The 72,089-nt window shown below is 43.4% G+C and overlaps 3 protein-coding genes across 6 annotated transcripts in view; all 3 read right to left on the bottom strand.

Moving 5' to 3' along the window:
• Window positions 1–14,249: 14,249 nt before the first annotated feature.
• si:ch211-89o9.6 (fez family zinc finger protein 2) lies at window positions 14,250–37,893 on the bottom strand. The gene is made up of 8 exons (XM_034548376.1): window positions 37,326–37,893; window positions 29,152–29,255; window positions 28,727–28,844; window positions 28,284–28,420; window positions 22,068–22,161; window positions 21,682–21,797; window positions 17,427–17,811; window positions 14,250–15,963 (listed from the first exon to the last, which is right to left on the bottom strand). Exons 1-8 carry the CDS (start codon window positions 37,618–37,620, stop codon window positions 15,299–15,301), a joined length of 1,914 nt encoding a protein of 637 aa, XP_034404267.1. The 5' UTR covers window positions 37,621–37,893; the 3' UTR covers window positions 14,250–15,298.
• Window positions 37,894–41,330: 3,437 nt separating this feature from the next.
• Window positions 41,331–49,477, bottom strand: LOC117741422 (zinc finger protein Gfi-1-like). The gene is made up of 4 exons (XM_034548498.1): window positions 48,837–49,477; window positions 47,658–47,734; window positions 47,176–47,287; window positions 41,331–43,198 (listed from the first exon to the last, which is right to left on the bottom strand). Exons 1-4 carry the CDS (start codon window positions 49,138–49,140, stop codon window positions 42,129–42,131), a joined length of 1,563 nt encoding a protein of 520 aa, XP_034404389.1. The 5' UTR covers window positions 49,141–49,477; the 3' UTR covers window positions 41,331–42,128.
• A 3,950-nt stretch (window positions 49,478–53,427) lies between these two features.
• Window positions 53,428–72,089, bottom strand: part of LOC117741147 (glycine receptor subunit alpha-3-like) — a 31,653-nt gene continuing 12,991 nt past the window's right edge. The window contains exons 4-10 of one of the 4 annotated variants that reach the window (XM_034547996.1): window positions 64,213–64,436; window positions 63,427–63,509; window positions 60,569–60,706; window positions 59,400–59,614; window positions 55,620–55,769; window positions 54,332–54,460; window positions 53,428–53,748 (exon numbers count right to left, since the gene is read on the bottom strand). In XM_034547996.1, the coding sequence (XP_034403887.1) occupies window positions 53,428–53,748; window positions 54,332–54,460; window positions 55,620–55,769; window positions 59,400–59,614; window positions 60,569–60,706; window positions 63,427–63,509; window positions 64,213–64,436 (1,260 nt within the window). Of the gene's footprint in view, window positions 53,769–54,331; window positions 54,461–55,619; window positions 55,770–59,399; window positions 59,615–60,568; window positions 60,707–63,426; window positions 63,510–64,212; window positions 64,437–72,089 lie in introns of all 4 variants that reach the window. The other 3 variants (XM_034548160.1, XM_034548248.1, XM_034548074.1) reach the window with 3 other exon arrangements.

Genomic DNA, 72,089 nt, shown 5'->3' with positions numbered 1-72,089 from the left:
ACAGGGGGAGGGACAAGTTGCCTGAAACCAGAGGAGAGTTGACTTTCACAATAAAACAGGAAATCACGAGACAACATGGACACAAGACACGAAACTGATTAATTTAACATCAGAGACACGGAGGATGGGGGCCACCATCGAAAACCTGGTGATTTGGTTCTGGCTGGAAAGTGGGGCATCCTACAATGGGGAGTCTCCAGAATGTTTGGCATCCCTCGATCCACCCTCCACCATTCACCACCAGGTCATCCACTTCCTGTGAACCGCTGAAGACCTGGAGGCAGTCTCTCCTGGCTTTGCAGGGCTGAGGAGACACCGAGCTTTGAGGAACGCTGCTGGAGCAATCAATGGCTGCCGTGTCCGAATCGAGCCCTCAGGCTCTTCATCGTGGGCTGGCCTGGGTCAGTCCAGACTCCAGAGTGATCCGCCACAGCCCACGCAACCTGCTTTTATGTATATGCATGTTCGTAGATTTACTGTATGTGTTATTATTTTTATGTTCGTTAATTGTATGTTCAATAATTAATTTTCCATAGTTAACTATGTCAATTAATATGTTTAAAGATAATACATCCTACATTTGTAATCAATCAGTTAATCATTTAATATATATATATAAAATCATTTAAAAAAAATTGTATTTAATAACTTAATTTTATTCAAAACATTATACATACTGTATATACATTTACACACATACATATACATCAGTGTCTCTCGTAGAGGAACGAGCCTGTCCACCCTGCTGCAACCTAATGTCCTCCTTCATTAGATACAGCAGCACATCATATCTCTCTCTCTCCCTCCCTCCATCGCTCCCTCCCTCTCTCTCTCTCTCTCTCTCTCTCTCTCTCTCTCTCTCTCTCTCTCTCTCCCTCTCCCTCCCTCCCTCCCTCGCTCCCTCCCTCTCTCTCTCTCTCCTCCTCGGCCTTGGTGTGTCCTCAGGGATGGAGGCCATTAAAACAGTGGGGGGGTGACACCTCTGTCCCAACACCTCATCCGTGAGGTCAAACCACGGCCGAGTTGCAGCATTCATGGTCCTGACCCCAAACAATTAGCTAACAATTAAAATAAATGGTCATTATTTTATTAACTTGTAGCAACACACATACTTCTTCTTTAAGTTGTCCCATTTTCTTTTGTCCTTTCAATGGAGTCATGCATACAGGCCCATTTTTCTCCCAAATTGTCCTAATCACGTTGAGAAAATTATGAATGATCAATAATTTTCAAATCAATTCAGTTTATTTTGTATAGCCCAATATCACAAATTACAAATTTGCCTCAGAGGGCTTTACAATCTGTACACATACGACATCCCTGTCCCAGGTCCTCACATCGAATCAGGAAAAACTCCCCAAAAAGAACCTTTGACAGGGAAAAAAGGGAAGAAACCTTCAGGAGAGCAACAGAGGAGGATCCCTCTCCCCGGATGGACAGATGAATAGATGTCATGTGTACAGAATGAACAGCATTTACAAAGTTACATAAACACATTACATGAATATGACAATGTATGAATGGAACTCCAATCCATGAAACAGAAGGAGGTAGAGAGGAGGGGGCGGGGCATCAGCAGGGCCAACGCGGGAGGCCGGCTCACCAGCATCAGACACCTCCAGGTCCAATGGACCCTATGAGACGTGAAGTCACAAAGACTCCGGGGAGGAAGCAGAGTTAATAAGGTGCAATGGAGAGATGTAAATTCATCCATAAGGAGATTTATCACACTCATACCATGGTGAGAACCACAACTACCACTTTCATTACTTTTACTTTACTGCAGCAATATATATATATATATATATATCAGCTCAACTAGTTTGGAGTCCAAAACCAATTACCAGCGGACTGTGGGTCAGTGGTTTGCAGGTCCAGGTTAAGTGTCCTTGAGATGTGACCCTGAATCTGTGTAGCTGTGTCTACGGTGTATGAATGGAACATGATTGTAAGTCGCTTTGGATAAAAGCGTCAGCTAAATGAAATGTAATGAGTATTTGTAACTCTTGAAGGATCACAATGTATGTAGATTGGTTTGATGGCTTGTGGCTTTACCAAAGTAACCGACTACTTATGAGGCATTGATTTTATGAAAACTGTCCAGCTAGTCATGCTGGAGTAATTTATAATCTTTTTCTCTTTGTCTATGTGTTTAACTTAAGCTCCCCGAGGGCCTCAAGTGCACATTCCAAGTGTTTCATAAAGATGGAACTGGACACTACCAAGCACTGACAATGTAGATGCTCCAGAGATTAATTGGCCTGATAAAGTAATATTTCCCTCAGGTCAACTTGCATCATACTCATTGTTTGAGTGAACTTTGTCAATGTAAAATGTTCAACTTGCCACACCCCAATAAAAAGTTAATGTGAAACATGGTTGTCTGACCGTTCTTTTTTAATGTATTGTACACCGTAGTAGTTAGATATTGTTGTAAGTGTGGTCACAGAGGGAGCAGCATTTATATTTGGATGACACTTATGTATGGGATTGGATAATACCAACAAATCCATCCAATTAAAAGAGTCTGATTAAACATCATTTTTCATGTTCGGCATAATTACGTGTTGCAGATGACAATAAATGCACCTTGCATCCTTGAGTCCCTGAAGATGACAAGCAGGAGTTCCTCACGTTCTCCTGTAAGTCAAAGAGTCAAAGAGGGAGCATCGTTAGTAATGAGATGACTAGTTTGGGATCGGATGGCTTGAGAGATTTAAAGTGTTTGTGTGTGTATGTGTGTGTGTGTGTGTGTGTGTGTGTGTTACAGACCAGGCTTCACCCATGCTTTAGTGTCAGTGTAGGACGCTGTTTGGGGTCTACCATGAGAGAGCGTAGGAGAAGAAAGGTGAGGGTCACGCCCCAGTGATCCATCAGAACCGGAAAACAAAAAATAAACAGATTTATGTCTGCTGACATGTATGTTTTTTCTTACTTCCGGACAGCGTCTCGCTGATTGTCAGCGACCTTTCCAAGAACTTGGAGGTCTCAAAATCTTCAGCAGTTTGGAGCATTTCAAATAGGACAACTCCCAACTGCCACACCGTGGTGGGTCTGGCACTGTATTGGCCTTGGCTGTACCACTCTGGAGGAACGAGAGGTACCTAGAAGATACAGACATAATAACAAGACGGTGAGGAGCTTTCTTTCAAGGTAAAAGTCACAGATGGATGAAGAGGAGGAGTAAAGGTAGACGATCACGGGGGACGTCCGAGCCGGTCTCGATCACGATATCTTCCACCTTAATGTCACGATGAAAAATGTGTTTCTGGCCAACTGCTGCATCAACCATCATGCTTATCATGTCAGCAACAGTTTTACCTTTGCCTTGCAGCTCACAGTTCAAATGGTTCAGTTTCCCAGTGATGTTTGTTAAAAATGCCAAGTCAAGTATCCACTCAGTGTCCTCAAGCAGCGAGGAGTCTTCCCCTTTCGAATGAACTCTTTGACTTCACCCAAAAGTGACAAAAAACGCTACAAACTTTGTCCCGGGCTGATCCATCAGATGTCTGTGTGTAGCAACAAGTCCAACATTCAGTTGACAGCTCCTACAAGAGCACCTTGAAGATCCTGTGCTGTTTGGCTTTGGAGCGGATGCCATTTATGATCTTCCCAACAGAAGTCATCACATCATCCAACCCGGTTACTTTGTGGTAATGTAGACATTTTGGGAAGTCTGGGTCACCTTTGCATTGCGCAATGAATCCTGCATGGATTCATGGCCAGAGATAGGTTCGGGGTCTGTTGTCACTAACACCAGCTTTTCTAATGGTACCCTTTTTCTCCACGAAGAGATTTGATCTCCGGACTTGTGAAAAAAAGACAGTTGTTTGCCCAAAGCTGCCTTTTAAGTCACAGGCTTTTTCTGCCAGGTGGGTAGCTAGTGCGACGCCCACCAATGTGTTGTCACATGTGTGTTGATGTGTTTTGGTTTCTTGTGTAGCCAACATATTTTTACAGTGTGCACACTTGTGTAATTGAGAAATAGTTTGACAACTGACTGGCGTGCCCTTTCTATGGGTGTGGTGTACATTCTGGCTTGTATCCAGCAGGGGGCGGGGTTGAGCGTTATTTTACTGTGGACCAGGTTTGTTGTTCTCATAAGCTAAGCCAGGCTAAATAAACAGGAGGGAAGGTCTCATTTGTTTGTCCTGGGTGAATAGGTGTTCCACGTTGAATGATTCTTGCTAAATGAACATGTTGTTTTGGGTAGTTTAGTAACCAGGAAATAGATTCCTGTCAGGATGTATTAATGTGTGTATATAGGTGTGTAGCTTGATTTGCCCGGTGCGCTGTGTCCGTAGAAATGGCGCCATGGTGAGTTTTGTTCTTGATATCAATGCTATGTTCATCAAGAGTTTAATTTCTGGTTCCATGAACATTTCAATCCTATGATTTTTGCCATTTTGAATAACTGTTCAAATGTTTAGGTAGATGAAGACACATTAAAGTACTTTGAACAAAAGAAAAAAAAAGTATATTTGAAACTGATAGCTTATGCACTGATGGCCATATAGCAATATTAGCAGTAAGCTAGGTTTTATTTTCGTTTACATGAGGCAACCTAGATGTGTAGCAGTTATTTTATTTTGGCTAACTGACCCAACAGACCGTATATCAAACTTTTATTTCAGACTCAAGGTCCAGATATAACTCAGTAAGTAGACTAAGTGTTGAAATATACAAAATGTGTGATTGTATTACTGAAAGTAGTTTTTGAAGTATTTTCCTTATGAGATACAGTATAACAATGATGTCGATTAGATTTGTTTTGCATCTGGTGAATAAATTGCATTCTGCTGAGCGAAGTTGTTCTGTCTCATTTGTTTGTCTTGTTTCCAGAACCATATCATCTGTGTATTTGGTACCACGTGGTACCTGTAACACTAGCATGGAAGCTTTTGTGACACGTACTGAAGTGTCTCTCCACATTGTGCTGCTTTGCCGTCATAAATGAGACACACACATTTTTCTTTCACTGTCAGAGAACTCTTCCTTTTTACTTTGGTAAGTTTATTGATACACATTGAATGAAACTAAAAGGAGGTCTGGTGACATTTAAATATGTGCACTTGATGCGACCTAGACTACGAAAAACTATTTATCAATGAGAAAAAACAACATTGTATGAAAATTCTAATTTATAATGCATATCAAAATAAAATCGCTTGCCGCACCCACTGCTGCCACCTAGGAAAAAAACAAAAATTAACTGTATGAACAAAATTAGAAAGCACTATTGGAAAAAAACCCTGTAAAAACGAGATTCAAAATAGTGATCTTGGGTTTCCTGGTGGTACTACAAAACGACCTTCAGCTAGCCCACGGAAAAGCCACTGCTGTCCACCATTGTGACTCTGACTAACACCTCCCAGAGCAATTTACCTGAAATGTACACAAACAGGAAAACTCTTTCCCAACTTGGGTCAGTAACGCTACACAGCAGGATTCTCTTCAAACGGAAGCTCAGGATAGATTTGTACCGCTGTTCGAGATGAACTGGTTTTTGAATGAACTGGTTTTTGTTTGCTTGATGTGTCGTAGTGGCAACTAGGAAATAATCATTTCGATCGCTTAGCTTCTGTCACATTATTTTAGGGTATCTTTTTAAAGACTAAACGGAACAGTTTATTGTAAAAATCACACTCGTTCGCTGCTGTTGAGACGCTGAAGACACTTAGCACGGACAAGAGTGAAAGCTGCTAAAATGACATGTCTGCTATAATACAGATGAACGTTTTTCATAGTCTTTTATAGTTCTTCACTTATATGTTGTCTACATGTTCTTTGTTATCTGTTTTGCACTTTATTACTTTACTTTATTATTATCATTACAATCACTTTATGTTGGACGAAAGAGAAATGTACTTTCAGATCTTCTGTATGTTTGCACAAATGGAAGAAGTGACAATAAAGCTGACTTTGACTTTGAATAACAAAGTAGGTGACTGCTGATGCCTGTTCAATATACTATAATCTCAATAAATCCATAACAAAACGCTCTTGTTGGTCGTCTGATATTTCATAAATTGTCATAAATTGCTATCTGATGTCAAGTCAATTTGAGACCAGTTTACTCTTCATAGGTGTGTAGGTGAGACACGCAGACTGCTGTTTACACCCAGCTCAACCGTCACTGTCAGCTGTGTGATACAACGCTGTGTGCTGTATCACATCACTTATGTGTTATATTAAAGACTACGGACAATCATCTCTATCATAATTCTACTCTGTGCAGCACGCATTCATCCAGATTAGACGTGACTGTTGACTCTGTTTTTGTTACTATTGGGGCAGCTGTAGAATAACTACACACGGGGGGGTTGGTGTGTCTTGTGGAGCATCACGATGAAGCGGATTACGACCGCATCATCACGGAAGGTTATTCATAATCATTACGAAAATATTACTGTCTGGTTCGAGTCGAACCGCTGGTCATGTCCGACCCCTGACCTTTCAGAACTACCATTAATAAGCCTTAGAGGGGACGCAAATTTAGAGAATACCACCAATAAAAGAAATATCATCCAGATGAGACATGACTGGACAGGTGTTCAAGAAACATTAATTTAAGAACTGCATGCAGCAGCTGTCTGGTGGGTTTTGAAACATTGACAACACTTTTCTGGAACATTAGTTGTAGTCTTGATGGAGATGAATATGTCATTACCAACATGCATGTTTTTGCGAGGCAAACCACGACTCTTCTTGATGCCATGACAAAATATGGATGCTTCGCAAATATGATATTGAGGTATTATCAGATATACTTTTATGATCCCCGTGGAGATATTGAGCGTTAGTTGCTCTTGTAAATACATTTAAGAAATATAAATACAGGAGTTGGTCAAATGTATATGTAATGCTACAATATACGGAGAAATACAAATGACAATTTAACATTTGTGCATTAAACATTCAAAATATAACCAGTGTTAATGAATTCAAATTGTAAACATAATATGCAATGCAACTTCTGGTTTGTAGTAGCTAGACTTTTGACAGGAGGAAAGACGGTAATTATAATTCAGAATCTCCTTTATTGGCCAAGTATGTGTACCCAAATGTTACGGATTCGTCGAAGTGCTCTCAATTTATTAATTAATTAATTTTTTGTCCTGCCGTTGTCGTGTTCCTGTGCCGTTTGAATCAAGCCACAGTGATCGATGTGCAGAAAAAAGATTATGGCTGTGGAGGACTGGATCAGCAGCTCCGCCATCATGAGCATGAAGCACAATGGTAGTCCCGGTCCGTGGAGGGACGGCCAACATTCCATGTGGAACCATAACGTGCAGGTTGTGCACTCAATCTGAAAGTGGAAAATATTGCCCTTTTAAGTATTTTCTTAATTTGGTCCGGTTCACATAACTCATCCAGATTATGATGTGAAATGGACTATTTAAACTTCATTAGACAGTCCTTCATTATAACTAAATGCATCTCAGATACTGGGTGTAAGAGACATTCAAGTTGGGTGAAATAAACTGTTTTCGGTAGCTGTGTTATTGTGTGTTCACCCGGTGATGTAGAGGTACGGTGCTGCATCCCAGTCTTCCAGCCAAATGTTGTTCGTCAGGATATCAATATTTCTTCTTCCCACTCATCAATGTCAGCCCCTGAGCTGAGCTCCCCACACCTCAGATAGGTAATCTGTGGAAATAATACAGCCATTAATGTTGTTTTACTGCCGACACAGACACCATTTAAGTATTCCTGTCACACTCCTGTGTACCTGAATTATCCATGAGAGCCATGGCGATGTCCAGCCTCAACCTGGCCACGCACTCATGGTCCACAGGGAACAGGAATATCCTTGAAGTCTGATTCCTTTTTAAATTACAGATGACCAGAGAGATAATCAGTTCTCTTGCAAACCAATACGCAGCATGATGTGCTGTCCTGCTCTCTGGGATAGCCAATAGTTGATCTCCCAATCGCAGGACCTTCTTTTACCCAGTGCTCTAGAATGACATCACTTAGTTTGCCATTTTAGGATCAGATGAATCATGTTTAAAATAAGGACACTTAATTAGTCACAAGGAGGATTATTAAATAGGATTCTAAATGCATGATGTATTTTTTTTCCCACACACCAAAGCTATCTCACTCACCTTGTTACATCTCTGCACTTATTTATTTGGTCTTCTGTGGCACCAAATGGGTCCAAGTAAAGGGACCTCATCTCCTTAAGATATATGATCTATAGAAATGCAAATGCTAATTAATAGCCAACCCTTCATAATGGTGTCATGACTGAGTCTAGATCTGAACAAGTTAAGATGACTTACAATGAGTGTCCAGTGTCCTTTGCTACAAACAGCTCCAGCTGCCACATCATATATATATATATATATAAATATAAAAAACACATGTCTGGGAGCCCTGCCTGAGGGGATGTCATAAGAGGCTATGATCAGCTCCCACCAGGGTCAGTTATGCATTCATGATCTATGAGTAACACTTGTCGTCATCTAAAAGGGATAATATCAGTCCTTTTTGTTTTTTAAAATACCTCTCCCTCCAACATCTGTCCTGGGGCCCAGACCATGAGATTTTCGGAAAATATCTTGTATGGTCCAATCTTGGACCACAGCGTCTTTCTTTTCCTCCCTGTCTATATGTCTTGAATTACTGTAAACATAGCAATGTTATTTCAGCAATTCATAATTACGTATTGTATTTAGTCTCAGTTTACTTACACATTTCCTTGGGGGCTTTGGGGGCTCGATGCTGGTTTTGAGGGCGGCAATTGAGATTTGGTGGATGCTTCTTTTCATATTTTCTGTGTTCTCTCTCCACCAGGCTGCAGACTTTATCTTCCGTTACCTGCCACAAACCACAGTTTGAATGTTGTGGAAATGGGTGATCCAAATTCAAGCTTTTAAAAAAGGATTACAGAATCTTACTTCATCCTTTTGGCACCTCCGACGGATACCGCGCCTCCCTTCCAAGCATCAAATAGTAAGGACTTCTTTTGGTTGTAGATGGCAGGACGGTAGAAATGCAGAAATCAAATACAGGCATTTGGTATGATGAAACCTCTTTGAAGTCTGTCACTACTGATTGCCTGATTCTTATCTGAACAGGTAATCAGTGTGTTCTATGAAGAGCTCAAATTCATGTAGGTATTGAATACAACAAATACCTTTGCATTGTGCCATTTAGTTTCTCCACAACGCCAGGTCTGTGGATGGTAGGGCAGCACAGGCTTCTCTCAATGCACAGCAGTAAGCCTAAATATTGAGGATTCATAATGCATACCCATTCCTTGTTGCGAGACCTCGGAACCCTGGTCTGTTAGCAGTCTTTAGCTGCACCAATTTGTACAAAATCAATACAACTGGTCACCTGATCTGCTGTTTTTCTCTTTAGTGGGTAGGCCTCGGACAATTTGGTGAAATACCGTGACACGTATGTACTTATTCCCACCATCTGTTACTGTGCGTTTTCCCACTAGGTCCATACCAAGCAGTACAAGAGGTTTCGTTACCTGTGTAGAAAGGAAAAACAGACTTGGGCCTTACCAAATCTTTCAGGTGTTTGAAAGGTGACAATATAAGTTTCCTTTACCTCTATCGGCTGGTACTTTTTCTTCTCTTTGAGTTTGGCCCTCTTGGACTGGCACTGTGGACACCAAGTATTCCAAACAGACCAACGGCATTTCAAATGTATGGTCGATACGTTATATTGAACATTTAGAGTACAATTGGATGCATACAGAATCATACATTTTTCAATTACACACAATACACTGCTCTGTGCTCTACCTTTGACCCTGAATGTGTACAACACTTATCTTTAAGGCAACTCACCCACTTGCGAATGTCCTCCTCCATGCCAGGCCAATAGTACGGAGCTGTGATGGCACTGTGGGATCAGTGACCACCAATATCGCTGCAGTGAAACTCCTCAGAGTTAGTTTGCTTCCTCTGCAGTTGAAACAACCTTAGCAACAACCTTTTTCTTGTGCCTGCAGATGTAGTAAAGATCTCCATCTGGTGTTTAAATGTCATAGTACATCATTGGGGAGTATTACCATATCAGATAATCATTGTGTTCTGAAGTCCATGTGACATGCATCTTACCCTTTATCCTGAAGGTGTTCGCTCTCCTCTTAATGACCTACTTGTCCTTACTGGTGACCTCTCGGGATATCGGTTGTGGACCTTGAAACTTGTTGTAGAATAGTAGGATCCATTCTACAAATAAATCTACTTGGTCTCAATCGCTGTCTCATTCTCAATCTCTGTCTCTCGCCTCACAAACACACAAAGTTGTGACATGTTACACCACCTTATTTATCATTTAAAATGCCCACACCTGATGCATGCAGTTCTTAAATGAATGGCTCTCGAACACCTGTCCAGTCATGTCTCATCTGGATGATATTACTTGGATAGTTGAAATGCTCTTTCCAACAATGAACCAATTCCACAGTTGTCACTTTAGACATCATTTGAAGCTACAAATGTAGCTAATATTGTGCGTGTTGTACACATGACGGAATCCAAAAGATTCAAACATTTGGCTACAGCAGCGGGGAGTGTGAGGAAATCCACATCTCTGCTCCATAGAGCACGGTGTTAAATCTGACCCCAAAAAGATCTCACTCAGACGATCGTATCTAATTTCTACATTCTACAATAAAAGCCACCTTTTTTACACTACAGACCCACTACTGTTCATCAAATCGTCCTACGGTTAACAGAGCTTAGCGATAGTACGAAAGGTTTGCCTCGGCTTTAACTCCATATCAAGCAGTTTGACACACGCACACACATTCACAAATGACGTGCAGATATGCAGTCAAAGGCATTGTAACACCTCCTGTCTGTCTGTAATATTTATTCGGCAAATTATCACAAGACATTTACACGTTTGTAATACAGGCACTAGACGTTTCGGTCGTATTGGACCTTCTTCAGTAGTGTTAATAACAACTAATAACTCACATGGTTAGGTATGAGGAAGATTTGGAGGGAGACACCGTTAAAAAACGGGGAAACGGGCCGAAAAACCTCCCCTGTTTATGGTTTTCGAAAAATGTATGCATATAATATTTCTTAACACTTGTTTTTTGCTTTTGCAAGTGGAGTGATTTTAGCTTCAATTAAGAGATCCTTAATATTTTAGTTTCTCCTAAAGGCCGTTATAATAGTGTGGTTTAGGATCTCCGTCCCCTGTACAGTGGGCGGTGAGTATGTGGTGATCAGAGGAAGATTAGTTGTAATGGTAATGGATTTGGTTTCTAAAAATATTTTGGAGCGTCCCCTTAAATATCTCCCATACCCTCTGCTGGTCAACGGGTGGAAGAGCGTTCTGGTGGCTGTTTTAAAATCCTCACGTTCCATGCAGATCAGATGGAACCTGAGTAACTGGGATTTAATTAACCCCGCAAAAGGATGTTGTGGATGGAAGCTGCTCCTACGAAGTCGAGCATGCGTGTATCCGTTGGTTTAAAAAACACTTTTATATCCAGTCTGTGGGTCTGGTTAAAATGTGGTACTTTAAAGGTGGTGGTGTCGAAATCCACTGATTTTGATTGATTCCCTGTGGTTGTTTAAAGCTTTAATAAAATCCTTGCATTCGCTTTCCGAATGTGTCCAAATTCAACCAGATGTCATTTAAATATCGATAATAATGCAATGGTTTGATTTTGCATGCTTTGAATGCTGATTCCGCCCAGACCGCCATAAATATATTGGCATAGGCTGCACCTTAATTTGCAAGAACCACTCTTCATTAAACTGGAGATCGTTTTTTAGGAGGAGCTTCTGGTCTTTTTTTGGAATGATTTTTTTGGGAATGATTTTTGAATAGCTTGTATGCCCTCTTTTAGTTCAATGTTTGTATACAGACTGTCAATGTCAATTGTGAACAGTATTCTATAATGCAGTGGTTCTGAAACTTTTTCTGTCCCGCCTCACTTCAGAGGAAGAAAAATGTTCGTGCCCCAACAAAATTGTAACTAAATGGTCCGTGCTGGGGGTGCACGGTGGTGTAGTGGCTAGCACTGTCGCCTCACAGCAAGAGGGCCGCGGGTTCGATTCCCGGTCGGAGCGGTCCTTCTGTGTGGAGTTTGCATGTTCTCCCCGTGGCAGCGTGGGTTCTCTCCGGGCTCTCCGGCTTCCTCCCACAGTCCAAAGACATGCTGCAGGTTAATTGATCTCTAAATGTCCCATAGGTGTGAATGTGAGAGTGAATGGTTGTATGTCCCTACATGTGCCCTCGATGGACTGGCGGCCTGTCCAGGGTGTCCCCTGCCTTCGCCCTATGTCAGCTGGGATAGGCTCCAGCGCCCCCGCGACCCTAATGAGGATAAGCGGTATTGAAAATGGATGGATGGATGGAATGCATGAATATACACAAACAACACAACATTAAGCATTTAAGATGGTGCATTAAACACATTAGATTAAGCCAATGCAAGCATTATACAAAACCAGTGTATTCATCAATGTCTTAAAACGTTTGCTTTATGATGATATTTTGACATAAATGAGTAAATAGATTATTTAAGAATTTGTACTAAGATATTCAAATAAGGCAGTCGACGCCTCCTTGTCCGAGAAGAACGTAACAAATTTAAAATAAATATTCCCAAACTCAAAAATGGTACGCAACATTTGTGGCGCTCTGTCAAGGTGACGTCATATGACACAAAGGGCGGTCCCATTCCTATTAATACCATTCCGAGCCCTTGCAGCCTCTCACACTCAGGCATTCAGCAGGCGACGTCAATCAAGTCCCGGAGGGTTCAGGGCTTCAGGTGGAGTTTGGGGTTGGGCCATAGTGTCAGTTGAAATGAGATACATTGGGCCAGGGCCCTTTGTGGTCACACGGCGAGTGGGGGGTTGTCGACGATGAGGTGGTGCGTTCTGACGGGGGCGGAGCTACACAGATTTACCACCTCAACCTCCTGAAAGTCTGGAGAGAGGCGGAGTCTGTTTCTCTGGTGTCCGCGGTATCTGAGAGGGAGGAGCTGGGGCCCGAGGTGCCAACAATCCACCAATCCGGCCTCGCTCCTTTGTGAAGACCATCTCTCCGGGACCCAGAGAACAGACATTTTACAGTCACAGGAGCAGTTTACTGACGTGTTCTCTCTCCTGCCAGGACGCACAAACCTCATCATGCACCAGATTGAGACTCCTCCGGGCGTGACGGTGCGGTCTCGACCCTATAGGCTACCTGAGCACAAAATAATGGTTCAGAGGGAATTAGCGGCCATGCTGGAGATGGGGGGTAATAGAAGAGTCCCACAGTGCCTGGTGTAGCGCCATCGTTCTTGTTGTCAAGAAGGATGGGTCTATACGGTTCTACGAGGACTAGGAGATGATGTGGTCATCCACAGCACCACCTGGGCGGAGCATGTGCAGCGGGTGGGCCTCCAGCCCGCTCACCGCCAGCCTCAGGGAAGTGTGCAGTTGGACGGAGGGCGGTACGGTATCTGGGGAACCACTTGGCCGGTGGCGGGCAGGTGCGCCCTCAGGTGGACCAGACCGCCGCCATTGCCTCCTGCCCGAGGCGTTTTTTGGGGGGGCTGGCGGGTTATTAAAGGCGGTTCATCCCGAACTTTGCTGACCATCCCCTTGACCGACCTGACCCGGAAAGGTGGCTCAGATCTGGAGCATCAGTTGGTGTTTGAGAAGGTAAAGCAAGCTCTCTGTGAGGAAGCACTCCTTCACACACCTCTTCCCTTTACTCTGCAGCCTGATGCGTCGAACAGAGGGCTGGGGGGTGTTTGAATACTAAAGAAATAGAATGGTAAAAAGAATAATTCAATTGGTTCCATGTCCATCGTGGCTATACGCAAATGTAAATGACAACTACTTCTGTAATTGTTTGATTCGGGTCACATCTGGATGATGCTGTTGAATGTTGGATGCGTTTCCGTCCACACACGGTGGAGTTTAGATTCACGGTAGAAAATGCACTTCAAGATCATATTTGCCCATCAGAGTTGTTCTATATGATTTGGGAAAGGAACATTTTTGTTGAATGGGAAAACGTAACAATTTGGAACTCTGCTACTGAGTGATATTTAATAACATTATCGCTCTAAACTGGACGACTCTCTAACTATTTCAGCCAAAACCTTCACGTAGCAATAACGCTGGAAGCCTGAAAAAACCAGAAGCGGTAATAATCGTCATTATGGTCAGATTTCCATCTTTCAGACGGCCCTTGAACACATCATGAACGACGAACGCTTCAGACAGAAAAAGCAACCGAAACGAAGCCTGAAATTGTGATATTTCATAAAAAACATTTTATTATACGTTTATTCAATGTCATAATTAATATTAAACCTTTTGCTTTCACTAGATACTGTAAAAGAAAGGACAAAAATATGTATTTAAAATTCTGTGGAACCATGATTGATTCGCCTGAGACGAACAGTCACGTGACAAATATTCCATGAAACTGAACTGCAGGCTGCTGAGCAGAGAGGAGGCTGTAAACATGTAAACATGTACATAGTTAAATGAATATAGCATGTAGAGACTCTTTTTGAGAGGGGCACTTGGAGAATAATATGATATAGATTCCAGTGTTTTACAATTTTTGTAAGATAAATTATCAAGGAAATTCAACGTGCCTTTTTTCTTCTTCTTGTTTATGACTTATGGCATGGTAACTGTGTAACTAAAGACATTTTTGAGTTCTCTCCGGTTATAGCCGTGACTGTAATGTTTCCATAGAGGGGCAGGACTTTGATGTTGCAGTAAAAAAGTAAATGAGAGTAAATGTGACGGGAGCAAAATAAAAACGCCCCAAAACTACTTCAGAGGGTTTAAGGAGACCAGATGACATCTAAGCCCATTTAACAAATATGACATCACTACCAACAATTATCATATCATAGTCTGCTGGATTTGTTTTAAAATTTTTGATGTGCTTTCTCCAAAAATCCAGGCAGCTTTTAATGTCAATGTATTTCTTTAAAGCATTGAAAACAACTTGAGGACACTTGTAAAGTGGTGAGGTGGCAGATGTTGCCGTCGGCTAGCTCAATGATGAGTGGTGTTGCAGTGCTGGCTTACACCTCAAACTGCATTAAAGCAGTAGCTGGCACGACCCCCCCAGTTCACACAAAGTAGGTCATGTTGTGTTACATTTAGTGGGAATGATTTGTAGCCAATGAAAAACACTGGTTTGGTCTTTTTTTTTATCACTGAGGGCTCCTCGTTGTCCAGTGTTTTCATCACGTATCAAAGACACAAAGATCTGGGAAGTATGAGAGACGGAGTAAATAAATATGGTAACCGCTTCACCCCCCAGTCTATCTCCTCCGTGATCAGCCCAGCCCGAGGCTTCCCACGGCCTGTTGTCCGCAGCCCGTGGCGGACTGCTGGTGCGTCCTCAGATTGCAGATCCAGGCGAACCTCTTCCCACACTGGTCACAGCGGAAGGGTTTCTCCCCGGTGTGGACCCTCTGGTGCTTCTTCAGGTTGCCGGCCTCCGAGAAGCGCTTCCCGCAGAAGTCACAGCGGAAGGGTTTCTCCCCCGTGTGGACCCTCTCGTGGGCCTCCAGATTGGAGAGGCCGGAGAAAGCCTTGCCGCACGCTCGGCACATGTAGCTCCTCCTACGCCGCTCGCAGGACGCATCGCTGTCCGTCAGGCTTTTGTTGTGGCACGCCAGAAGGCTGGCGCGGTGGCGTGCGGCGATGGCCACCTCAATGCCGGCCAACGCCGCTGCGGGTCCCCTGAACGACGGAGCCGCCGTGGCGCTCGTGGGCTTACCGATTGAACTAAAACTAGAGATGCTTGCTTTGTGGGCGTTGCCAACGCCGTCTGTGGGTGTGGTCTGTGCAGAGGGAACGCTGTGCTGAGAGATCCTGTTGCTGTCACGATGCTGCAGATGCTGCAGCTGCTGAGCACTTCTTATCATGACTGTCTTTTTGCTCCACGGAGGCTGGGAAGACGGAGCGCGCATCGACACAGGTACGGACACTGAAGTCTCTGGAGCCGGACAAAAGAAACACAAAGTCAGCACACAGAAAACTGACACGGGGCTTTGCGGTCCACAATAAATCTGTCGACAGCTCCCGACCAATAACGTGATTGGACGAGAGGCATCCCCCCCGAGTGCTGATCAGCACTCCTGAAATGCACCTTTGACTATGTGTCGCTCCACTTCACAGGCGTTTTAATCGCTGCTTATTACATGAATGCAAAGTAATTAGCATATTTATCTCGGATTGTAAAACAACGTTTCAATAAAAGATAAATTATGAATGGTAAGTCTTAAACCAGCTGTCCCAGATGTTACGCATGATGTGCAAAAAGGCAACGCGTCTTACACCAACAGCCTGAGAGCCGAGTGGGGAGATACTTTATGTATGTGAGGTCCTGGGACAGGGATGTCCTATGTGTACAGATTGTAAAGCCCTCTGAGGTAAATTTGTAATTTGTGATATTGGGCTATGAAAAATAAACTGGATTGACTTGAATTGTATACAGAGACTAGGATGTGCACTGTGATTTATGATGAGTCAGGGAAAAAATGCAAATAAATACAAACACGTCCTGCAGGTCTGAAAGCTTGGCCATAAAAAGTTACCGGAGACCCTCCATGGAGAGCAGGAAGAGACAACAAATGGAAACGTACAGATAAATGTACACCATACCAAGTATTGTAGTGATTATGTGGAGCTATAAATAGTTCCGACGTGTGTGTGTGTAATGAGCCTTCAAACGGAACTCCCGGCTTTCTACTCCGTCTTTTCACTGCTGGCAGCTTCTTGGACTATTACTGCTCTATAAATACGTCCAGGTCCAACTTTAAAATACGTATCTGTGGGACGGACGGCTAAATCTTCTGTTGGTCTCTCTCAACCTGGGATGGAAGTAACAACTTACCCGTGCAGAAACTGTTTTTTTGTGTACTTTCTTTGGGTAACACGCCTGTATTTTTACTTGTACTTGAGTATTTCTTGTCACAAGTATTGCAAGAAGTCACGTGCAAGAATGAAACATACCATAATGTATCTGCAGAGGTGACAAGCTCTTAACGTTCAGTCGCATCCGGGCCGAGGGATTTTACTCATTTCCTGAATTTGAGCTGAACTAAGACGCGAGGCAAGGAAAGGAATCGAGGAGGCACAAAATCGTGGAAATGAGAAAAGTCCCCAGCACTGAGTGCACAGTGGATAAAATGCACAACAATGCAACCAACTCCATTCACCCCACAGTCGACCCAACAATACCAGTGAGCTGGTGCTTTCTGTTGTCTGTACACTGCAGAAACCACCAGAGGGAACGTCGCTCCCTTTGAAACGCTCTCAAACTGAGCAGCAGCTTTTCCATTTAAACATTTTCAAGAACATCGATATAAAGATCACAAAATAAACGGAGACATTTCAAAGCTCGGCCCTCTGAGTGTGGATGTGAACCCCAACAAAGGAAAGGAGACGATCTCTCACCCTGGGACTGGATCGGACCGGAGGAGTAACTCTGGCCTCTGCCCATCCTCACCGCCGTGGACACCGGGCCTTGTGGGGGCGGGACCACGGACTGGGGTGGCGGTTGGGCCTCCACGATAATGACCCCATCCAGGTCGCCCTCTGCTGAGTCACCAATGGTGAACGGACAGGAAGGGCCACTGCGGGCCGACATGGGGTCGCTGTCAGGAGCCCAGCGGGTGAAGAATGTCTCCAGCTCAAACAGAGAGTACTCCGAGTGGTCGGATCTCCGCTGGTCTTGTGTTTTGGGGCTGGCTGGCGTGTTGGTGTCCGGTACCCTCAGCTGGACTGCCACTGTGCTGCCGGGGTCCGGCGACACCACGGCCGCCGCCTGAGGCGCTGCAGACTGGGGAGGAGGAAGAGAGGCACAATGACGACCAGCTGTTAACGGCATTCATCGCTCACTCGGGGCTCGATGGACATTTTGAGACGTGTGCGTCGTCACTTTCTTTCAGGGATTTGGATGAGAAAACTTATCGCGTTAAGTACGGAGCCGGAGGTGAAGGAAACTTTGGTACGGGCACTACTTTATATTACTATATTAAATATACTATTCTGTAGCTTCCCACTGGAGCTTGTTGGGCAAAGTACGCACAAAATGGTATTTTCCCAAACATTTTCCCACGTGACCTGACCGATGCTTTTGCATGGAGAGGTTGCGACATTTACACTTATCCATATTCGGCGTGCCAGAGCTATAGTCATAGTCATAGTCATAGACATAGTCATAGTCATAGTCAGCGCTTTACCTGAAGTTATATCGCTCTCTTCAAAGCCACGAGTCTCCATTGACACAAACAGAGTACATACAAGCCCACTTCAAGAAATCCAAACTAATTTGTTCAGTTATTCTCAAACTTGGCCCAGCTAGTGGGAGTGTTCATACATTATTCATAAACTTATTGATAAAGGTTCTTCCACTTGGCTAAATAGCTTAAGTACAACTCTTGAATGTATTTTGCTGTTCGGGACGTTTCTGGACGTCAACCACGTGTCGAGTAGCCAGATATAGTTAGCATGCATCCAAGATTAAGATACAGACATGGCGGAAACGGTGGCAAAGTTTCATGTGAATATGGCGAGACGGAGCCGCTACCCAAAGTATACACGGAGCCAGCGACATCATATTTTGGCAAATGTGTTGATGATATAACAGAGACCACAAAATCAAAATTCAAGAAAGCCTGGATGGGTGGAGAGGTGAGGGCCCAAGGTGACGCAAGGAAGCACACAACACCGCCAGAATAAGACTCGCTTTGGCCGTTCATCCTCACCCAAAGCGGCATTTTAAGTCAATCGCCAACTGTGTGTGTGTGTGTGTGTGTGTGTGTGTGTGTCGGCATCATGAGAGAACCTCATCTAACCTCTTCACCCCCCTGGAGAAGGCTCAGAAAGGGCTGTATTTCTGACATGAATATGTGCACAGGAATTTTCAGTAAGATTATCAGACGAGTTATAAACGTAGTTTTGTCTGTCTTTAGTTCAAAGTCCGTCTGCACTGTCATGCGTTCATTTTCCCCTTAACACCATTTCTAAGACCATAGAGAGACTCGGAAGGCGAGTATTGCTTATAGTTAATATTGTTTTGGGGTGAACAACATTCCTTCAAGGGAACTTGAGAAGGAAGAAATGACCTTTCAATAGGAACCAACAGCTGTTCACGCTGCTGCTGGTTGTCTCCCAGTGTCCTTCTGAGCTCATCCTCCATATTACAACATAAATATATTAAAGCAAACTCTCTGCTATGTTGGTTTGGTACATTAACATATCAATACTTTGTGCACTACCCTCATTCCCACTAAACCAAAATTGTATAGGTATGTATATATCTATACAAGAATAAAATATACAACTATATATATATATATAAAAAAACTATATATATATAAAAAAACACACACAATACATTAAAAAAAAGAATTAAAATATGAGATATTATTTGTTATAACTAATATTTGTATGTGTGTATTGGCAACGAGGCTACAACAATGTCATTGTTTACCCTGCTGTGTAAAATGCTGAAACCACAACGTCATGTTGGAGTACCGATTCATTAATAAACAAGATATGACATAAGTCAGCTTCAGTGTTGGTGCATGTACCGTTTATTTTTTTACTTTAACAGCTCCCACTTAATTAAGTGTATGTTTCTCCCCAAAATGTTGAAGTCCAATGTGCTCTAGTTCTCCTGACAGAAGGGATTTAAGAGGTTAAATATGCTGCACATCTTTAATATCTGAACGAGTTTTATATTACAGCCCACGATACTGGCTGGAGGATCCTCTTGAGCGTGGAGTTTAATGATGTGAAAAGAATATATGCGCTTCACGATACATGTGCTTATTATAATTGGAACAATGTACCGTATGAGTGAGAATATTACGGAATATTGTGTCACAATTTTGCAATGTATGATTTTATAATAAAAACACAAATTCACATGTTGAGTTTAAAAAAGAAAAAATAGTTTTAATGATTTACATCGCAAACTGTGGACATTAAGCAGGTTTTTGTTACAAAATTGTGACACAATCGAGAAAAAAAAAACCTAGTGTTACATTTACAGTGTATGTTAAAAAATTCTTTTAAAAAAACAAAGAAAAAAATATATGTATTGTACTATTGTATTATTAACACATCCTGGATGCATTTCCACTGGAAGAACATGATTCAAATACAATAATAATACTAAAGAAATGCACACAATATTGCATTTAATGCATTAATAGAGCTCTGTCCTGCACTGTCCCAAATGTCTTATTGTCTCAGTGGCTGGGAGTTGTTGTTTTATTGATTTGTATCTGTGATATCTATCAAACAGCCTCGGCCTCAAAAATAATGAGCCGCGACGTTTATTTACCCCCATTTCAGAGATCCAAGCCACAGGACTTTATTTATAATTCCCCATGTGTATTATCATATACAATAAATACAACAACAGGGTCATGTCATACTGTTTATACACTAATTATTTCCAGTCGCTTTTACTTTGCCTTTCTCTTCCTCCTAAATCGCTTCCCTCATTGACACCCGCCCTTTCCTGCAAAGATGTTTCACAATAAAAGCCTTCCAGTAGCTCAGCCTTGACCCTCCTGCTCACGGCCGGCTTGGAATGTGAAACATCCGTCCAGGAGGCGGCGAGTTTCATGGAAAGTAGCTGAGCAGCTCTACAAAATATGTTATAGTAGAAGCAATTGGAATAAATGACTGAATAAAAACAGTACTTCTGTTATTAAGAGTTCTGAGTATGACATGACTGTCGGGTCCCTCTGCTGTGGAGCTGTGTGCAGGTAACTCCATCCCTCCGTAACGCTTATTAGGGACCAGCCTTAACTTGTTTGTGATGGCTATCATGTGAGAATTGTACTTACTTTGAAAAAATATAGAGATATGTATGTAAAAGGATATTTGCCATTTAAAATTGGGGGGTTTGGAAAATGATTTCCATATGGCATATTTTAGCTCCAGCACAGCGAGTTAGACGTGGTCCTTCTCTCGCTGCTGTCTGGGTTTAACATGTAGGACTCTGAGTCATAATCCCAGAGCATATTTAGCTCTTTGTCTACGATGTCCCTGACTGCATGTCGTACGTTTGTGGGTGGTGCCTCCTTTGGTGTTTTTTCAGGTTGCTAGGGTCAGAGAACCTCTCGGGGCAGATTGGGCACTGGTACGGTCTCTCCCCGGTGTGGATGTTCCTGTGGATCTTCAGGTTCCAGAACTGGGAGAATTTTTTGCCGCAGATGCTGCAGCCAAAGGGCTTCTCCCCCGTGTGAGTCCTGAGGTGGGATTCTAAATTTGCCGGAGAGGTGAACCCCTTGCTGCAGAAGCTACAGATGCAGCCCCTCCTCCTGGGGATGTGCTGCTGCGTCTGAGCGCTGCTCTGACCCCGGCTTTGACCCGGGTCCAGGAACTGCTGGGGCCCCATTATCTGACCTAAAGCCTGAACGGGGCTGGACTCCTCTGACAGATCGATAACAGGCGCCTGCTGCTGGAAGGACAGAGAGGTGTGGAAGCCTCTCGGGCTTTCTAGCGCCAACCCCTTTCCTGCCGAATGCTCGACAGCCAATCCCCTCGCGGGACCGGCTGGCTCTGCTCCAATGAGTGCGCCGGGCAGGTACGGGAGGGGGGCGCAGTCCGAGGACGGCCCCGGGAGGCTATCGTCATGACAATAAATACCCCCACCATTGGTCCACAGCGAAGAACGCCCATAGCTGACCTCTGAAAAGCCCGGCCCAGACTCCTGGAGGTCACACAGCTGATTGGTGGCCGTTTGTGTGATTTCATCGAATGGCAAGATCCCTCTGTAGTCATCGGTGCTCGACTCCACCAACCCTGCACACAGAGACAAAGATACTTAGTGGTTTATATGAGAAATACATGAACTAAAGCGATAAACTGGTATCTCGCTACTGATATCGTGCACATGTTTGCCTCGCCACTGTAGAGGTAGAGGGCATTTTATTTAGAAATTGATAACAAATAGTCAATACAAAGTGGCCATGCTTGGTAAGCGATATCTTGACTGGCATTTATACGTGTTTATGGTACGGAGAGTCAGCAGATCTGTGCTGATGCCAAATATCTCCCAATGTGTCCACTCACCCTCTTGTATGCTGAGGCCGGTCTGGCTCTGGGCCCCCATCGCCGGCTCCACCTCCTCCAGCTTCACCAGCACCACAAGCGGCTCCTCCTCCCTCTGCACACGCACACACACACAGACACACACACACACACACAGACACACACACGGCATTGAGAAGAAGCGACCTCACTCAGGACACGGCCACGTGGCTGCAGAGTGGGTCTGACTACCAGTAAGGGAGGGTTCAGAGGATCTTAACCTGCCTTATAATGAGAGCCCTGGAGGTTAAAGGACTCTAGTGCCTCGCACATGGCGACAGCTGAGCTCATAGTGGACCTGGGATGGATGGGCACTACGCTAATTGATCGAAATGATTACAGCCACCTTTTATGGAGTTTTTACCGAGGACTCAGACAGCAGCACACAGTTGTCATGTCAACGCACACCCACGAAGCAGATGAACGACTGAAGCAACGCTCCGCTGCCACGCTGGACTCACCAGACTTGCGCTCCTTCTGCACTCCAGTCCATCAAAGTGACAGACGGCCTTCACATTTTTCCGTCATTGGTAAAAAATTTTAAAAAAAAGAAGTATATTTAAATAGCGGAAGGTATTTCCGTTAACGCGTTTGACCTATTTGTCCGTGGCTGTCGAACAAGTTTCCTCTCTTCCACCAAGTGGAGCAGTGATCATCAGTCATTTGTGGTCTTTATTTACACCGCAACATAAACGTCCTGCACCTTTATGGAAACAATGCCATAAAGGATTTAATTAAAACAAAATAAACCCAAGTTGAAAAATTGGAAAACACTGGAATCTATCTATCGAACATTGTTCCAAGTGTTACTTACCAATGCTGCATGCTATACATATTGAACTATTTTTTTTTTTTACCAGATCTGGTGAGAGCAAATAGTTTCATTTTACATGAGACGTGTTTAGTAACATGTTTTTGACGATTTCAGGGACAGGTCGACAGATTCAAATCGGACTGTAATGTCGATTTTTAAAACGCCCGGCTGCAACAAACGATGCAGTTTTGGCAATTGTTCAGAGAAAAACATGCTTTTCAATCCTGCCGGTGGGTTTTTTTGGGGTTCAGAGGGACAAACATCTTAAAGCGCAGTATATTTAAAACTGCGCTTTAAGATGAACATATCGTCCAACATTGTCAAATATATAATATATATATATATATATATATATACATACACATACATACATATATATACTGTATGTATGTATAATTAGCATGCTGTAGAGACATACACATACAGTATAATGTGATACCTGACCTAAATACAAACACTGTTGTTGGCCATTATTGTAGTTTTATATATATATATATATATATATATATATATATATATATATATATATATATATATATATATATATATATATATAAACACCTTTGCTTTCACCTACTTGTGATTGATCGCAGCAATACTAAATTAATTGCATTCTGGGATTCAAAGTCAACGTCTTCATTCTTTAAAATAAAAGACTTTTCAGAGGTAACAAGCAAATTTTATTCCACAATGTGCATGCAAAATGTGAAATATCTTCACGTTAAAAAAAACGGATGCTCTCAAACATTTACTTAGAGTACATGGATACTATTTTCACACCGAGCGAGTGACGGAATAAATAATTCAGCCAGTATTCAAAGTCCAGAACCAACGACGTGTACCACACTGATCACTGGAGAAAGCCCATTTTCACACACACTCTAAATGCAACCATTTTAATGTAGCGGCTATAAGAGAGAGTGATGTGGAGGCCCAGGGGTTCAGATGCATACCACACCGTACTTTAATGGCCTTTGTCACACACATTGTGCCACTGGCTCACCGTGAACACACACACACGCTGTAATTCATCCCCACACACACCGTCCACAATCCACCGCTGCAAACTAATTAAATCCTGTTGAGGTAAATTTGATAAGGGGGACAATTTCTCAGTCCGTAGGGGCTTAGCTCGGGAACCAGAGTGCTGCAGCGCAGCAGACCACGTCACGGACGTGGACCGGATCTCTCCGCAGCTAAAAGGCCCAGACGTGCCTGTATGGAGGTACACCGAGTGGGCCTTGTGCACCCAACATGTTCCAATTATCTTTTTGGGGGAGTGACCGGCGTTACCGGGATGAGAGCGTGAGGATTCGTGTGCAAATGAGCGTGCATCGCATACGGCTCGGCCCCCGGCCCCCTAGGTGTTCATCCATCAGCACGGCAGTAAAGATTAAAAGCAGAACTTTACCAGCTTGGGAGTATTTATTGCTGCTTTCAGAAACTCATAAAAAGGAAAATATAGAGTTAAAGCAACAGCAGCAGAATTAAGCCACGGAAAGGGAGAAAGTAGCGAGTGCTGTTAATGTGGTGTCACCCAGAGGGTCGAACGGCTTAAAGAATCCGTGCCTCGCAACGGAAGACGTTTCCCTGGACGTGAACGTGCACGTGAAGAAACATCTGCCAATATTAGGACACCGTAACAGCCATGTGTGGTTACACTTCTCACTGACCTTATTATATACAGAGACAAATTAGCCATAACTTATTTAGTAGTTTTTCATTTTGAGATGTCAATATTGATATTTTACAGTAAATGTTTAAGTCCAAATATATAATAATAATATAATAATATACAATCCATTAGTAAAAAACTATTCAAAAAATATATTTGCACAATACTCTTATGGCAGGTCTGGCAAAATGTATTTGTACCGAAGACAAAATTGGCGAATGCGGCAAGTTCAGGTTTATAGTTAGGGCCGAGTGTCTGGCTCAGGTTTATAGTTAGGGCCGAGTGTCTGGTTCAGGTTTATAGTTAGGGCTGAGTGTCTGGTTCAGGTTTATAGTTAGGGCCGAGTGTCTGGCTCAGGTTTATAGTTAGGGCCGAGTGTCTGGCTCAGGTTTATAGTTAGGGCTGAGTGTCTGGCTCAGGTTTATAGTTAGGGCTGAGTGTCCGTCTCAGGTTTATAGTTAGGGCTGAGTGTCTGGTTCAGGTTTATAGTTAGGGCTGAGTGTCCGTCTCAGGTTTATAGTTAGGGCAGGCTGGCCGTCTCAGGTTTATAGTTAGGGCTGAGTGGCCGTCTCAGGTTTATAGTTAGGGCTGAGTGTCCGGCTCATGTTTATAGTTAGGGCTGAGTGTCTGGCTCAGGTTTATAGTTAGGGCTGAGTGTCCGTCTCAGGTTTATAGTTAGGGCAGGCTGGCCGTCTCAGGTTTATAGTTAGGGCTGAGTGTCCGGCTCAGGTTTATAGTTGGGGCTGAGTGTCTGGCTTATAGTTAGGGCTGAGTGTCTGGCTCAGGTTTATAGTTAGGGCCGAGTGTCTGGCTCAGGTTTATAGTTAGGGCAGGCTGGCCGTCTCAGGTTTATAGTTAGGGCTGAGTGTCTGGTTCAGGTTTATAGTTAGGGCTGAGTGTCTGGCTCAGGTTTATAGTTAGGGCTGAGTGTCTGGCTCAGGTTTATAGTTAGGGCCGAGTGTCTGGTTCAGGTTTATAGTTAGGGCTGAGTGTCTGGTTCAGGTTTATAGTTAGGGCCGAGTGTCTGGCTCAGGTTTATAGTTAGGGCCGAGTGTCTGGCTCAGGTTTATAGTTAGGGCTGAGTGTCTGGCTCAGGTTTATAGTTAGGGCTGAGTGTCCGTCTCAGGTTTATAGTTAGGGCTGAGTGTCTGGTTCAGGTTTATAGTTAGGGCTGAGTGTCTGGCTCAGGTTTATAGTTAGGGCCGAGTGTCTGGCTCAGGTTTATAGTTAGGGCCGAGTGTCTGGCTCAGGTTTATAGTTAGGGCTGAGTGTCCGTCTCAGGTTTATAGTTAGGGCAGGCTGGCCGTCTCAGGTTTATAGTTAGGGCTGAGTGGCCGTCTCAGGTTTATAGTTAGGGCTGAGTGTCCGGCTCATGTTTATAGTTAGGGCTGAGTGTCTGGCTCAGGTTTATAGTTAGGGCTGAGTGTCCGTCTCAGGTTTATAGTTAGGGCAGGCTGGCCGTCTCAGGTTTATAGTTAGGGCTGAGTGTCCGGCTCAGGTTTATAGTTGGGGCTGAGTGTCTGGCTCAGGCTTATAGTTAGGGCTGAGTGTCTGGCTCAGGTTTATAGTTAGGGCCGAGTGTCTGGCTCAGGTTTATAGTTAGGGCAGGCTGGCCGTCTCAGGTTTATAGTTAGGGCTGAGTGTCTGGTTCAGGTTTATAGTTAGGGCTGAGTGTCTGGCTCAGGTTTATAGTTAGGGCTGAGTGTCTGGCTCAGGTTTATAGTTAGGGCCGAGTGTCTGGCTCAGGTTTATAGTTAGGGCTGAGTGTCCGTCTCAGGTTTATAGTTAGGGCAGGCTGGCCGTCTCAGGTTTATAGTTAGGGCTGAGTGGCCGTCTCAGGTTTATAGTTAGGGCCGAGTGTCCGGCTCAGGTTTATAGTTAGGGCCGAGTGTCTGGCTCAGGTTTATAGTTGGGGCTGAGTGTCTGGCTCAGGTTTATAGTTAGGGCTGAGTGTCTGGCTCAGGTTTATAGTTAGGGCCGAGTGTCTGGCTCAGGTTTATAGTTAGGGCCGAGTGTCTGGCTCAGGTTTATAGTTAGGGCCGAGTGTCTGGCTCAGGTTTATAGTTAGGGCCGAGTGTCTGGCTCAGGTTTATAGTTGGGGCTGAGTGTCTGGCTCAGGTTTATAGTTAGGGCTGAGTGTCCGGCTCAGGTTTATAGTTAGGGCTGGCTGGCCAGATCAGACTTGCCTTGGACCAGGCCCTAGTTATGCTGCTATCGGCCTAGACTACTGGGGGACGTACTAGCATACAATGAGCTCCTCTCTCTCCATCTGCATATATTAATTTCCCATAAATGAACGTTACTAACTTTGCGTCTTCTCCAGTTTGCTTTCTTTCCTCACAGGTTTCGTCCTTTGTCCATATACAAATCAAATTGAATTGCAGAGAATTCAACTAAATTAATTTACTCCAAACGAGTGATGTTGTGGATCATGTGAGCTAATTCTGACAATCTGTAATTCATTTATCGCTTTGAGTGCGTTTGGGCCTTCATGCATGCGTGTGTCTAATGAAAATAACAAAAGAGTGAAAAAAAAATTATTTTCCCAATAAGAGTATTTTAATAAATTCTAATTCATTCTAAAAAGAAAACTAATGACCAGCGGTTGCAAGCAAATACTGAACAGTTTTAGAAACTAAACTATATGTGTGTGAAGTTTTACAACAATGAGAAGGTACTGAGACACACACTAACACACTGTGGGCTTCAGTCTGCACATGAGATGTGTGGATACTAATACAGACTTCTCCTTGGAAATGAGGCAGAGTATCCTCTCAAGCAGAAAAGTTGAAGAATGTGAATACAGAATCATCCTGGTTGGACAATACTACACATTTCAGGTCTATATATTTTGGTTGAGGAACTAATAATACATACTAATACATAATATTTCTCTTTAAAAAGAAAGTCACATTTGTATAAAGAACAAAAACCGCGTTAACTTTTAAGGGAAGCATTCAAAAATCGATTTAGACGTTTTTTTAAAAAGGTCCTTTTCACAAATTATTTTCATTCTGTTGAACAGAGTGTTTATTTTTTACTGTCCATGTCAAAGGGCCGTTCAGATCGAGTCCCAGGTCTCCTCTTCAGTAGATTTTTACGGGTGGCTCTTTTGCTGGTGCGTTTTCAGGTTTCTTATCCAGGCGAATCCCTTGCCACACATACCGCAGCTATATGGTTTCTCTCCGGTGTGAACCCTCTGGTGTTTCCTCAGGTTCCCGGCCTCGGAGAACATCTTCCCACATGTGGAGCAGCTGAAAGGCTTCTCCCCCGTGTGGACGCGTTGGTGAATCTCCACCTTCTTGGGGCGGTTAAACGCCTTGCCGCAGTAGCTGCAAACAAACAGCCTTTCCTTGGTGCCCGTTCGACGCGGCACTTTGCTGCCGTCGCTGAAGGGCTGGGACGGGGGGAAGGCGGGGTCGCAACGGTAGCGGACGTTAACGCTGGACGAGGTCGATGGGAAATCGGTCGCCGCCATCGAGTATGAACAAGACGGCCTCGTTCCTTCCACTTCGACCGCAGGGTGCTTGTCAAAAAACTCCCCAACCAACGCGTGAGTTCTTCTATTGTCGTCACACAACACGTCAAACTGTGAATCACTGCTGCCGCCATCAATATACTGGTGGGGGTTTATCATTTCCTGCATTGAGTCTCTGCCCTCAACAAAGGCACTGCGTTCACATTTAAGGAGAGGAGAGGAGTCACTGACCTCCACTCCTCTGCTGCTGCCGGTGCGTCTCATCCTGCTGCTCTGGTTCTGGGACTGACTGGAAGTGGACTGGGTGTCCTGCAGTTCGAGGCTGGGTCTCTGTCCTGCGGGTCCTCGAGGGACACACTCTACCACTCCTTTAGAGAGATGATGCGGGAAAACAACAACCCATAAATCGAATGGTTAAACACTTGCTTTTATTTATAGCAAAAGCACCAATTTATGCATGAGAAGTTTAAAAACATTTTAACCTAAAAAAGGTATACTTTGTCTCTCCTGACTTGATTAACTTCTCAGGCTACAGAAGACCATGTGGAACATCAGTGGAGTATTCAATGTCAATTTTCAGTGCTCGACTGTTTTATATGCTACAGACAGCATTGATTTGTAATAGTCAGTTTTACACACAAGTGAGTGTCGTGTACACAAGCAACAGTACGCACCATCATCTCCGATCATCGGCACGTCCTCCACCATTATATCGACCCGTGACATGTTGGCCTCCACCATCTCCTCCTTCACCATCACTGCGTCTGGCTCCACCAGTTCCACGTCTGGAGACTGCACAACAAGGCAGGTACGTCACTCGGTCAGCGCAGAACCAGTTTTTTTTTATATTCATGCAGCTACAGTAGAGGCCACCCGAAACAGCAGAACCAGTTTTTTTTTATATTCATGCAGCTACAGTAGAGGCCACCCGAAACAGCTGGGCACAAACGCAACCCTCAGACAGGTTTCTACATTGCATTGCTCCCCAGCCAACCCGGCCCACCCACGCCCGCCCGCTCGTTTCCAGAGCTGAGACTTTCAACATCCTTGCGAGTCTACACAAATCAGAGTCCCCTCGGCTACCTTGTGGAGTGCTTACCTTACTCTGGATGCTGTCGGAATGGATGGGCTCGTTGTGTGCGCCCCCTGCAGCAGCTCTACCAGACCACAGGGCCACGGCCATCCGTTGCTCAAAGACACCAACTACACAAGAACAAGAACAATGTCTATTCAGAAACACTCTGTGGTCAGCACGGGGAAATACCACAACATTGCATAACACAGTTGCCCAAATTGTTGCGAAGGAGTGTTCATCAGCATGTTAGAGAATGGACTGATCCGGGTCAGAGTACTACGGTATAATCTAATGTTGACATTTTGACAAAGCAGCCCTCGCAGTACATTTCACCTTGACGTATGACATTTGGGAGGCAGATGTCTCATAAGTGGACCTAAACAAAGGTCTCCTGTGGCCAGCATCTAAAACCAACAGGAAGTCTGCCATTTAGAATTGTGCGTGCATTTTTTCTTTCCAGGTGCTGATCAGATCAACTTCAGATTTGGTCAGTACAGAGTTATTAAAAGCTTGAGGTTCCATTGAACAGTGTTGGTGTGGTTTGGTGGCCATTTTTAAATGATTCACCATTAAACAACAAGCTGTACTTTGTTACATCTGGCCCAAACTTAACACATAAAGCAAAGGCCTAAGGCCCCGCCCCCATAGTTTTTTTACTGGCTATACTTTTACAAACTCCTCCTCCAATCCTAATGTGATCGGCTTCAAATTTGTTCAGTGCATTCCTAAGGCCTTTTTGATGATATGTTTTTTAAAAGCTGGAGTTTTTGTTGGCCAGGTAATTAATGTGAAACACTGGACAGGTTCATAAGGTATAATACTGGATATGTGTTTTAAATTCAGCATTCGTAATGCTTTTAAATGACCTGTTATGCTTGCATATCACGAAAAGCTCGTAGGATGCAGTAACACAAAATTATTATAAGATATATATTTTTTTATGACCAAAAAGTGCTGTGGGAGAAACCGTAAATGGCCGCGGTGAGACAATATGACCGTGAATACATTACATTTGGATTAATAATGGAAGCAGTGATGGGGGACAACAGACTTCAGGGCGAGCTATATGGTGAACATTCAGCCGTACATGTAGAGGACCTAGGTTTGGTCACTGGACGCTTTACATAATCCATGTTGTTACAGATATTGATTGCCGTGCTGGGAGTTGGACCGGTCAGAACTATGTGGGAAAACTATGCTGTTCTGTGTTATTGATGTTATTCCATTTCAGAAACCTGTTTTTCATGCTTTTTATTAGTAATAATAGGCTAAAGTTATGGTACTTATAATGTGCTATGTTACCCAGGACTCAGTCAAACGCTGCTGTCCCTTTGGCATGGAGCATTATGAATGCTGATCTTAAAAAGCATAACGCCACTTAACATAACTTAAGACCAGGTTTGTAAAGTACCGTATTATAAGTCATGCGTTATGATAAGCCAATGAAAGTCTATTTATTATTGCCTGTTGAACATGTTTCAATCCCAACTAATAGTTCTCTATTAAGAATTGGTAAAATATGGAATTCAAAGAACATCTACCTGTTTATAATCATCAAAGATTGAAGTATTGCGCTTAAGTATATCTCAACCCAAGCAACAAACAATAAATGTTTGGAGTGTTTACTTAAATAAGCCATAAAATGGTCATTGAACATCTACACAACTGTAAAGCAATATAGTTTGGCTTTACATAAACTGAATAAGGAAAGAATTGGAGTCAAGTATCCTTAATTAGAAAGTACATTTCAATAATGTAGACGTGCACATCTGTTCAGATGAAAAATGTCAATAACATATCCCAGCTTTTTATCTGCCGTTATCCATATTTCCATTAAACCTATTTTCAAAATAGAGGAAACAGAACCAGAAGTGGGCCACAGTATCAGTGCACAAAGCTCCAAAGCTTAAGGAATGCCCTCGGGCTCGACACCAACACTCTCTACATTACACACCGCTGAGAACAGTCCATGTGAGTGCGGCTTTATTCTGAGCTACATGCTCTCGCTAGCAGTGTCAACGTTTTATTATTTGGATGTTAAATTTCTAGTTTTTCCCCACGACTATGGCAAAAGAAACTGGAGATGCGTCAGACACTTGAACACAGGATGGCTACATAACCCCGGCATACCCCTCATGCCAATATTTCTGCACTGATGCGTGTCTGAAATATGACACGAGAATGCAGAACCGTATGGCGTCTGCGCAGTTCTCGCGGTTTCAGACCCGCGTTTTGTTTTCACGTGCGCACAAAAGGACAGAATCCAAACACTGCAACAAGATTTCGCCACTGTGACAAGATAACGTAATGATAGTGGTCGACTTGTAGGCCGTGGATGACGAACCAACGGCTGATCGTGGGACATTGCAGCGGTAGCTCGGTCCGTGGGGACACGGGGTCTAAGTACCGAGTGTGAACTTTGGTGCCAGTTCGCTTCCTGGTTAAGTCACCGGACCCCCCGAAATTAACCATGCGCGGTAGTGGTGCAACGGACAACTGTCGATCCACCCTCACGATTCGGCACGCATGTGAGCCACAGATTAATTAGAATATATAATGTTAACCCTCAGTGTGACATAAATAATTTACTTCAGTAAAATATGAGATCAGGACATCATTTATGCTTTTCTAGTCTCTGATAATGTTTGGTTGTGCACAACCAATCTGTGTTTGACGTGACTGTTTTCACAACATAAATAGATAGAGATTAATTAAGACCCATTTACACTTGCTCTAAGCAGTTTATAATAAATCATTAAAACTACCGACAAGATTTGTTTTATTTCCTTATTTGAATCGTGTGTTTCGACGGAAAAAAAACACTATAACAAAGCAAAAGTCTAACATTCAGAATTGTTTATGTTTTACAGACTTCAGAAAGGTTGACATGATTTATGGGATGTTCACACAAAAAAAAAAAAAGTCTGGATCCTCGAAGACCAGCTGTATAATCAAACAAAAACAGGATTTGTGTCTGACAATATGAATCAGCAATGATCAGCTATTAGTTTTTGGGGGGAAAAAATAATACTTTATCAGGGACCTCGAAACGTTATACATGCTCCCTTTTGTGCTGATCCAATCCGTGAGTTTTATGGTCTGGATAATGTACGACGACTCACACGAGCAAAAGGTGTCTCCCCCTATGAACCTGTCAGAGTCCTGCAGAACGACGTTTTGAAGATGACAAAAACAAGATTGTAGGACCGTTATTGGGGCCATGACAACACCATGTCCATCCATTGCTCTATGATCTGATGGACACGCAAGGGGATTTTGTCAGAACAATTCATTTAAACAATAATTACCTTTTTTGTTTAAAACATAACCCAGAGACAGATATGGAGTTATGCTTATGGCGATACAGATGCTTCCTGGGAACTGTACACTTTTTATGAAATGTTTTTAGAATGCTACAAGTGATCATTATGGTTATCTAGTGATTCATAATAAAGACACCCAACCATCTCAGAACAGAACTGCCTGTTGTGTACGTTCCTTAAAACAAATAAAATCATGTCTGAATGGATCAGCAGAAACACGACTTACATTTCTTTTCCAATAAAATTAAAACGGCTTGACTCGTCATCTTCTTCAGCTTAGAAGAAGAATACCATTAAATATACATCGGCAGACTATTTAAACATTACGCGAGTCGAGGTACCTTTAATGACATCGCAGTATTAAAAAAGAAAAAGGCGCAGATTAACTGCCCATAAACAGGTGAGTCAAAGAAAATTAAACTGAAGAATTTCTTCTGCCACTCCCGAGTATTGCTGTTCTCCAGACAATAATAGAAGACCACAGAGTTTGTCCCCTGGCAGCAGCTAAATCTTTTAAAACATCAATACCCACCAGAATATATTCTTTTAGTTGCGTTATTAGTACTTTTACTTAAGTAAAGTATCTTAGTACACCTTCTGACACTGGCTCACTTTGTGGCTTAGTCTTGCTGTGAAGCAACATTCTCTTCTGTGTCGATTGTCTGCTGATTTGCTGGTTCACTATTACACTGATTCGTAGCTTTAGCTTCTCTTTATATTTAATTTCCGCAACATTTTAACAATGTGTATGAAGGCAGTGCAGTTAGTGACAGTGTAGGCTCCAATGTAGCTTTATACCTTGATTGAAATATGCATATGCTTTCTAAACTTAACAATGTGTAGTGAGGTGTATACAACCCTCAATTTGGTCAAATGTAAAGTCAGTTAGCTGAATACCACAGATATGAACATGCATGAGAACATTATGACACAGACGCTTGTGTCCCGTGTTCGCCTGAGGCTAAAACGACTGACTGCGGCCTCCTTCCAGGCCGTCTACCTGAGCCCGCTGTGAGACCTGGAGTCAGCTCACACACGTGACATGCAGTGAGATGTAGCCACATTTTGATGGTTTCAACAAAAGTCATCGGTGTGAATTATTTTCAAATATTGAACTTCGGTTGTTGTTCTTGTCTCTTGTCTCTCTGAGCTTAGACCCTAGCCGCATGAAGTATTTTGGCTCAGCAATTAAAGTTATGGTAAGCAGGCTTGCAGAGGCTTTCCAGTCTTCAGACTACTCAAAGCGCTGTACAATACATGTCATCATCATCATCATCATCATTCTCCCATTCACACACAATAACAGAGGCTACCATGCAAGGTGCCACACCTTCACCGAGCACCTTGGGGTTCAGTGTCTTTCCCTACGTAAATGACTCTGAAAACTTTCCGTTAATATGGTGACTATTTCCCGCAAGCCTTTATTTTGTAAGTGCCGTTGTATGTTTTGAGGTGAGACCAGACGTAGATGCAAATCTCGTAACATGACATCGCAAAAAGTCAGTTAGTTGACGGTGTACTGAAGGATAAGGTGTTCATGAGCATTTTTCTGAAGTACATAAGTCACTCTATGAACTGCTAAGCACCTAGCTGGAACGGGAACAAGGTACTTTGTGTTTTATTTGGGCTTTGACTACATGTTTAGTAGGGTTGTCACGATACCAAATTCTAACTTCGATACGATACCTGCCATAAATATCATTATACCCGATACTTACGATACGATACCACAAATACGATACTGGTATATTTATCTATAATAGTAATAAATAAAACATCTGTATGTTTCCCTTTTACCAGCTTGTTCCTTCCCAGCTTTTTCAACACTTAACAAATGGCATTAATATTAGTGTTAGCCTACAGCAAGATATTAATGAAAACTACATGGTGTCATCACAGCATTGATTATACACGGCTATGTAGGCCTTTTGTCCATATCTGAGCAGATGACTACATAGTTCCTTCCATAAGTATGAGCAATTGTAGAGTTCATATTTTATCTTAATTCATGGAATAATTTTTTTTCCTTAACTAAAATAAAAAAGACATAGCTGTAGATCCACCAGCATGAAGCCATTTTGCATCGTGTTTCATTTAGTCCACGTGTGCATTGTGACCTCATGATCATATAGACTGGTCGTCAAAGGCTAAGGCTACTCGTGTTAGGCTGTATGTGGGTGAGCTTAAGGTGAGCACCATGTTTATAATCACATTTGATTACCTGTCGTTCTTTGAACTCTTTGAAAAGTTCGGGGTGTCTGTCTGAAAGGTGCTTTAATGTTTGACGTGTTGCTCCTTGGTCTGAGTGGCTTTGAAACACGTTTTGCAGACGGGTCTCTGTGTGTCAGTGGGCCTTTCTTCACTGTCTGTATGTCAGTGGGCCTTCCTTCACTGTCTGTATGTCAGTGGGCCTTCCTTCACTGTCTGGATGTCAGTGAGCTTCACTGTCTGTATGTCAGTGAGCTTCACTGTGTGTCAGTGGGCCTTCCTTCACTGTCTGTATGTCAGTGAGCTTCACTGTCTGTGTCAGTGGGCCTTCCTTCACTGTCTGTATGTCAGTGGGCCTTCCTTCACTGTCTGTATGTCAGTGAGCTTCACTGTCTGTGTCAGTGGGCCTTCCTTCACTGTCTGTATGTCAGTAAGCTTCACTGTCTGTGTCAGTGGGCCTTCCTTCACTGTCTGTATGTCAGTGGGCCTTCCTTCACTGTCTGTATGTCAGTGAGCCTAGCTTCACTGTCTGTATGTCAGTGAGCTTCACTGTCTGTATGTCAGTGAGCCTAGCTTCACTGTCTGTATGTCAGTGAGCTTCACTGTCTGTATGTCAGTAAGCTTCACTGTCTGTGTCAGTGGGCCTTCCTTCACTGTCTGTATGTCAGTGGGCCTTCCTTCACTGTCTGTATGTCAGTGAGCCTAGCTTCACTGTCTGTATGTCAGTGAGCTTCACTGTCTGTATGTCAGTGAGCCTAGCTTCACTGTCTGTATGTCAGTGAGCTTCACTGTCTGTATGTCAGTAAGCTTCACTGTCTGTGTCAGTGGGCCTTCCTTCACTGTCTGTACGTCAGTGGGCCTTCCTTCACTGTCTGTATGTCAGTGAGCTTCACTGTCTGTATGTCAGTGAGCCTAGCTTCACTGTCTGTATGTCAGTGAGCTTCACTGTCTGTATGTCAGTGAGCCTAGCTTCACTGTCTGTATGTCAGTGAGCTTCACTGTCTGTATGTCAGTGAGCCTTCCTTCACTGTCTGTATGTCAGTGAGCCTTCCTTCACTGTCTGTATGTCAGTGAGCTTCACTGTCTGTATGTCAGTGAGCTTCACTGTCTGTATGTCAGTGAGCTTCACTGTCTGTACGTCAGTGGGCCTTCCTTCACTGTCTGTATGTCAGTGAGCCTAGCTTCACTGTCTGTATGTCAGTGAGCTTCACTGTCTGTATGTCAGTGAGCCTAGCTTCACTGTCTGTATGTCAGTGAGCTTCACTGTCTGTATGTCAGTGAGCCTTCCTTCACTGTCTGTATGTCAGTGAGCCTTCCTTCACTGTCTGTATGTCAGTGAGCTTCACTGTCTGTATGTCAGTGCGCTTTCCGCATCTTTTTTTTTTCAAAAGGTCGCCTGCACGTGACGCCATGTTGTCTCCCCAGCGATCACTGAGTGAGAGCGCGCTGCCTGTTAGTGTGCGCGCGCTGCGCAGCCCCGCCCCCTTGCAGTCAACGCGCTGGGCAGCATTAAAGGAGCAGAGCAGTGAGTCCGCTCTGATCGCGGTCTATTTTAATAAAGTATCGATACTAAAAATATGCAAAACCGTATCGTTTTGAACGTACTGGTACCGCGGTACCTTTTTAGTATCGGTACACCGTGCAAACCTAATGTTTAGTGACTTTACTTTTTTATTAATTTGTCAAATGTATTAATTAAAAAATAATGGAAATTAATGGAAGAAGACAAACTAATGGAAGAAGACAAACTCTTAAATGTATGTTCGGAATAAAGGCATTCTGGAAACATCAGTAGGCTTCACTATTGTCTGGCTGGGGTCCGCTGCACACCAGGCACCCTTCGACACGAGCAGCCGGGGATTGAACCACCATTCTGAATAACATACAGTCATTTTAGTATTTATTCTACCGGGCTAGATATTTATTTTTGTCGCCAGTCAACACGTGATATTTTCGTCATGAAGATGGATAATGCTGCAGCAAGGCGCTCCAGTGTGTCAAAAGACACGCTAACTCCTGGGTGTGGTTATTCAATGTAGGTCCTTATAGTAACGCAATGACAGTTAAGTCATGTTTAATCTGGATGAATGTGCGTTGCACAGGGTAGAATATTGTTATGATGATAGTGATGCATGTCCGTAGTCTTGAATATGAAACTAAGCGATGTGAGACAGCACAGTGTTGCATCGCACATTAATCTGAGCGGATCACAGCTGTAAACAACGGTCAGCATGTTTCACTTATATGAAGAGTAAACTGGTCTCAAATCGACTTCACATCAGACGGACAAGAAGAGCGTTTATCAGCTACTTATTGACATCAGTAGTTTATTCAACAGGCATCTACAGAGTCACCTGCTTTGTGCTCCGCGTCTCAACCACAGCCTCGTGAACAGCTCGTGGGTTTTACAGCAAACTGTTCCGTTTATAGTCTTTACAAATAAGGTGTCAGAGAGGCTACGCTATTGAAATGTGTATTTCCTAGTTGGTCAACATGGGTCCTGAAAGCCTCACGCACAAGAACACAAACCAGTTAATCTCGAACAGCGGCCCGCTCGCCCCCTGGCGCACATCGGCTTATTTCGTTGGAAATACAGAAGGAAAAATAGCCGAGTACGCAAAGGCTGATTGGTATGAATTGCCCCCTGCCCCGTTATCGTCATCTTACCGGGGGTAGGCGACGACTCCCGGAGCCTGTCGCCGCATTGGATCTGCACCCTCGCTCGGCTGCCGTTCATGGCACTCTCCCGGAGCCTCCGCTCGGCGTTTCCCCGGGCCATCTTCAGCTCCAGCAAATGCAGCTTCCTCTTCAGGGATTTGTTCTCTCGCTGACACTGAGACATCTGTAAACTCACCACCGCGTAGTCGTCGTCCATGAGCTTGCATATCTCCGCCACTGCTGCGTTAGCCAGCACCTCCATGATGGAGGCCAGCTGGGTCTGGAAGGCCAGTCGGCTAGACATTGTCCCGACACTCGGTGGCTCGATAGCCGCTCCGTCGGTCTGAAAATACCGGTGTACGCCTCGTGCGGGGTTAGGTGGCGTTGACGGTTCGGTCAAAGCATTACAGTCGAGTATAAAGTATTCGTGTTTAAATGTTGAGCGGGTAAGAGGAATGTTAGCTAAAGCAAAGCAGCTTCTCCTCTTTCCGTTAGCAACGACGGCAAACAGATTGCGTCATTTCCGGCTACTGAAACACTTCCGGTAAGTTCCAAATCCTACAGTACCCTTACAGTACGTACTGTCGCATGCAGTGTGCCCACAATATGGACGCACTACGTCGTCATAACACCGCGCCTTGAACCGTGACCCTTCTTGCTCATATATCTGTCGCACAAGGGGAGCGACACATTTGAAGTAAAATGTACGCGATTAATTTGGAGATGAAACCAAATTTCGCCGGGGTCAGAGGTCAACCCGGATATCTGCAGTTGTTACTCTGTAATGTATGTAGTGTTAAATGTTAAATAAAAGTTATTTGTGCATACTTTGACTGTTGTTGATGTCACACAGCAATGGTAGAGTATACACATTATATATGCATGTCCCTGTCATATTAAATAAAAAGTCAAATCAAATGTATTTTAATGCAGAGATGCAGCAGCTGGCACTATGGTCTGTCTGCACATTTAAATTAGAGGCGCGAGCTCCGACGAAGTCTGAGCAGAGGACCTTTTGTTCTTCCACCTTTTTAATGTTATTCTTATTCTTATTAGGTCTCAAGCACCGACAAAGTGTGAGCGGAAGATCTGTTCTACTAATGGTTCTTCTAATATTGGGATTCGAGGTACTTCGGGCAAAGGCTACTGAAATCACAAGAATGATTAGGGCCAGAACAAAAGTCAGAGCGAAGGACCTATTGTGCATTTAATGTTGTTCAAATTTAGATCATTATTATTATCCGTCTTTCCGCGGAAAAACAATGTGCTTTGTTACTGAGAAGCTCGTGAAAGTTAGCACAAAGATCTGACTCTGCAAAAATAGTGGCTAGAAACCGTGAACTATTGAGTAGTCAATGCTAAGGGGTTTCACTGAGCTGTATGAAGTTTGGTAGTTGTATGAAACATGTTGGGACATACAAAATAGCGCCTTGGAGGTCTCTGTTAACCCAATAGAATATCGTCTGTTTAATAAAACAAAAATGTTCCCCAATACATCTCAAGCTGGGGTCCATTGACGGTAAGATAGTGCTCATGAATGGCCTTGATCAGGGATGGCTTGACAGTTGACGCAGTATGTTGTTGTCGTTATGTCTGTTGTTGCCGTTTTGTTCTATGTTTTTTCGGGGGTTTGTTATTTTTTTAATTTTTGTCCCCATTCTGAAATGGAATGGTTTAGTTTTTTGTTGTTGAGAAAAGAAAAAGAAAGAAGATCCTTACACTCAAAGGCAAATCACATGACGTATACCGCCCATTAATAACAAATTTATTACAAAAGCAAGTTAGAATACATTTAAATAAAACGTTTGTGCCACTAAATGTACAAAATACTCCAATATCTTACAGAAATGCTATGTTGACATGAAAAGCCTCCTTATAACCTCCAGAGTGTGTTGTGGCACTATATTGTCATGACATAGCGCATCCTGCTGCATTTTCATCTCTCGGCGAAAGGTTGCAGTCCAACACGCTGTGCTTCCTTTCTGATATTCTGTGTGTTTGTTGTGGGCTCTGGGCACTGGGCTCTGGGTCGGGGCTCTGGGCACTGGGCTATGGGCTGGGGGCTGTGGGCTCTGGGCTCTGGGCTGTGGCCTCTTGGCACTGGGCTGTGGGCACTGGGCTGTGGGCTGTGGGCACTGGGCTCTGGGCTGTGGGCTCTGGGCACTGGGCGCTGGCCTCTGGGCTCTGGGCTGTGGGCTCTGGCCTCTAGGCACTGGGCTCTGGCCTCTGGGCACTGGGCTCTGGGTACTGGGCACTGGCCACTGGGCACTGGGCTCTGGGCACTGGCCTCTGGGCTGTGGGCTCTTGGCACTGGGCTCTGGGCTCTTTGCTGTGGGCTCTGGGCACTGGGCTGTGGGCTCTTGGCTGTGGGCTCTGGGCTGTGGGCTGTGGGCTCTGGGCTGTGGCCTCTTGGCACTGGGCTGTGGGCACTGAGCACTGGGCTCTGGGCACTGGGCACTGGGCTCTGGCCTCTGGGCTCTGGCCACTGGGCACTGGCCTCTGGGCTGTGGGCTCTGGGCTGTGGGCTCTGGGCTGTGGCCTCTTGGCACTGGGCTGTGGGCACTGAGCACTGGGCTCTGGGCACTGGGCTCTGGCCTCTGGGCTCTGGCCACTGGGCACTGGCCTCTGGGCTGTGGGCTCTGGGCACTGGGCTCTGGGCTGTGGGCTCTGGCCTCTGGCCTCTGGGCTGTGGGCTCTTGGCACTGGGCTCTGGGCACTGGGCTCTGGGCTGTGGGCTCTGGCCTCTGGGCTGTGGGCTCTGGGCACTGGGCTGTGGGCTCTGGGCTCTGGGCTCTGGCACAAACCAGCTAAACACGTCACAGCTTTTTCAGCACCAAACATCATACAAAAGTGGTGAAAACGCTTGGAAGTGATGCAGCCACCCACATTTGCATTACTCTAATTTTACTATGGATATATCTTTTTTTATAGGAATCAATACCACACAAGCAGTATGTGCAGTCTCTCTGAAGACGGATCACGTTTTCTGAACTAAAAACTAAGAAATGCTCTGTGCTGACAAGGTCTAGCTCACGTTCTACTTGTCATCATCACCACGTATGTCTGACTACAAGAAATACAACAACATGCACTAAGACAGGTTGAGAGGTGTTGGAATGTGTAGCCGTTTCCCCTTTTGACCGAGCAGAGCTCACCACGCCAGCAGGTTCCTCCTGCTTTGAGCCAAAAAACATAAACACTTCAGTCATAACTGTGTCGAGGACATCTCCGCATCCTTTGATATCGACTCTGTGTGCAGTGTGAGAAATTAAAAACGCTGGAAGAGTTTGGAAATTTGAATCTAGCATGATAAATCACAGCAGGATAAGGCAAGATTCAATTTGTGATAATAACATACGCTTGCCATTTGATGAACTGTAAATGTATTTGAACTCATTTTTATAAGCCACCTCATCATATAGGCCTTAAAAAGCTGTTTCACCAGGTGGTCAGTGGACAGTGCAGGTACACGGTGACGATGGCTGCTTGCCATCACAATTCAACCAAGAGGAACATGCGTCTCGGGGGGAACTTTCTCATTTCACCATTTTGTGCCTCCTCGGTTCCTCAGTTCCTCGGTTCCGTTCCCCGGTTCCTCACTCCTCCGGCTTGTGACCCCGGAAGTTGTTCTCGGCGCTCCATCGTGAAGAACGTCCCAACTCTTAAAAGACACCTCGAGGATCGAGCAGGCACACACCGGCTAGGAAACGCCGCTGTGTGCTTTGCGGACGTTTTTTTCAAACATTTTTTACAGCACTCGTAAACAAATAAAAAAGGCATCTCACACAGCGGTGATGACCTCAAAGCACAGCTGGGCTCTACAAATGTAACCGTTCCTTTTCATTGTCATGAACTCTATTTATTCAGTGTGTGTTTATGACCGTAGGATCCATCCAACTCAACTGCTATATTCCTGACACCACGTTTACAAGTGCAAATTATTATGTCAACATTCTCTTACATTCAGCACTAATTTTCCGTATTTCAAGTCGTCATATAGAAAGACCGGTCTGTGTTTGTGTGTATATAATAATAATAATATATCAATAAGTCATATATAATATACGTCACTCTTTATTTGTATAGTGCTTTTCTTACGAACATTTGTTGCGCTTCACACAATAACATATATATAAAGTCTATAATGTGTGGGTTAAAAAAAAAAGAAAGAAAGTATGACATCCGAATATTCTTGTCACATTTTTGCAACATTGTGAACTGAATTTCCGGTAAATATAGAAGTCGTCATGAACACCGTTCGTGCTCATCTGACAGCGATCAGAAAGTACAGTGGTGTCGCTAAACAGCTGATGCAGCATATTTCATTGTCGTCGCTTTAGAATGACGGTCCGAGGCCAGGATGTCTCATTTGATAAATGTCTGTCGCCTCCTCTCTCCTCTCTCGTCTCGTCCTCTCCTCTTCCTAAGGCGTGGAGGCAAGGAGGCGAGGAAAGGAATCGGGGAGGCACAACAATCGGGAAATGGGACCCCAAGTGCGTTAGCTATGTAAACACAAACAAAAACCATAAAGGACAAACTGATGTTTAAAAACACCGTCTCAGGCACTCTTTCACAGTCCACTCTGTGACCCTCTCTCAGGAGTAAGTAACGACTGAGAAGGCTTCAGTGAAAATCATTTTCCTCGCCTCTAAAAAACACAATTCACACATTACTGCTACGATCAAGGACACATATTAACTGCACTTGCCATGATATCACAGGACACTTCTTTGTTCTGGCTCACATGAGACTCTGCGACTCCCTCGTACCCTTCAGAGCCCAAACTGTGTGAGGATCAGTTCCAGGCGCCGTCTACAGGCCGCACTGGGACTGCTGCCGGTGTCTGCGAACGCTACACATTTGGCTGAAGGACTGTCCGCATCGCGAGCAGCTGTAGGGCTTCTCCTGCGTGTGGACCGTGCGGTGCCTCTTCAGGTGGCTGGACGAGATGAAGCTCTTCCCGCACAGCGTGCACCGGTAGCGCCTCTCCCCCGTGTGGATGAGGAGGTGGACCCGTAGGTTGTTGGGCTGGGCAAAGCCCTTACCACAGTGGGGGCAGGTGTAGGGCCTCTCCCCTGTGTGCACCCGTTGGTGCAGCTCCAGGGCAGCGGCGCTGGGGAAGACGCAGCCGCACACGGCACACGCCGCGGGCTCTTTGGCGACGGCGACGGCAAAGTCGCTCTTGTAGAGCCGCCTCTGGCTGGTCGCGGTGGCAGAAGGAGCTGCGGGGGGAGGCGGTGGAGGAGGCAGCAGAGGGGGCGCGGCCACGGCGGCGGCGGCCAAGTCGAAGGACGCAGCGAAAGCAGCCATTTCATGGGTGCCACCTGGGAAGAGCATGGCTGGAGGGCCGTCCAGACTGTCTCCGCCCTGAGAGGGGAAGGAGGCAGAGGGGTGGCCATTCTCTGTGTTCCCCAAACCCAGCTGCGCTACTGCATACGCTGCACCAAGATGGCTGACCCTCTCCTGCATCCAGGCCAGGTCCAGGCCCAGACTGTTGAGGCGGTCGGGGCTCGGGTCATCAGGGGTTACAGGGGCTGACAGCTGGGAGGGATGGAGTCCATCTTGCGTAGCATCATCTGTCTGGATCTCTGGCTTCAGAGCAACATCTGTTAGGTCTCCTCCAAGGTCACGGCCCACGCCCCCGTGGGTCGTGACCCCCCCACCACTGGCTGTCCAACTGTCGCCCAGAGGTGTGGTGGCTTTACTTTTGGCTCGAGGCCTGCAGGTCAGGTCCATCGTGGAATCAGTGGGCGAGGAGGAGGGCTGGGTGGTGCAGGAGATGTTGGTGAGACCGGTGTCAGGAACAATACCACTCGTGGGGGACTCCTCCTCGGGCTCCATGGCTGAAGATGGACAGACATCCACAGGGGAACAGGAACAGGCTGAGTGGAGTTAAAGAAGAAGAACAAAATAAACCTTTTATTGCTCTGATTTGACAGAGAGGGCTGATGAGCATTGACAGGTATGAGTATGAATTTGGGGAAACTATAAATCAAACCGACAGGGGGAGAAAAATCAACTCAGGTCTTCTTAACCCTTTTTCCTTAGCGGCCGCTACGTCAGCGTGGATGGTCACTATCCCCCGGTCTGTTCTCTCAATTCTTAGTCTTTCTGTTCATCTCCTGCAGGTCACACCCATGGCCGAGGCTTTTAATGACTTTATTCCGTCTATGGAGAGAGCTGTGCTGGGCTCTCGCATGTAGTCTGCCAATGTTGTCTTTACTAATTGAGTCTGCCGTGTGACCATTATGCTCCAGTACACCTGTTCCTCCCTCGCATTGCCTTGACTTTGCAATGGAAACCAAACATGCAAAGCTCCACACAGAAAGGCCCGGCCCAGACTGGGGATCAAACCAGTGCACCACAGTGCCACCACCGTATTTGCAATGATTATACATCTCATCCACGGCAATGTTTTTATGGATACTGAGATCTGGCTCCCTCCTAGTGACGCTGTCCCCTGTTCTGCTTCTTTCTGGTTCCGTTCCTTTCCTCCGTTCACTTTTATATATTTATTATGACTCATGAGGAGGCTCTGGGGTGATTGTTTATTTCCAATCTTTGCTCATTTACACAATCGACATGCGCCGGGTGAGGTGACTGGAGAACGAGTGACAGTCGATGGTTGCATCAGATTGCTGTTCTCAATTTGTCAGAAGTATGCTGCATCTGTCCGTGTATAATTAAACCGTGAATAAATAAAGTTATATAATTACACCATGAATAAATAAAGTTGTGTTGACTGCAACAATTTTAATGCCCATTCAATACCCTAACCTCGAGCTCTTTTATGTGGGAACAATGGCATGATGCCATGGCTAACTCTTTGAACCATATCTGCCTCCCATATTGCTCCTCTGCAAATCAGAAAGCAAAATCATAATGCTTACCATGACTCGATGAGCAGACAATGCAGAACAGACGGATGTTTATTAAAGGCTACGAGGTTATTAGTCTCAACATCAGATAGCAGTTTAAGAGGCAAGGTCCGCCCGTTTCTCCAATTAGATTTTCAGACATTTTTTTATCCATATTTTATTTATAAAACATTTGATTTAAAGTGGTTAATTCTGTTGTGAATGGCTCCTCCACCTCCAACACTGAACCGAGCCCTGAAAGAGAGGAGGGGTTTTCCAAATTATTCTAAGAAAAAGTTGGAGGGTATTAGGACTCTGATGGTTGTCCCTCTCAAACAATGCAGCGCTGACCCAATTTCAGCCCTGAAACCAATGTCTCTCAGATTAAATCATCTTCCCAGCTCAATATTCTTCACCCTCGACTTCTAAACGATGGACTGTACCAGTCGCTGCATTTCATCAATTATGATTTGCTGCTCGGCCACTGGTACTTCTCCCTCCGACTTTAAACAAGCAACTATAAGACCCGCCTTAAACCGCTCACCCTTGCAAGAACTGACCTAAAAGAAAATATTGTTAATATCTAAAAGGTGTGCGAGACGGTTATTGCCTCTCAACGGATTGCTTGCAGACGTTTTTGATAACTATCAGTCTGGTTTTAGAGCTCTACAGCAGCTCTACAGCCTCAGTGAAAGTGACTTCCTGTTTGCTGCAGCTCAAGGTGAAAGCTCCATCTCGGTCCCGTTAGACTTCAGTGTTGCCTTTGATACGGTGGACCACTGGCCAATGGGACAAGGACTTCCATTTATTAGTACAGCACCTTTCTGGAGCGCTTCACACTACATTTCTTTAACCCCTTCAGACACAGCCTTCGTGAGCCATCGGGACCACTCCATCCCTCCGCAGCATCTTGAAACCCGGGTTGGTCCAAAAGGGTCGAATGTTGACCTATTACGCTTCGAAAAGCCTATCGCATTACTTCAAGGCCTCTGTCCTGTGTAATACAAACAATTTACCTTTATGTTGTCTTTGTGTTTGAATCATTTTGGATCTGACTTAGAAAACAGAACATTAATAACTTAAGCAAAATGTATGTTGTTGAGAACACATTTATACGATAATACTATGTTCTTACATTATAATTATACGAGGTGTCGAGGTATACTAGGTGTTGTATTCAGCCTATAGGTTCCACTGTATGGTTTCTGTGGTAAACGCAGCATGTCAGTCCTATACTGGGCACAGCGTTCATTACCTGCGCCTCCTCTCTCCTCTCCTCTCCACCTCCATCTCTTTCTTTTTCTCTCAGTCTCCTCCTCTTGTCCCTTATCTCCTCCCTCCCCAAAGCTAAGCTTTGTTTGTTTCACTGTCTCAGTGAAGAGAGAACACACATGCATAAGCTGTAAAGGAATGAGAGTGAATGAGAGTACTGGGCATCACTGGGCCACTGTTTAATAGAGCGTGACCACACAGAAGCTACTGGTCAGATGATGTCTGACAGTACGCTAGTTATTAAACTATACCTCTGAATCACGCTGGGCATGGATTCAACTGCTAATCAAAGAATAAGTAAAGACTTTGTTATAATGACAAGATCGTCCGCTTCAACACATCATCACACACACACACACACATACACACACACACAATGAGCAGATGAGCAAGTCGCAAATCTTGCCGTTTTAAGTCTGATTGCGTGAAATTTGGCCCACCTGTCCAGCTTTGTGTCCTCTAAAAATAAATAAAGCTCTTGGACCATTCAAGTCTGCCTAACTACATTTTCTGCCATTTAGAATCTCCTGAACCGTAAATCTGATTGACGCCAAGTTTGGCTTGGATCATAACTGGAAGATGTTGATGTCTCACTTCACAGCCATTTGGGCACATCATCACCAATTTACTAAATATATCCAAATAACAATCTGACACGTACCCTCAAAATGTCAGTCATCAAAATAAGTCAGATTGTATAGAAGTCTATATGAATGACTCTACTTCTCTTGATTTATTCCCTCAGTAAACATTGTAAACATGAGTTTATGGTCTCAATCTCTAGTTTCAAATCTTCTTCAATACAGCATGATGTTCATTTTGTATATTATGGTCATTTAGAGTCAAACAGACCATAAAGCAGGGTTCCCCTCTCTAGCTATCTCCGCTTTGTGATTAGAAAGAAAGAAAAGACATGATTGAAAATAAAAAATAAAAATAATTTACTGCAATTCCATATCAAAATGGCTTCTGTAAAAAGGACCTATTACACCAGCCTCAGCTTCCCTTCAATGGCTACCTATCTATGTCGGATCAATCAATCAGGAAAGTTTGGTTTTCCATCCAAATACTTTTTTCTAATGTCTTGCAGTTTTAAATCTTCATTCCTCTCAACAACTACTTTCTGTGTAATGACATAGTTTTCTTTCTTTTGACATGACTTTTCTTGTAATATTACCTTTTGGCAATATTAAGCTTTTTTGACTTTCTTTTTTAAAATAATGTAAAAAGAATCCCTGTCACTAATTGAAGTGCAAAACCTCCTATCTGCAAAATGATTCAGGAAAAGTGGGGAGAACCTCCTATGTGCACTTTGTGTATTTTTCTTTTTTCTTTCTTTTTGTATTATGTATTGGGTACCTTTCAACCAAAAAAGAAAACAACAATACTTTTTTTGTATTCTCAAAAAAGTGAATATTGAAACAAAGTGCTTGCTTGAGCAAAGAGGTTCATTCTTGACCCATCTGTGAGACGTATGTGTGATCAATTATTCTAAACTCAAGAAGCTTGAGATCAGGGCCAGAAAAAAGCAACCAGGTGGACCTCCAGTTCAGAGTGTTTCATCACAAAAATATCTGCCGGGACAAAAAGAGTATTCATGACTGGTCGACTAAAGTCCAGACGAGGTGTAAACACTCATAGGCTTTACTAGAGTGTACGTTCATATTCCTTGCTTGTGTTAAAACCAGAGTAAACACTGAAACCACAAGCGTAATCAACGCAACGCTCACCAGTAGACGGGTCACACTCGGCCCTGATGTTGACCTCCACCTTGAGGTCCAGGTTGCAGTCGACTCCCTCCTCTTTCTCCTGCTTCACCAGAGGCAGCAGCATGGGGTCCTCCTGCTTGACGTGACATAGACAGTTCGGCCTTCATCAGGTTAACACATGGTTCATCGCACACTTCAAGACCAACCTAAAACTCAGACCGTGGACCGCGTTCCTACATGTGGGCCACACGACATCCATGATGTCATAGCAGACCGTGTTGAAGTGACACATCCTCCACGGCACACTGTGCTGTGCAGACTAGTGAGGGAAGCACGGTGAACCTGTATTAAAGTGTGTTGTGGTGGTTTTATAGCGTTTCCAGGTCAACCAACAAGCACGTGTCATCTCTACTGCCTTCAGTTCTATGTTCTCAGAGGGTACAATGGCTGCCTCACATACATTCTGCAAAGTGCTCCTTTTGAGAATCATTCTGCTGATTTACCTTTGAAATGGGATGGAGGGCTTTGTCTATAGAAGTGTCAGGAAGAGGCGGCACCACGGGCTGATGGTTGTCAGCTCCTGAAAGAATAGCACAGAACACTGAGCTCGTATTGTCCACAGCTTGTCTTTTGAGCTTGAGCCACGTGTCGTCATTTACCCTGTACAACCATCTCTTCGAACACATTCATCAGCTTCTGAATGGGCTCCCATAGCTCTAAACGCTCATATTGGGATCATTTTAATGGTCTCTTATGCAAAAGTGTCATCTGAATTGCAGTCAAAGACAAAAATGTAGTGACACGTACTAGCACCAGGAGTTTGCTGGTATGATTTCATACATCTAGCATCCACCCATCAGCTGATGGGAGCAGAGAGCCCTAAAGCTGCTGATGATTGCAAAGAATCTATTGATACAAGTATTTGTTTGTGTTTGTAGGAAGAGAAACTGGATTTCTGGCACAACTTCACATACTTCTGATGGATATGCTATATATGCATGACAATGTTTATTAGTAACCTTGGAATCCTCATGGTCCTCACTGTAAGGCTCCTTTTGTATCAGTCGCTGTGGATCCCGCTGGTCATGTTGAGCCCAATCAAGGGCTCAACCTTTTTTTTTTTCTTTTACTTTTCGTGCATCCCAATCCCGTAAAAAAAAAAAAAAAAGAGCAGTTGGAAAAATAATAATTACTGCTGCTCACAAGGCTGATTAGAGCCACAAGACTGAACCAACATTTCCTGAAGACAGGAAGTAGTCGAAGTCAGACGGCCACATCCTCATATTGGCTTCAGTATGAAGAGGAGCCGCCAATAACACACCCAGTGTACACGTGACTTCCACTATGATAGACTTACAACAAGTGCATGGTCATGTTGGCCAACCCTGCCACACAGTGCATTGACATGTGATATAAGGGCCCTTATGATGCTGAGGTCCACAGTAGTGTGTGTGTGTGTGTGTGTGTGAGTGTGTGCGTGTGTGCGTGTGTATAATATCAGTCATGACAGCAGAGCTGGATGAAGTCAGACCAACTGTGTGGTCTCATTGTGATTAAAGACATCAACAACCACGTTGCTGTGTGTCATGACTCCCTCGCACGTGATGTAGTGATGATGATGATGATGATGATGATGATGATGATAGCCTCTGCCTTTTTCCATGTTGAAATGTTCCCTTTACCTTCTTCTATTACCACCGTGCCCTCGGATGGCCTCAAATGCACGGCGTGCGTCTCGTCCCGTGGACTCCGTCTCCTCATCTTCCTCTCGTGGCTGCGCATCTTCACGTCGACCTCCCGCAGCTTCCTCCGCAGCGCGTCGTTCTCCCGCTGGCTCTTGTCGCGCTCGCGCTGCATCTGGGAGCGCAGCGCGGCGTAGCCGTCGTCCACCAGCTTGCAGATCTCCGCCACGGCCGAATTGGCCAGGATCTCGATGATCGAGGCGATCTGCGCCTGGAAGCCAACGCAGTCCGCCATCGTCATCATCGCCAGGCCCGTCTGTCTCTGCTCCTGCACGGGCGGACAGATGCGCGCGGCAGGCGGCGGCTGCTGCTGCTGCTGCTGCTGCTGCTGCTGCTGCTGCTGCTGCGGTGCACGTGCATGAACAGATCCACGCGCCGATATGTGGCTGGTGAGTGTTCCCCTCACTCTGTCCGTCTGGTTTGAGTTTTTTTTTTTTAATGTCCTCTAGAATGTTTTGGTCTCTTCTGGGTGTGAGAGTCGCCTTTTGATGATGTCAGTTTGTTGTTCAGCATCACTTCACAGGCAGCCGTGTCCGAGGTCCTGCGGGGGCATCCCATAACGTGTCTCGATTTGCACTTTCCTTTCCCCTCACTTTGCGTCTTTTACGCAAGGAAACCACGCGAGGAGAGGAAACGAGGACACGTGTGTGTCTGTGTGTGTGTGTGTGTGTGTCTTTTTTTTTTTTTAAGAGAAGAAGTCCGAAGCGTCACGTGAAGCGACGTCTGTTTCTGATGACGGCGCCGCGGATGAGCACAGCTGGATCAGCTGTCTGTCGGCTTTAACAGCTGAAAGGGGCTTTTGATGGAGTTTGTGTCTGCACACGCACGTGCACGTGCACGTGCACGGTGCTAATATGAATACAGTTGTCATGAACGCGCAGAGTTAACCTGTCACATGATCGACATTGAGTATCGTGTATATCGTGTATATTGTGTATTTATACTGTGTTCTGTGTCCTGCTGAGAGGGTTTATTCATTATTTGTGCATGTATTTATTGATATTCTGAGAGTGAAATCATTATTTCAGAACCCAGAATAACGCTGGAAATGATCGATTAGGCTCAATGTTTCAGGTAAAAATGTAAATGATGGAGCTCATATCAAACCTGGCGTCATCACCCTCACGTGACATAAATTATACATTGTGTTTAAAAAAAAAAGAAGAGAAAACAAGTGGAGGAGAAATGGCAGAGCTATTCTCCAGATTATAAAACATGGGCTCATTTCTTAGCCTAAACCTCTTGGTAACATTTATAATAACTGCATGATATAAAGCAATAAAGTATGAGTAAATACTTAATTCATCATTAATAAAGCATTGTTAATACATGTTCACACATTACTGTTCTATTCATAAACATATCTATGTTTTATTCTTGATTAATAAGTTCATATATAACATGTTTAATGCTTGTATTTTATTTTAATAGTTAATTCCACATTTCAAAAGTATTCTATCGAGTCAACAAGATAATTTATAAAGTGATAGTAAATGATTCAATAGCAGTAATGGTGAGTGAGTGTTAATAGATGTTCTATAAAAACTTAATAATAGTGACATTCATGACTAATTCCAGTCAGTTTCGTATTTTGTGTGACCTCATCTAAAGTGTAATGACATTGAAAGGCCGGTAAATACCTGATTTTCAGCCGCAGCCCAGGACTCACAAGTCTCCAAAGGTTTCTATAAACATTCATTCATACATATTTATTCATTTGAGACAGAATAAAAGAAATACTCTCAACTCATGATCAAATAATACTTGAAACATACATTTAATGACGCTACAAAAGCTTCCGCTCCAGTGATTCTTTGGAGTTGGTCTCTGATAAAAATACACACATTCAGCTCCTTCACACGATTACAGAGACTAAATATGACTCCTTGTACTTTCTTTATGAACCAATCTGCCAAACGCACCATCACAGTGTTTCTTTGGGAGACCTTCATTCCACTCCATCGCTGCCAGATGGCCAGGAAGCAAACTCTCATCCACACTAATATCTTTTTGTTTTAAAACGGCTTTAAATAGATTAATCCGTCTAACGCCGCTTTAAAAAAGTTCATAAAGCGTAAAAACGACCTCTGTCCACACAACGATTCAGCACCGTTTTTGACACATTTTCCGTCCACGTTAACACGCCTGAAAACGAGAGTATTTATTGAGTATTATTGTTAAATAATAAAAGGTACTTAAGATCTTCTTCTATATCTCCCATACACGCACTCAAACAGACACATTTAGTTTTATCATTCAAACCTAGTTTCAAGGCTGCTCTATCTCTCTCACACACACACATCAAATGTACTTTGAAATGAACACTTAAAAATAAAAGTTTACTAGATTATGGGTCAATAAGTGTGGTTTCCTTGCTCTCTCACTCGTAGCTCCGCTGCTGGCTGAGGTCTCTGTCCTACTGGAGAGCATTTATGCTTTTGTTCCTTTACAGTTTCTGTGTGAACACTCCGGAGTAGCGTGGGTTCAAAAGGAACGTCTAGTGGTGTGGAGGCAGCCTCGTGCCGTTTCCCCTCAGCCTCCATCTCTGTTCCTTGTGGGATCTCCAGGCCCTCTCAGTGTGCTGGGAATGGGCACCAGTGTGGGGGATTTACATTCCTGTGGTGGACTGTGATGGTTGGACCTGAGTGCAGGCAGAACGTCATTTTTGACTTTTTAAACTATTTAACTAAGAACTGGCTACAATGCTGTCATCCATCATGCCAATCTGCCATAACCGGAGACTCTGAGAAAATCTTCAGAGGCAAATTAGAAAAAAAGTAACATTTAGGTATCTCTATAATCATTGACAAAAGGTCATACACGTTATTTTTGCCTTTTTTTATGCAAATCGCAAAGAGAACAGGAATGTTGGGAGCTTATGACATACTTGTTTATGTTATTATGGTTATTGCTTGCCTACTCGTACATGAACTACATCCAGTTAGAAGAACAGATGTTGGTTTGGCCCTTCCCTTATGCGTTGCTTGTCCATAGATCCCATTTAAAAATAAAAGTGAGATAAAATACCGTTAGAAAGGGTCTTCATGCAATTCTATGCGCCCCAACGCCCTGCACGACCACACACACATCAACACACAGCCAGCAGCGCTGCATATACTCTACATGTATTCATTCACTTAGTTCATACCATATCCAGCTCCACTCCTTTTCTCCAGCTTCCTGTCCCGACGGCATTTCCTGCCATTGACCATGACGGCTACTCTCAAGCCCGTGGTAAAAAGAAACCGGGGAATGGGAGTAAGAGAGCTGACCTCGGAAGCAGGAAGGTTCTCACATCTACGTGACCTCGATCAGCAAATGGTTGTTGAATTTTGATACTGTGAAAGATGTTATGATATTCCTTTATAAAGATTGTCTTTGTGGTATTATTGACAGAATTGAAATTTGACATGAGAATGCAGAGGTATATTCTTCCTTTTTAAATCAACAGTACAGTTACACATGTTTTATATCCTGAAGGAGATTCTGTGGATGTTTGTAAATGAATGAAAGGATGAATAAATATTTCTATGTTTTTCTTTTTTATCACTTTGCGTTGTGTCTTTTTTTATTTTTCTGGGGGATATCTGAAGAAGATCGAAGATAACTGAGACGGTTGTGAGTTTTGAGGTCTTGCCAATCATTTGTAAATACTTAGTGAGGCACAGATAGTTTAAATGAGGCCTCACAAAATACTTAACTAACGACTAGTAACCTGAATTAATCATGAATCGTAGTATTAGATTGTGTTTCTTAAACATATATTAACACGCTCCCTTAGTGCATGTGTAAATCATTATATGTATAATTGCATGCATAAATGTACATGTAAATAACTTCTCAATCATTTACTTAATAAATGATCTAATGAACTATTGACAACTCTAAATAATTGGTTTGTGATTGAAGATTGAAATAATACTAGAAATGGAGAATCCTTTGTTCATAAAATAGGACAATTAAATCAAACAATAAGGATGAGCTTATTAATCAACAATAAAACATGTATAGATGTGTATTAATGTCGTGAATGTAGTGAACAATGCTGCATACTTCACTAATGCTTCATAGCGTGCAGTTATTAATAAGTGTTTCCCATGAACAGGGCTCTTCCTCCTTTTCACCGACTTCCATTCCTCATCACGCTGATGATGTTGATATTTAAGTGATAGGTTATGAGTCAGATGGGCCACCTCACTCAAAAGTGGGAGATTATTTATAACTTCTGAATTCATAGGACATATCCATACGCTCTATATAGGTTTATGCATATATTCCAGACACTGCGTCCACAATCCGCCCCTCAGGTATTCTACCCGATAAACAGTCTCATCACTCTAATTGTTGGTCCGTTCCAGTTTGTCTTCAGTATTTGTGAGAACTGAGACCAGCTTGAGGCTTCCAGCATCGTGGTTCAGGGTTCAGGGGGAAGGAAACGGGAAAGGAAGGAAGTTAATGAAGTGTCCTCGTACGAATACGAGGATGCGTGCGCACACACTGTGTATATAAATAATCTCTGTGCTTTCTCTCTCTATCGCATGTGTACGTCTTCACGTCGAAGTATCTTGTAGAGAACCCAGTAGAAGATGTTGAAGAAGAGAAAGGCCAGAGGGAAGCCCGCCCTCGACACGGTGTCAATCCTTTTGGCTCTGTCGATAAACAACTTCCTCATCTCTTCGATGCTTTTACCCGCGGCCTCCCCGGGGGGCTTCTTGGCAGCGTTGGCTGTGGCCCCCGGGGTGTTGGGCACGGCGACGGCGTTTTTGGCGCCGCCCTTCGGGCCTTTGCTGTTGCTCGGGGTGGAGGTCACGGCCGCTGCAGAGGTCGCTCTGTTCTCCTGCGCTTCCCCCTGCTGTTGGAGGAGAGGGAGGGCTCACAGATCAGCTGATAGCACCCCTTTAGCATTTCACTGCACTGACCTGCTGACGGGCCCTTGAGCAGGGCACGGAACGAGGCTTAAACTGGCTCGCTGCTTTGTTTGTACATAATATTGGCCGTGGATTGGATTGGTTAGTGCAGAAAATATTCATTTCACACATGTCTGACTTAATTAATACTCTGAAGTTTAAATTGGCCTTATTACGCTTTAACACTTATTTCCTGTGCAAACGGCCCACGTTATGTCATAAACCTATGATCCAATATGCATCTTCTGCAAATGAGGATGATTCACTAGGTCAATAAATGGCAATTATGGAACATTTCCTGAGCTTGCTCTAAATGTGAACGGTTTCTGAAGATAAAACCTTTCTCCCTCTACAACGTAGCATTTCATGGTGGTTATGACCCACGCCAGTGGCTCCCAATATGCTGAAGCAGCAGGCGGATGGGGATGTGGCTGGAACATGCAGGTGAAACACAAGTACATGCAAACATGCACACACACACACACACACGCACACACACACACACACACGCACACACAGTGCCATTACCCTGTGGTTGCTGGTGCAGACGTTGGGCATAGATCCATAAGGAGGGCCTGTTGGTTTGAGGCCGTTGTCAACATTAACGCGGCGGAGGGAATAAGCTAGCTCCTCTGGATCAACAGCACCTCCACTGATCTACCAGTTGACAGCATGCACACAATCAACAAACAGAAACCAAAAGGACCGACACAAATATAAAGAAACAGCATCTAAAAACAAGGGGCTGGGTCACACGTGCATTCAGTCAAGCTACATGTTGAAAGTGTTCTCATGTTAAAAGCTGATAAATACATATTCTGTTTGGGGGTTTTCGTCTAAATTCTGAACTATTCCCTCAGCAGTATAACTTCAGAGAACACCAATTAATATGAATTTTGAAATCACAAACTTGTCAGGTGAAAAGCTAATTGCCTTTCATGTGTTGCTATGTTGCACCCTCCGGGTGATGCATTATGCTATTCGGTCATACCTGGAATATACATTCATTTAGCTTATTCTTTCATCAAAAGACTAACCATTTTAGTTTAGTGTTTTTTTGTTAATATCTCATTCTCTACTCATTTGCTAACATTCCATGTGATAAAAGATGTAATCAGAGATGTTTTGGGGATAATTTACTTGTAATTTGCTTTCATAACCATTTACACTGAGGCGATACACAGTTCTTGGCCAGATAATAATTCAGTCCACTAATTGAAAAGAAAAAGGGTTTTCAATTAAATTCTTGTTTACTGAATTGCCCCCCTTAGACTTAGGTTATTTTTGGGGAGTTTTTCCTGATCCTGGGACAGGGATGTTGTATGTGTACAGATTGTAAAGCCCTCAGAGGCTAATTTGTAATTTGTGATATTGGGCTATACAAAATAAACTGAATTGAATTGAATAGACGGCTTCCTTTCCAGTGAATGCAGTTTGTGAGTTGAATGAATGCAGAGTTTCCCCCTGAGCCACAGACATCCTCATCATGCATCGACTACAGACCAGTGCTCTGGTTGGATGGCCTTCTGCCAGAGGAAGAACACAACTGTGGACCACATGGACAGAGTGACTGCATCATGCACTAATACAGTGAAAGGGATACGTGGTGTTTCAGGTGACTCAAACATGCACGGTGAGATGCACTGGCACTTTGTATCATCAGGGATGGCATGCTCCCTCCTCTCTCTTAGCCAACGCCATCGCTCTATAAGCAAGCCATCGCGAGAGCCTCAAACCAGAGTTGAGAGAACAGAAAAAAGTGTGTAGAACATGTGCACATCTGTGTGCACATCTGTGTGCAGGTAGGTTTCAGTACCTTGCTCTTGCTCTTGGGAGGCCGCCTGAAACGCAGCAGGTCTTTATGTTGCCTGGACACGAAGTTGACGGCAGCGTACTCCAACAGGGCGGAGAAGACGAAGAGAAGACACACCGCCATCCAGATGTCTATGGCCTTGACATACGAGACCTTTACACACACACACACACACACACACACACACACACACACACACACACACACACACACACACACACACACACACAGTGTCATTTCCCTACCAGAGGCTGTCTTGTCAGAATTGGTCAGGATGATCCTGCAATGTCAAACATATTTTTGCACAAAACGTTCATTTCACGTCTCCTAATGTATTCATATTTTCGTCATCGTTACAGACATCGTTTTAGGGATGTAGCTGCTGCCCTTTGCGCACACACACGCACAGACACAGGCGTGATTTCATGACTTTTGGGGGCATAACTTTGACTTAAATGACTTTCCTGGGGACGTCCTCTAACCCTAACCCTAACCCTAACTCTAACCCTCTGTCGTGACTGAACAAGGACTAGAACCCAAATACCCAAAGTAACATAACATCTGGTGACTGATGAATTCCATGAACATGGCTGGTTCTCTGGCACAAAAGACAAGATGAACTGGCCCAGGACAAAGGGAGACGCAGACAATATATACACAGGGTGAGGGCACAGGTGGAAACAATCAGGAGAGAGGCAGCCAATCAGACCAGAGGAGAAACACACAGGGGGAGGGACAAGTTGCCTGAAACCAGAGGAGAGTTGACTTTCACAATAAAACAGGAAATCACGAGACAACATGGACAAAAGACACAAAACTGATTAATTTAACATCACAGTTTCCTGGACATGACACCCTCACCCTAACCCTAACTCTAGCCCTAACTCTAACTCTAACTCTAACCCTCACCCTAACTCTAACTCTAACCCTCACCCTAACTCTAACTCTAACTCTAACTCTAACCCTCACCCTAACTCTAACTCTAACCCTCACCCTAACTCTAACTCTAACTCTAACTCTAACCCTCACCCTAACCCGTCATGGTGAGTTGTATTTTCATGCACTTTATGCCGGTCGTATCATTTTATTCCGTCATATTTATTCCGTCATATTTATCACCCACACTGTGAAGGCCGGTCCATGAAAATATTGTCTGACACGAAACCGGTCCGTGGCTCAAAAAAAGGTTGGAGACCGCTGGGCTATTGGATTGTAATTTGAAGGGGGCGAAAACATACACACCTGATACGCACGCACATATGTAGCATGTTAGAGTTATAAATAACGTGTCCATGTCAATAACAATAGTTTAATTTAATGACATAAAAAAAACTTTTAAAGCCTATAATGCCAAATTATTTTGGGGGGCTGAAGAACATTTTAGGCCACAGTCAGCAGAAGACTAACGGCTTTGACACAAAATACATTCATTGACCACATCTGTCAAAGTTAACAACGGCATGTTGTTTACATGTTTACGTGTAAGTTCAAACCTGAACTACATTGTAAACCTTGTTTTAGAAGCAGAGCCCTCAGCTGGACTCCATGGCTCACGCTCTCTTGAAGGAGGTTGTGCGTTCAGCGTGAAAAATGCCCCACACACACACACACACACACACACACAAACACACACACACACACACACACACACACACACAAACACACACACACACAAACACACACACACACACACAGACAAAAACACACACACAAACACACACGCACACACACACACACACACAAAAACACACACACAAACACACACACACAAACACACACACACAAACACACACACACACACACACAAAAACACACACACACACACACACACAAAACACACACACACACACACACAAACACACACACACACACACACACACACACACAAAAACACACACACACACACACACACACACACACTGGGCAAAGCTTTAAGGGGAAGATTATTTTTTTTACAACAGGGTTGCTCACTGAAATGCAGATTGTAGTCCCATTTTTCTGCATTAAAAACACATAAAAACTATATTTAAAGAAACATCCCCATCCTAACAGCCCCCATATAGACATTCCATTTCAGTGAAGTGATAATTATTATACCCAATAAGGATTATTATATATTATTGCACCTATAGCTCACAGTACTTTACAGTACGTGCCCTGAACTGCACCGTTTGTTCGATCATATTTATCAACATTAATATTCGTCTCCGAAATCAGACTTCAACTAATTCTCATCCTCAGCTCTGAAGAGGGCTGTGGATTTTAATCCGCAACAAAGTTTTATTTATCCAAAACTCCACCATCACGGATTGTTTTATCACTGTATTCATATCAATCGACCAAAGTCCAGTCACAATCTGTTATATTTATAGCCCAAATATTGACGACCCATCCTTTTTTTTTCAACCATCTTAAATATTTCTCAAACAATAAGCGTACCTGGCAGTCCACGGAAACAGCAATTCAAATATATCTAATATTTCAGATTCAAAGATCCATCCTATCATTATAAGCGACCATGCTCCCCTATTATTTACATGCAACAGAAATAGTTCAATCAACCCGTCACCAGATGGCGCTTCAATTCATCTCTTCTCAAAGACTCCGTTTTGGATTGTCTCATAAAAAAAGAGTGGGCATCCTTCCTAGAAACAAATGATTCCCCAAAGCCATCGCCGACCCGTCTGTGGGAAGAAGGGTCGGCCGTTTTAAGAGGCATAATCATTTCATTCTCTGTTTATAACAAAAAAAAGGAAGGGAAAAAAAACAAGTCGCTGAACTGGAACAGAAAATAAATCAATATCCAATTAAAGGAAACTATAAATAAGAAAACTAAATGACTGCTACATGGACTAAATACTTGGCAAATCGGAATAAAGGAAAAACTCAAATCTAAGTAATTAAGGACTCAGCAGGGAAGCCAACAAATTCACCCGATGGGATGAATAAAGTCTCCAGAAGGTTTTATGCCAAAGTCAGGGCCAGAAGTATTTGGCCTGTAACACAATTGTTCTAATTGTGCCTATTTATACGACTGCAATGGATTTTAAATAAAGCAGTCAATGTGTGGTTGAAGTGTAGACTTTCAGCTTTATTTCAATGGATATAACAACAATAACTGTTTTAGGAATTACAACCCTCACACAGCCCCCCACAATTTCAGAGGTACAGAAGTAATTGGACAAACTAACATAATAGTGAATATAATGATCATTTGTAATACTTGGAGGAAAACCCTTGTTGTAGCATTTGGCTGAATCTGTAAAGCCCTAAACACCTACAAACTCATCCTGCTACGTCTATCAGCTGTGACATCATCAGTCAACCAGTGACCCAGTCCCATTGGCAGCCATACATCCCATGATATAGCACTGCCTGTGCTATAGCACATGTTAACCGGAGGATGTGGTTTCCCAATGAGAACACTAAGAACGCTCTTGTTGTTTCTATTCATTCATATACAGATAGTTTGTGTGTGTTATTGAAGGCCTGTGGACAGGAAAAACAATATAAATAATATCCATCCTATCTTATCCTGTGCTCGAGGTAGAGAGAATGTGTTTGGGATCAGGGAACCTAAACTATAACGGTACACCGATAGAAAATAATATACAGTATGTTTCAGCCAACATGTTACAGGTGTGTTTGTTTCTATTTAACTTCTAACTGGTGTCCCCTCTTGTCTCCCTCGGAAAAAAAGAGTTTTCTATCTCAAGAGGCTTTCGATTAAATTAATGTAACATTTAAAAGCTCCAAATATTGAGAAAAGAATTGAAAAAAGACCTTAGGCAGTGAAGTGCGGGAACCTGAACTCTGTGTCGTCATTGTGAGGACGGTGGTGATGCCCAGGGCCACTCGGGCTGGGGCAGCATCCATGTTGATCCAGAAGGAGACCCAGGACAGGATGACGATGAGCAGAGAAGGGATGTACATCTGGATCAGGTAGTAGCCCATCTGACGCTCCAGGTGGAAGCGCACTTCAATGCAAGTAAATTTACCTGCAACAAAGCAGGAGACACGCTTAAAATAACATTAGAATATTTATGATTACCTTTGAGAAGCGCGGTAATCGGCGACAAAGATGGAGCACAGTTCTGGAAGTATGACATCCAGCAGAGGAAGAGCGACATCCTCCTCTGCTCAGGTAGACTCCACTCTATAAGATATATCTTTAGCAAATAGTTGTTTGCTGCCAGAATAATGCTCTGAATGTTATACTTCTCCTGTAATGAAAACACAGTTACAGCCTGGCGTGATATTGTCACTAATGTTAATTGATAACAATGTTATTGCTTGTTTCTCTTCACATGATGAACGTCATCGCTGCAACGGAGCACAGAATTTACGGATGGATCCAAAGAAGGAAGGTAGCACATATAACTTTATAATATAACAGATCTCTGATCATCATTTTGCCGCTAATACTAATTGCAGATCATTGACGATCCATATTGGCTAAAACAAATCAACCATGTCATTGGTAGTTTGAATGATGTATCGATGTATCGTAATCAGTGTGAACAGATCATAATTCATCTCTAATATCTATTTAAGTTGCTGTGAAAACATCTCCTTTAAACAACTGGATGTATTCCACTTTCTCATAAAAATACATAATGCTTATAATTTACCTTTGCCCAATTCTAATTTTTACTGAACAGAGCCTGAACGCATCATAACGTAACCGAAAAGAACCTTCGTCCTCCTGTCAGTTTAAACACAGAACGTAACATCATGATGTCCTGATCTCATATTTGACTGCATATTGGTGGATAATGTCAGTAAAACTATATTTCACACTGTGATGGTTAACGTTAAGCTGTGTAATTAATCTGCGTGCTGAACCGTGAGGGGGGTTCCTATGGGTCATGGATCAGCAGTGGTCCGTTACACCACCAACCAGCGTGCACGTTGCAGTCCCAGTGCCACGAGGCTCGCGGGGTGTGTGTTACCTGTGTTGTAGTGCTTGGTGCAGTATCTGAGATCTGATTCATCTTTTAGGATAAACTGCGGCAGCGTGAGGCCTTCGGCCACTTGGACGGATCCATTCTCCTGCCACTCGAAGATCAGGTCATTCATGGTGTAGCCAACTGGGGAAAGAAGCAAAACACAGGATCATTTGATTATCACAATTAATAAAACATTGGGCAAAATAAAGGTCATGGAGAAGAGATGCATTAATGTGTCAGCAGAACATTAATGTCTGAGGAGGAGAAGATTAATTACTTTATACTTGAAAGTACAACAATTCATCATCCAGTTTGTAAGCAGCGTCATGTGGTTTTCTTTGGTAACATTTAATCTCCAAAGCCACTATAACTACTGTAGTAGCATTAAATAGAACAGCTCCAGATTAGTACAATAACAGTGTATTCAAGCACAGCACTTGAGTAATAATTCCATACAGGTTTCTAAAAGAACAATGTGATCCGATGATTCAATAATACTCATTTACATGTTGTCTTCAGTACTCAAACATGTTTCCAGTAGGAGTTGCTCACTGGCCGGCCAGGGTGGTCCCGTAATAATAATCTATCCTCTTTGTGATTTAATAATAATAATAATATAATGATACATTTATTTATATAGCACCTTTAAAAACAGAGTTTACAAAGTTATCTACATATAAGCAAGGTAAAAACATAACATCAATACAAGTAAACATTTCAGAAAATACATGAACAATGAACACAATAGAGGAATAGAAAATAACAAATACAAAATAAAGCAGAACAGACAAACTAAAATAGGGGAAACAAGGGGAAACTGCATAAAAGGACGACATCACTTAAAAGCAGTTCTATAAAAATGGGTTTTAAGAAGTGATTTAAAAGAAGCTACTGATTCTGCTAGTCTTATCCCCTCAGGTAGGTCGTTCCAAAGTCGAGGGGCTCTGATGGCAAAAGCACGGTCACCCTTTGATTTAAGCCTTGACTTTGGAACGGCCAGAAGGGCCTTGAAGGGCCTTGAAGGGCCTTGAAGGGTCTTGAAGGGTCTTGAAGGGCCTTGAAGGGGCCCACCGGAGGATCTAAGGCTGCGAGCTGGCTCATATGGGGCTAACATTTCAATGATGTAGCTTCGGGCCAGACCCAGGTGTGCTTTAAAATCAATTCTAAAACTAACAGGGAGCCAGTGGAGAGAGGCCAGGACTGGAGTAATGTGATGCCGTCTGTTAGAACCAGTCAGAAGCCGAGCTGCTGCATTCTGGATTAGTTGGAGGCGGGAGATGGATTTTTGATTTATGCCGGAAAGGAGGGAGTTGCAGTAGTCGAGTCGAGAGAAAATGAGTGCATGAATGACTTATTCCAGATCTGAGAGTGACAATATGGGTTTGATTTTTGAGATTATTCTTAATTGAAAGAAGCAGGACTGGACACTTTTTTTGAATTTAATTGAGTCAAACATTACACCCAAATTTCTGGCAACAGGTTTTAAATAAGCGGAGGTCATTAGTTACCTTGAGGAGGGCAGTTTCTGTGCTATGAAATGCTCTAAAACCTGACTGAAATTTCTCAAATATATTATTATGATTCATAAAAGCTAGGAGTTGTGTTGAAACCACTTTTTCTAAAACTTTTGATAAAAATGGAAGTTTTGAAATTGGCCTAAAATTGGAAACAACAGAAGGATCAAGCTTAGGTTTCTTTAAAAGAGGTTGTACGATTGCATGTTTAAAAATCGATGGGAAAGTACCACTTGCTAAGGAGCTATTTATAATTAATAAAATACTGGGCCCTACAGTGCCAATAACCTCTTTGAGAAATTTATTAGGAATAAAATCAAGGCTGCATGTGGCTGATTTCATGTGTGATATAAGTTGGGATAAAAAGGGCAATGATACAGGCTGAAAATGACTAAAATAGTTTTGAATGTCCCTACTGGCATGTAAAACTTGGGTTTTAACATGCACAGGAAGCCAGAGGGGGAGGAGAGGGCCTTGTGTGGGGACATCAGAATCTGCTCTTTGCAGACGATCTGGTTCTGTTGGTCGCATCCGACCGTGACCACCAGTGTGAAGCGGTCCAGATGAGCGTCAGTACCTCCGAGTCTCTGATGGAAACCAGAGGACTGCTCGCTCCAGGTTTGGAGTAAGTCTGTGTTCCAAGTGAGGGAGCTCAAGTATCTCAGGGTCTTGTTCACAGGTGAGGGGGAAATGGAGCGCGAGATGGAAAGGTGGTCCGGTGGGGCGTCAGCATTGATGTGGGCGTCGCATTGGGCCGTTGGAGTGAAGACAGAGCTGAGCCTCATCCTGTGGTCATGAGCTTTGATTTATAGAATGAGATCACGGATACATCGGCTTGAAATGAGCTACCTTCGTAAAGTAGCTGGACTCGGCCTTCGGCTGCATCCGCACGACTACGTTTCTTTTCTGAAACGCATATATTAAACGTCCACACTACTGCCACCAAATGGCATAAGTAGTCTCAAATGTCCCGGGACCAACGGGAGACTTTACTTCGTAAGAACGATTGTCGAAAGAGGCCCATAAATAGCACTCGGCAAGATGTGCACTGGTATGCATCTGTAGATATTTTAGGTATACAATTAAACCCCTCGACCCTATGTGAGCAAATTACAAACGATTAAAGTAAAAATGTAGTAATAGCTATCTGATATAATTGAAAGAATACAGATACAAGACATTTCCTTGATTTCTAGGTTCTGTTATGGGAAACGGTTGGGTTTGGGCATTCAGCTTTGATGTTTAAGATCGTAGTAAGGGGCTAGGAAATGTATAATGTCAACAATAGTGTAGAACTATAAAAGTATATGTGTGAGTGTGTGTGTGTGTGTATATGTGTGTACTTACAGCTCTCCAGCTGCATGATACAGGTCTGAACATCCATAGGGAAGTTCTTAAGATCCATGGGACATGAGAGAGTTAATGTTAATCTGAAAACAAAGGCAGAGGAGAGAACAAGTCACTAGGGAGTCAAAGAGCATGGTTTGGTGTCGTCCATTAATGTGGTACAGATGTACAGTGTGAAAGCACTTATATTAATGCGGCACTATGTCGGATATCTTGGAGGCTCCCAAATGGCACGACATCTCCGCAATATCTAGGATACACAACTGCCATTTGTTCTCTTGTTGTCTATCACATCCACTGTACAGAGTACAACCCCAAGGTTGGCAAATATGTTAAAGACGTACATAGAAAGTTGCATGCAGCAATACACAACTTCTATCAGCATCTCAGAGCTCCGAATGCAGCTGTAAAATGGAGGATTTTCACAAAACGTCTTTTATCATCTTTTCGCGCTTGGAAATGAAGTTACTTTTATGTTGATATGAACAGAGCAGGAAAATACATATATAATGTTCGTAGGCGATGATCATACAACCCACATTATTTTGGGTTGTATTACTCAATGTGCATTATGTTGGTTCATGCACTGCAAATCAAATAAGAATAGCATCAGAAGATATAGGAAATTACAAAACATGTCGTGTTCAAACAAATGCATTCTTCATTCCAGTGTAAAAAGTCAGAATGGTACACTATCGTAAAGAAATAGAGTAATTATAATGATAATGTATTCTTCTAATGTAATGCCAAAAGTATTTTCCCAAACAGGGACTGTCCCACACTTACCTTATAGAGTACAAAACATTCCCGTTCTTAAATATCCTGAGCAGTTTGTTATCGGTCGTGACTTCGTGAAAGTGGGCCCCCTTCTCATTGGCAAAGAACAGGTCCGGTTTCCAAATGGAGTCCAACATAGAGGGGTCCAAGTCCAGAGAATCATCTGGGTATTCAGCATAGGCGAGTCTGGGGTCGTTCCACTGCTGCCGGAGGAAGATATTTACACGGTAGTCCTACAAACACAGAGAATAACACACTTTACTCACAGGGACACTTAGAGGAACCTGGAGTAAGTACGCCTCGCCCATCACACGGCCATGGGACTCCTGGGGATTCACCAAGCTGGCTTCCAAAAAGACCGGCGTACCGTCAACACCCTCAACCTATCAGATGCAACCAAAACATATCGATGGCCAAGAGCAAAACCTCCTATCTGAAAAACTTGTTGTTTTCTTGCAGAATGTCATTTGTTAAGGATACCCATAATAATATAATACAACAATACAACAATACACAAAGTGCAGATAAATGGACCTGCACTTGTATAGTGCTTTTCTAGTCTTCCAACCACTTAAAGCTCTTTCACACTACTTGTCATCATTCACCCATTCATACACTGATGGGAGGAGCGAAGGTTCCACCTGCACATCAGGACTAACTAACATTCACACCGTAGTCATAGCTACGAGAGCAATTTTGGGGTTGACCAAGGACACATCAACACGGGCTGGCGGAGCCGGGGATTGAACCACCGATGCTCTGATTGAAGGACGACCCTGCTCACCACTGAGCCACAGTGAGGTACCCCCCACTTTTACTGGATCATTTGGCAGATAGGAGGTTTTTGCATTTTGTCCATCGATAATTCCTCATGTCAAAATCCTTTGAGTAGATTACTCCAGACTACAAGTACCACTACCCATCTACAGCATCACTTCAACATTCCTCCACAACTGACAAGTAAAAGTGAGTGTTTCCACTTCCCTCTCCACCCCTTTCACTCCTGAAGCTGGTGTCCCACAAGGTGCAGTCCTGTTTGTCCTCTACATCCTCTACTCCCTTCCACCTACCAGGACGTGTATAGCCTTTCTAGTCATACGGCTACTCAAAGGCCTTTACCACTGTGTGTCATTCGCCCATTCATACACTAATGGCAGGCGACCATGGAAGGTGCCACGTTCCATCATCATCCATCTAGTTAACCATTCACACCCAATTACACACCAATGGGACAGCTGTAAGCAACTTGGGGTTAGTGTCTTGCCTAAGGACACATCGACATGGAGCCGCTCCAAATCAACTCCACTGGCTGCCAAAAAACTTGTTCTTTTCATCAAAACCTGGTCCAACATATGGAGAATTATAACTCAGCTCATTCTACTTCCCAGATGCACCCAACTCTAACTCATGATCCACCTCACACTCCACAACACGGCCCTCACCCTGGCCAAAAATACTCTCATATACTATTGCACGGTGTTTATTGTCATGTAAATTCCTTGTATGTGCAAAAGTACTTGGCAATAAACCGATTCTGATCTTTTACTGATTTTTTTTAACTCTTGCATTAATTAGCGCACTGCCAACTGATTTAAACACTTAAAACAAAAGAGCATATTAATCTCCCATCTTCACGTCTCCCCATGACGTCTCGTTGAATTGGGCCCAAACTGAATATGATGTTTCACGACACACACACACACACACACACACACACACACACACACACACACAACCGTGAGTCAGTGGGACGGAACAATTATGCTAATACAAGCCGTCACAGCCGGTGGCACATTTATGATCACTGCCCATATCGAGGCTTTGGAGAACGTATTTGACGGTGACAATGATGTGTTCACAGACCTCATTGCAGGCTTGGCTTTTTCCACTCTACTCTCCCGTTGTGGCCACACAGGCATGAGAACGACTCACCTGTTTAATGGTGTGCCGTCTTGCTGTATTACTCCGGCCTCCACACAGGGAGGCGGGAGGTGATGTCAGCTGTTAACGGGCGAGCTAGTGATGCGTTCGCTAACCTCATCTCCGGCTTAGCCATATGCATGTGCTCCCTCACGGATCTCCACGCGGGACGGAGGGATTGGACACAGTGCCGTGATGTCCAATCAGACTCAGCATTTGTTTTCCGTTTTCATCAATTTCCTTGTTTGCTTTTTGTTACTTCCCATTTCAAGCCAGCCAGGGATCTTCTCTCTCTTCTCTGCACTTATGGTGCAACAAGAGCCCCTTTGAGAAGCAGTGGAGCAAATTACATAATGCATTATCCCAGTGATATATATATATATATATATATATATATATATATATATATATATATATTGTTTATACACTATCATTCTGTATTTATAGGTTTCCTACTTCGTAAGAGAACAAACATGTAATTATCATTGCTGCTTAGGAGTCATGCAACATATTCATTACATTTCAGTATTCACTGATGCAGAAACATAATCCGATCTGGAAATGAAATTCCCTGCACAGTGATTCACTGCCTGCCTGGAGTTACCCTGAGCGTCTATACCTCGAGACGTGATTCCTGTTGGCAGGTAGAGAGGCAGAGAACTAAGACGTGTTGTTGCCTTAACATAGTTCACGTAGTTTGGTTGACTGAGCCGTAACTGAGTTTCCTGACTATTTTGAAAAGATCGTATGCATTTACATAACCACGAGTAACTTGACATATGTATCAGATATGTATACACGGAGCATTGCAGCTATTCCGTTATCAGTCATTTCTGGTGCTTTGTGGATAACCATAGTGTTCAAGCAATAAATACACAATCATTTGTTTTTCTGGTGTCCTCAGAAAAGAGAATATTTGGAGGTGGTCAAATGTATTTTCAGCTTGGTTTCGAAGACATTAAGTCATATATTTAAGTAAAAGGAGAGTGAATAAAGACATATTGGTTAGGAGTTAGGTGAGTAAAATATAATGAATGCCTTTTTTTGCAAAAAAATGAAAATGGTTTGCTAACAAATTGGCCATACGAACTTTATAAGATGCCAATATTTCAACGTTGTATTCACAGCCTTATACATTGCCCCAAAGTCAAAGCCACAAATAAATTAGTAATGCAGCTTTAAAGAACAACGTTGGTTGTGATTGTTCTTTAAAGCTGCATTAAAGTACACATGCTAACAAGAAAGCAGCTAAACTAGAATGGAGCACACATTGGAAAAAGTCTTTGCATGATCACGTCTCCATGTGCAACCAGATCTACTAAACCCTGCTGGCACACAGACGGTGAATGGATTAAGAGGGATGGAGAGAATGAGTGAACAAATGAAACAAATAAAAGTCTTACAGTAGTTAATCTGTTTAACATCGAAAGCGTGTAAAATCCAGAATAAACCAACCTGGCCATAAGCCCTGTGTGCATGTGTGTGTGTGTGTGTGTGACACTGAGCATGATTTCCTCCTCTCTTTCAGTGATGTAATGGGAAAACAATAAGCATTATATGATTATAATAATAATCATATAATGCGTATTGTTTTGTGACAAGGTTTTCCCTTCTTTGTTTTACCATAATTAATATTATTATTATTATAAACCATGCAATTGTTCCTTGCATAATAAATACAAGCTGTATAAATGTACCCTCTGATAATGTATAAGATAAGCCCTGGAAACAAAAGGGATTAATTTAAGTGACTAAACTGCACGACATCACAACATCCATTCACACAATGTCATTTATTACAAATACAACTTCAGAGACCTTCATCTCTCTCACTACCACCTGTGTAATGGTATCTGGGCCCAGAACAGGAAGGCTTCCACAAGGCTGGTCCACAAGCCAAACTCGGCCAAAACGTAGCATGTATCATGTATTCCACAAACAAAAGCAATATCTGCTGTATCAAAAATACCTGGATGTCACGTCGGAAGTAAATCTCCAGTATGCATCGGACAGGTCCACCTTGCCAACTGTGTCCCACAATGCAACCTGCTTGGAATGGTACAGCCTATGTGGCGCAAAAAGTCTTTTTTCACAGTTTAATGTGAGATCATTTGAGGCGAGGAAATCAACTGTGAAGATTTATTGGCAGTTTTATGAAAATGAATGGCGTTGAGAAGCTCCAGAATGTGGCGTGACTGCGAGCCGCTGCCGGTTTCACACACAGATTGTTTAATTATGACAAATGTTCATATCAAAGTTATTGGTAACCTATGGTTTTCTGCCCTTATGGAGTTGAACCTGCTAGCAGCTCACAGACTGGCTACCGATGAGCAGGTGGTGGCAAGGGGAAGAGCAGCCTCTCCGACAGGGCAGAGGCAACTTGTTGAGACAACCTGAGCGTTTTAAAAACTGTTATTAACCGACTAAAACTAATGCGCTCCATGATCTTGTTTGTGTAACTTCACCACGAGCTGGTAACACATATTGGTTAAGGGGTGGGGGAGCTACGCCATGCAGTATCTTATAGAGTGAACCCACATTGGTCATAAACAAAAACTATTCTAGGCTCAACAAGTTATATATTTTTTAAATACAATATTTAAATAGTGGAATGAGTTGTTTTTTTTCTACAGTGCTTTAAAAACGTGCAACTAGGTTAAGCCCGGCTTATCATCCTGCAAAATGAATTGATTTAACAGTTGCGCCCTGAGTTGTCCTGATGCACCGTGCACTCTTTACTACATGCTCCACGCTGCGCTCGTCATTAGTCAGGAGGCGGGGTCAAAGTGTGTTTAAACAGCCAGCGTCATTAGGAGAATGACCCGCAGGTGAGTGAGTGGGAGGAGCAGGTCAGGAGGCTACGAGAGGACAGGAGGCGGGTCGGGGGCGGGGCCTGGAATGAGGAGAGAGGTTAAGTTCTACTTTATTACGGGGAATGCAGTGACATTAATGTTTTTGGATAGATAGTAAGATGCATTTTATGTGACGCTTTGTGCCTAAAGCCTGCATACATCACGGCTTGTGTTTGATTTTGAATAAAGTGTGTTTCGCGACTTCTTACACCCCCTTGGTGTCCACAAGGGGGGGGGGGGGGTTAGACAATTGTGGGTCGTGTTCATTCGATCGCACAATACAGCAGTGGTCGTCGGTGGGTGGGTATTATTATTATTATTATTATTATTATCCACTATGACAGCGACAAATCCAACAGTCGAGAATGTAAAAGACACCGTTTATCAGGCTATCCATCCATCCACTATTTAAATCCATATTTGAAATGTGTAATTCACGCGTTCAGGTTATTTCATGGCACTCTCTTGTCTTTTAAAATGAAGTGAGGAGCGGGGAGAAGAGACAACCGATGGTGAGAAGAGAGAAAGGTCTTAATCCAAACATGACATATGGACGTGCATATACAAACCTCTAAGTGCTCTCCACAGCTCTCAGAATAGGACCTTTCACACTCGCCTGACATGCTTGTACGGTGTGACACAGCCTCCCTCACCAGCCGTTAGCTATTCCCCGGGCAACGGAGAAGAACTGTGCACAAGCAGCTTTAATGGACTCGAGGGTAAACAAGTTACAATTGGTGAACGGACTTGTACTTCCAACCACTCAGAGCGCCCGCTCATACCCAGTCACACACACCAGGAACAGCCTACGGGAGGCAGCCTTTTGGGCCCGAGGACACACCGACTAGTGGAGCCGGGGGTCCGATCGCCGATCCTCTGATTGAAGGAGGACCCGCTCTACCACTGAGACACAGTCGAGTTACAAGTTACACGCCACAAACTATTTGGATAACATTGTCCATTACAACCAGCACCTCTGACTATCATAGACTAGTAAACCTAAAAAAATAAATACAGTGTAAAAGCCAGCACTGCCTTATGGGATTGTTAAAGATACTAATGATAAAATAAATGCTTATAACTACAGACATCCTCAAAATATAAACTGAAAGCTCTTGAAGACTGACTAAAATGCGAGTGGATTTGGCATCTAAGTTAAAAGAGATTAACGAATAAAAATGAGAAATCATAATTCCCCAAGTTTTGCACTGCAAAAAAAAAGAGCACACAAAGTCGGCTCCAGCGAACCGAAAGGCCTCCTGAAATATTGTAAATTCTGAAATGTGACATGACAGTTCGTGCTAGGCAGACGAACACAAACACACACGCACAGACAAATGGCGCGTCCCGGTGGTGCAGAGAGCACTTAGACCGAGCCGCTTCAACCCTCCATCCAACATGGAGAGAGAAGGCTTCACTGGTCACAACCAGTTCTGCTCTGCCAGCTCACTGGTAACGAGACAGACCACGACAGGAAGGGAAGTGGCGTTGGAGAGTCGGGAAGCTTCACACACGCGTTCCATCATTTCACAGAGACGTACTGAATAGTGAGATCTCCCATTCGATCGATGCAGTTTGAGTCGGTTCAGGCACTCACATTGATATAATAATGCATAATACGCGAATGACCCACGTTTTGGGATTGGCTGCCAATAGCAACGTCAATCTGCGTGAAACTCTCTGAAACTGTTCAATAATTTACAGCAGATTTTGAGGCTTAATAATAATTGACAAAGTAATACTATTAATACCGTTACCGTTTGATAACATCCGCTTTCTACACCGGATCTTTTCATGGTTTTCAAAAACCGCAAGCAAAGCGTCATTCTCAATCCAGAAGCCTTTCAAATATACATCACTTATGAATTTGGCTCCTACAATATTAGGTGAGCTAAAAACACTGGGCTCAATATATACTGCAATCTACATGTATATCACAGAGGAAGAATCTCCAACCTCTGCACTGAGCAAGGGAGCAAAGGTATCGACCTAAAATGTCTGTGACACAGCCCAACCAAACCTGGCCCTGTATTCATTTCCATAAAAGAATCAATCGATTTATTGATTTATTGAAGATTAAACAGATAGCTAGAAGCAGCTTGGCTCTTGAAACCTTTTAGCCATAGAGCCTAATAAGCAGGATGTCAAAGTCCTATTTACTTTTACATTTAAGTTTGACTTAATAAGTGACTGTTGATTTCTTACCTTTTTCATTGAGCTGAGAATAATTTGGAATCTGACAGGATTTTTGTTAAAATTCTGCTATAGAGACATCCTGACTGATGCTCCACCCAGGAAGGCCCCACAGCAGCCTTCAAAGAAAGGTTAAGAAGTGCGTGTGAACTTAAAGAAGAAGTCTGTCATCATTTGTAAGACTACAACAGTATTATCCAATGATTATCCAATGATTTGGCAAAAGTGTATCTACCATATTTGCACCTGAAGGCAAAAGATGCTCCGAGTAAAGATGTATGAATGGGGCGAGGATACAAAGAATCAGGGATATTTGTTCGCTCTCGGGGGTTCTTGGTTCTTTTGTAGCTTTCTTTTAAAGTCCTAGAGAGGGCTTATTCACTTTTTGCATTATTCATTTCTGGAACCTTAAATCTTCATTAACCAAATTCAAAATCAGGTTTGTATTTCGTACAGACAAAGTCCACTTTTGCTCATCCCTGAGGGTGTCTGCGTAATCCCCCGATGGGAAAGGTTGACAGTAGTAATGAGTTGGATATGAATTGGAATAAAAAACCTGCTGCTCGCTAAGGTTAATATGGTGTTGTTCAATTTGATTTGAATTACTAAAATGTCCGGCTCAAATTGCGTCGATGCTCTGCTCTTTTATTGTGTCTTGTGTGGAGGTATTGGGGGGAACGTTCGTTACCGACGCCATCATCCTGTCTGTGCACAGAGCAAATATTAAGCCCTCCACACATAACTCTCAAGATGTACCTATTTAATAGACAGGATTGAGCATTCTGTCAAGGACAAATATATGCATTGAGTTTAAAATGTCAGTTTGTCTGAAACAAGAAGATGCTCACAAATCCCGAGGAATGTTACACATTTTTTTAAACCTTTAATGCATATAAAATTGCCACGTCTCTCTGATGATAA

Source organism: Cyclopterus lumpus, chromosome 1, assembly GCF_009769545.1.
Source record: "Cyclopterus lumpus isolate fCycLum1 chromosome 1, fCycLum1.pri, whole genome shotgun sequence".
NCBI lineage: Eukaryota > Metazoa > Chordata > Actinopteri > Perciformes > Cyclopteridae > Cyclopterus > Cyclopterus lumpus.
The sequence above is the reverse complement of the archived record's forward strand: the minus strand, read 5'-3'. Positions and strand labels throughout refer to the sequence as shown.

What these genes read in the sequence shown, in the direction of transcription:
- si:ch211-89o9.6 (XM_034548376.1), bottom strand. Translation starts at nt 37,620, where the DNA reads ATGTCTAGCCGACTGGCCTTCCAGACCCAGCTGGCCTCCATCATGGAG. An exon ending in GGAGTCGTCGCCTACCCCCG is followed by an intron (nt 29,256 to 37,325) that starts GTAAGATGACGA and finishes GTTCTTGTGTAG; the next exon opens with TTGGTGTCTTTGAGCAACGG. An exon ending in CGGCCTCAGCATACAAGAGG is followed by an intron (nt 21,798 to 22,067) that starts GTGAGTGGACAC and finishes CTCTGTGTGCAG; the next exon opens with GGTTGGTGGAGTCGAGCACC.
- LOC117741422 (XM_034548498.1), bottom strand. Translation starts at nt 49,140, where the DNA reads ATGATGACGATGGCGGACTGCGTTGGCTTCCAGGCGCAGATCGCCTCG. An exon ending in CACGGTGGTAATAGAAGAAG is followed by an intron (nt 47,735 to 48,836) that starts GTAAAGGGAACA and finishes CTATTCTTTCAG; the next exon opens with GAGCTGACAACCATCAGCCC. An exon ending in CGAGTGTGACCCGTCTACTG is followed by an intron (nt 43,199 to 47,175) that starts GTGAGCGTTGCG and finishes AACTCCACTCAG; the next exon opens with CCTGTTCCTGTTCCCCTGTG.